The 72,089-nt window shown below is 38.0% G+C and overlaps 1 protein-coding gene across 4 annotated transcripts; it reads left to right on the forward strand.

Moving 5' to 3' along the window:
* Positions 1-3,625: 3,625 nt before the first annotated feature.
* Positions 3,626-56,642, forward strand: LOC138712472 (E3 ubiquitin-protein ligase Zswim2-like). Of its 4 annotated transcripts, none has more exons than XM_069844323.1 (11): positions 3,626-3,813; positions 7,441-7,569; positions 11,066-11,237; positions 14,583-14,712; positions 18,583-18,853; positions 26,902-26,981; positions 35,166-35,271; positions 37,846-37,985; positions 38,963-39,109; positions 42,573-42,718; positions 56,252-56,642. In XM_069844323.1, the coding sequence occupies exons 1-11, from the start codon at positions 3,658-3,660 to the stop codon at positions 56,491-56,493; spliced, it is 1,719 nt and encodes a 572-aa protein (XP_069700424.1). In that variant the 5' UTR covers positions 3,626-3,657; the 3' UTR covers positions 56,494-56,642. The 4 variants fall into 4 exon arrangements, with proteins under 4 accessions (XP_069700424.1, XP_069700423.1, XP_069700425.1 ...); XM_069844322.1 differs by having other exon boundaries at positions 56,268-56,642; XM_069844324.1 differs by having other exon boundaries at positions 42,606-42,718; positions 56,268-56,642.
* Positions 56,643-72,089: the final 15,447 nt, after the last annotated feature.

Consider the following 72,089-nt stretch of genomic DNA (forward strand, 5'->3'; position numbering starts at 1 on the left):
TTAAAGTACACCTATTCATTATAATTCAGTTGTTCAGCCAATGAGAAATCACCATTGTACCATTATAAAACCGCAAGTATCGATTATTCTCGGATATGCAATCGAAAGACAATTAGCGAAAAATCACGGAGGCTGGAAATCCAATACTGTCGCAGAAGGTTATGTTCTGTTACTATAATAATTAGCGTTAATAGTAAATAATATTCAAATAAATTCAATTTGTCATCTCGTTTTTCAATTCTAAATCAATTTCCAGGTTATATCAAGACTAATGTTCATGTTATTCTCTAGATTATATCAAGGTCAATGACATTCGTGCCTCGCAAAAAATCAATACTTTCGCGTCTGCGCACAACTCACAATTCAGGTCAGTTCCGCTCCTCACTTACATAACCATAAAATGAATACTTATGAATAATTTCAAGTTAGAAATATGGTCGAGCATAAAAAGTCGTATGAAACTTGCCTATAATGGTAATTAAGACGCTCGTGTGAAAATTATGAAACTCGCTTGCGCTCGTTTCATAAACAAACATACTCGCGTCTTAATTGCTACTATTATAGGCTCGTTGCATAATGTGCTATTAAAATATTGTAAGTTTGGGATTGAGGTAATAAAATAACACTTTTCTCAAGATAAAAGGGCAGGCTGTATTAATTAGCTAGAAAACTTGAGCTTTCTATCGATTCAAAATTAATTCTACTGATACACATGTATACAGATTAAACGTCATACCCCCTGTGGCTGCTGAATGGTCAAGACCTTCAGTCTGTCAGCAGGCGGTTCGGATTCGCGTCCCAGTTAAGCCTGCTGAAAAATCCATAGTGACACTTGTGGAGGACAAGGTCGCAGTTGTGGCTTTTGTCCATATTAGCATCTATATCATTCCGTCAACATTTCGCCATTCCCTTTATCATTGCATAGCATTCCCCGAACGCCGGCTGGAGGCGCACGGAGGGGGCTGGCCTGTGGACGACGGAGGTTGCCTGCTCGAAATCTGGATACGTAGCGAACCTTGGTGTAGTCATCTGGTGTGGGTTGGGAATGCACCTCGCTTGAGGATTAGCACAATAGATCATGAAAGGTCGCAGTACTGGGTCATAGTGCCCCTTCCGAAATTCCATTCCATCCCAAACGTATCCTATACACACACACACATACTTTCTTCTTCCTCTCTCTCTCTCTTTCTCTCTCTCCCTCCCTCTCTAATATATACAGTATATACAGGGTGATTCAGGAGGATTTACCATCACTTATGGAGCTTATTTCCGAAGACATTCTTAGCAAAAAACATATAAAAATTTGTCCTAATGTCAATATTTTCAAAGTTACATTAATTTGAAGTTGTTAATAAAATACTTTTTTCTTCAGTTCTTAAGGGTAAAAAAATATTAAAAATAGAGAATGAACTATTCAGAAGTGTCAATTCTTTAATTGGCTAGTGTTCTGAAGCTAAAAATGGGTTGTTAATTGATTTGTACAGATTTTATTTTTCAATGTTTAACTAAAAATGACATCATTCTTACTTATCACAAAAATTGTTACAAATCATACGACTTTAGGAATTTGATTCTTTACAGTTTAATTATGCATTGTAATGTACAGTTTTAAAGAATTTACAAGAGTGGCGTGATTTGTAACAGTTATTGTGATAAATGCGTAAGAAAATGTAATTTTGAAGTTTAAAAAATTCTGTACGAATCAACTATGGAATTCACAACACATTTTTAGCTTCAGAATACTAGCTAATTAAAGAAATCATACTCCTGAATAGTTCATTCTTCATCTCTAATATCCCTTTACCCTTAAAACTCAAGAATAATGGCATTTTACAAACAACTTCAAATTAGTGTAACTTTGAAAATATTGAGATTAGGACAAATGTTTATATGACTTTTTGCTCAGAATGTCTTCGGACATAAGCTCCGTAAGGGACGGTAAATTCTCGTAAATCCTGTTTTTCCATATATTTACCATTACTTCAATATTATGGATTTTGTAAGAGAATTTAGATCTAAAATAAATTACAGTCATAGAAATTATGTTGTAAGTACCGGTATGTATGTTTGTGCGAGATCGTGTGTATTTGCTTGCTTTCCGCACAAAACCAATACGCGGTAAGTGTGAAATAACACATTCAGTATTCCCAACCTAACACACATAACAATTTCCCTCTTCTTACCTCTTAAGCGCCTTATTCATTTTACTGCTTTAGGCTTTTAACATATTATTTTTAGAGACGTTTAACATAGTAATAATTATAAATTGGAAACTTACCACTGCAGTTTCACCTAAATTGCACTGTTAATTATTATTTTTAAATATTTTCAAAAATTAAGTAAACTCTACAACACCACAAAAGTTACTGCATTTGTAATGCAAGTAGCATTAAGAAAGCCGTGAAAAAATCAACAAGATTCCAGATGCGGATGTTATTACTGCAATACGTTATATAAATAATATTGTTAAAATATTAAAATGAAAAATAAATCATTACATAACCTTACCGCTTGTTTTAAATTCGCATTTATAGACTGGGGGAAAAAAAGACAGACGTATATCACGGCCTGCTGGAATATAGTAAACACAGAAAACATTTTATAGCAACAATGTTGAAGATAGATATTTTAGTTTTTAAAAGTTGCCGTCATTGAACAGAAACCAAGATGAAGATTTCATTGCAACTAATTAGAAATTCCTCTTTCAGATATGTAATAAACGATCTTCGCAACTACGTTTCGCTTTTTCAATCTTTTCCTCGAACATGAAAACCTCAACATACCGCTCTTGTAACGCATATTACTATTGTGTGTAGTATTTCTGTAAAGCCAATCATAATCCTAAAAGTGATGTAGTTTGTACAGATCACATGGTGCCGCAAAATAATCATATGTTACGCATTCTCTACATTAATATTACAAAAAATTAGTTTAAAATATCAACCTTACAAAGTTAAAACATCGCATACAAAACCTAAAGTGTTTGTCTTGTAAAGGTACTTCAACGTTCAGGTCCTCCACAAAAAAATAATAAAGTACGGAGCCGAGATGTGAATGCAGTAACGACTTGAAGTAGAGGGAACGTAGTCGTGTGTGCGAAACCGACGTGCCAAAGCTCTGAATATCTGCCCAAGGTCAAAGCAACGGAAGGTCAAGGTAGTGTATGAGACGGTGTACAAAATTCTACACGAGACCGTTCGAAGAAACAGAGGTTTTATTTGCACTTTTTATGATTGCGGGAACGAACAATGTTCATCGAATGAGATTTTACCTTCATACATCTGTTTAAAACTGTAACAGCCAATTTCTCTGTAATTGTGTCACCGACCATAGCGATCCCTACTCTTTGCGAGTGAATGAACATGTGAGTAGTACACTGGGGTGAAAGGAGGGGAGAGGAGGGCTGCTACTACGAATCCCCCAAGGCCGGCGTCCGACATTCCTGTGGTCGTCCAGTGTGAATCAAGGAATTACAGAACAAGAAAACTTGGAGAAGTAAATAGAATAAAAAGTTAGAGCAAAGATAAAGAGAATTCACAAGTTCTCAAAGAAGGAGAACTAGACTATGAAAAAAAGTTTAATAAGAAACAAAAGAAAGAACGACCTTGGACAGTGAGAGGTATTTCCTGAGTGATCTGGAGGTCCTGTGTTTACAGAATGGCCCGGAAGAGCGGGTGGAGACAGGTGTGTCCGGACCCGGTACGAAATCGGCAGCTGCTAGCTCTCTTCGGTAGCTCCCGCCTCTTCCTAGTGCGCCAGAATGGACCCGCTGCCTTCGCTCTGCAAGAGGAAGGGCGTAAGAAACCCCTCGTGGTGAGTACGCGAAGAGGTGATATGGCTAATTGTAATTAGCATATTACTCAAATTGCCCTGACTCCTCTGCTGCTACTACTGCGAATGGTACTAATGCCGCTAATATTTCTTCCGTTGCTATTATACTGTACAGTTTTAGAAAAAAGTTTTGTCGCACAGATACTTGGTAAGTCCCAGAAAGGAGGCAGTGCGCATGATCAGAAGACGAGCGACCTGGTTCACAAGAGAAGGACTAGTTGAGGTAATAAAATCATTGTATGTCTGATCATACGCACTGCCTCCTTTCTGGAACTTGTGTATATGTGAGACAAAACATTTTTGTGCGAGATCGTGCGTATTTGCTTGGTTTCCGCACAAAACCAATCCGCGGAAAGTGTAAAATTCCACATTCAGTATTCCCAACCTAACACACATAACGATTTCCCTCTTCTTACCGCGTAAGTGACATATTGATTTTACTGCTTTAGGCTTTTAACATATTATTTTTAGAGACGTTCAAGATAGTAATAATTATAAATTGGAAACTTGCCACTGCAATTTCACCTAAATTGAACTGTTAATTATTGTTTTTAAATATTTGCAAAAATTAAGTACACTCTACAACTCCACTAAAGTTACTGCATTCGTGATGCAAGTAACATTAAGGAAGCCGTGAAAAAATCAACAAGATTAAAGATGCCGATGTTATTACTGCAATATGTTATATAAATAATATTGTTAAAATATTAAAATGAAAAATAAATCATTACATAACCTTACCGTTTGTTTTAAGTTCGCATTTATAGACTGGGGGAAAAAAAGACAGACGTATATCACGGCCTGCTGGAGTATAGTAAACACAGAAAACATTTTAAAGCAACAATGTTGAAGATAGATATTTTTGTTTTCCAAATTTGCCGTCATTGAACAGAAACCAAGATGGAGATTTCATTGCAACTAATTAGAAATTCCTCTTTCAGGTATGTAATAAACGATCTTCGCACAAAATAATGTACGATACACGAGCGGTATGTTTTCTTTCAATTCTCGGAAATTAAAAAAGCTCAACTACGTTTCGCTTTTTCAAACTTTTCCTCGAACACGAAAACTTCAACATACCGCTCTTGTAACGCATATTATTATTCTAAGACTTTACACTACCATTTTGCTAGGTACTACTATTACCCTAGGTCATATATGTAACAGATAACTCATCGCTATGTTAAAATCGGCAGCACTTTGAAGGGAACAACCGCCAGGATCGCCACCCGTCCGCCGTAAACGAACACGAGATGGAAGTACAGTCGCTAATGCAATTCAAATGGGAATTATGACGTGACTCCTTATGTAACAACTAGATAGCAGCGTAGTAAACCTAACAAAAGTTGTTAACCTCAAAGCCGACCTGTTGCATATATGATCTAGGCTACTACTACTACTACTACTACTACTACTACTACTAATTTTCACTTTTTTATGTAACACTGTTATGTGTTGTTTATAATATCTAGAAAAGGAAAGAAACTGTAGATGTCAACCTGTAGGCCTAATGTGAATTAAAGAAAAGATTAACGTAATATGGAAACAAATTGGTGATAATATAATTAATGTTACTATCACATTATGAGTACCTAATCTTGCTTTACGTGGTCACAGAGAAGAATCAAGGATGAAAGCTAGTAGTTTTTGGAGTTACTGTCAAGTATGATCCGGTATTACGAAAACTTATAAATGAATCGAAGGTATCTGAAATGTATCTCACAAGCAAACGTTCTGATGGGGGCAGATAAAAAAGTTAAATTTTTTTCTTCCACCATGTTAATAATGTCAAAAGAAGTGCTTATACAAATTTTGGCCACTCGACCGCAATTACGAGGCCGTCCAGAAAGTGATTTTCCTTTGGGGCCGTTTATAGAAAAAAAGCATAATTGCATAGAAATATTTATTGAAACAGATACAGCAATTGTTGCGCTATTTGTCAACATATCCCCCACTGGAATTAAGACATTTGTCATACCATAGGATCAATTTTTGTGTCGTAGAAGTCAGTCGCCTCAGATTGGAGCCAGCATTTGACTGCGTCTGCACCTCTCTCTGTCGATCCCATGATATGAGAAATGTCTCAATTCCGATGGAAAATATGTTGAAAAATAGCTCAACAATTGCTATGTCCGTTCCAATAAATTTGTCCAATGAAATTGTGTTTTTTTTTTTTTTTGTTAGCGGCCCCTGGCGAACTTATTTTTTTACGGCCCTCATAATTGCGGTCGAGTGGCCAAAATTTGTATAAGCACTTCTTTTTACATTATAAACATGGTGGAAGAAAAAAATTAACTTTTTTATCTGCCCCCATCGGAACGTTTGCTTGTCAGTCCAAAACGAACTAATTCAGCTTTCACCACAAAGAACTAGAAAATAAAATACAACTGAATGAAATAAACTGCACACATTTTTTGTAATTGTGGATACTACACGAGATGTGAACAAAAGGACCAACTAAGTCAAATCTGCAAATACGTTCATATTGTTAAAGATTTGGGAAAGCTCAGTGTAATAAAATTACCTATAGGCCTATTAAATTTTTTAGGATTCAAGAGAATAAAAAAATCGCACTGCTGTTACAAGTGACATTTCATTTTGTGAGTAGGGATGTTTACGAAACCAGGCTGCAGACCGAGTGTAGCAATACCTGCGACCAAAATAAAATTATATATATATATATATATTAACATGTGTGCCTTACACAATTTTTTTAGACAGCCGTTCAACCTTGTTGGTATAAAGCAATATTAACGAGACTTCTCCACTGCTGTGGTCCCTTTCATTGTAATAATGAAACTTACCACATTAAAGGTAGATTATGGTATAGCTCAGTGGTAGATAATTTGACTGTAGATAAGGAAGTACTAGTTCAAACTCTATTTTTATTACATTTAATTAATTTTTAATAACTGGCCACCTTACCCATTATCTCCTGGCTTAGTTACCTCATGAGTGATGCCTTATTGGTGCCACTTAGAGGTTCAAACCAGTCTTCGGACAGTTGACTAAACAACAACAATATGTACCTATAGTTATCAATAGAAGAGTTGTTGAAGCTATCTATTAAAATTTGTGTACATTTCTTAACAAAAACAGTCATTTTTAAAAGTGGGCCTGCAATTGTTTGAACCGCTTTATTGATCGGTTGCAATTGCAGCCGTATGACATATGGTGGGAAACAGTTGAAGGGTTCAGAACCATAGTGGGCCAAGCGCCATTTATTAAAAACGGAGAAAGCAAGGGTTAAAATTAAGTGAATATCATAGTTTAATGAAGACTGAAATATCATTTAGTTTTAATGTGCATACTTTATATTACTTGCTATATGTTTCATGGAATTATGGTATTCACTTAATTTTAACTCTTGTTTTATTCGTTTTTATTATATGGCGCTTGGCCCACTATGGCTCTGAACCCTTCGATTATCAATCGGTGCAAACAATTGAAAGTCAGTGTTAAAATACTTCTCGCACTAGTGTTATAAGTACTTTTCTCATTCTACCATATAATAGTCAATCTTAACACGCCAGTCTAACGTAAAAGTTCTGCTTTTAGAAATGGCTGTCTAAAAATATACATGAAATAATTACTAAAATTTCATTGAAGGTACGTCTTGGAGATCCGCACTCCTGTAGTTGCCGGCCATACCGCCAAGAGCATGAATTGTGCCTTCATATTTGTTGGACTCTTTTAAGGAAGCTGAGACTGAAACCAGAAGACCCTCTCTCGTTCCAGGTGACTTTCAATCACAATATTGTCAAGTAATACAAGTGGTTTATAAAGGACAAGAAAAGCGCAGTTCGTTGACAGGTGTCATTTTTAATTAGGATATTTTACGACGCTCTATCAACATCTCAGGCTATTTAGCGTCTGAATGAGATGGAGGTGATAATGCCGGTGAAATGAGTCCGGGGTCCAGTACCGAAAGTTCATATTGGGTTGAGAGAAAACTCCGGAAAAAGCCTCAACCAGGTAACTTGCCCCGACCAGAAATCGAATCCGGGCCATCTGGTTTCGCGGCCAGGCTCGCTGACCGTTACTCCACAGGTGTGGACGACAGGTGTCATTTCTTAACTATGTACAGATTCAGTCGCCAGTAATTATTTCTTGTAACACGTGAGAACTGAAAAACAAACTTTATAGTACATTATGCAACGAGCCTATAATGGTAGTAATTAAGACGCGAGTATGTTTGTTTATGAAACGAGCGCAAGCGAGTTTCATAATTTTCATACGAGCGTCTTAATGACCATTATAGGCAAGTTTCATACGACTTTTTATGCTCGACCATATTTCTAACTTGAAATTATTCATAAGTATTCATGTTATGGTTATCTAAGTGAAGAGCGGAACTGACCTTCTAAATTGTGAGATATGCGCAGACGCGAAAGTATTGATTTTTTCCGAGGCACGAATGTCATTGACCTTGATATAATCTAGAGAATAACATGAACATTAATATTGATATAACCTGGAAATTGATTTAGAATTGAAAAACGAGGTGACAAATTGAATTTATTTGAATATTATTTACAATTAACGCTAATTATTATAGTAACAGAACATAACCTTCTGCGACAGTATTAGATTTCCAGCCTCCGTGACATTTCGCTAATTGTCTTTCGATTGCATATCTGAGAATAATCGATACTTGCGGTTTTATAATGGTACAATGGTGATTTCTCATTGGCTGAACAACTGAACTATAATGAATAGGTGTACTTTAATGAGGTGTATTAAAGGGCTACTACCAGGTGTATAATTACTACATTTCGGCATGGTCGAGCATAAAAAATATAATAGTTTTTATCGATTTCTAACAGAATCTGAAATCCAACAGTTCACGTTTGTTTCAGTATCAATTACGAGTACCTTTCTCGTCAGTTCCACATTCAAATCTGTTTTCCAGTCTAATCTGTCCGCTTTCCGTTCAAAATGGTACTGTTAGAGACAATGTACCATAGATCAGTGATATTCAATCTATAGTACGCGTACCCCTACGGGGTTGTCTCAAGGGGTACGCATTCCATCAATTAGATATGTAAAAATGCTGACATTTTTATTTTATTATACTTGTTGATATTGTTATTGCATTTTACATATTCTTTTTATAATATCAACTCTTGTTTTTCCTTGCTTCAAGAAATACAGTATTTCTTTCTTTATCGTTATCGTCAATATTACATTTTTTTTTTAAATTTTTGATTAAGAAAGAACTTTTCCTGAAGTAATAGATACAAGACCCTACAGTATGTTGTTGATGTAGGTACTGTATTTGTAATATTTCTGTAAAAGAATCATGGAGATGTTTAATTAATTGTAGATTTTATTACGTAAATTATTTAAGGTTGTAAAAAAATACAAATTTCATATTATTTTTACAGATAATATAAAATGTAATGTAGGTATATTAAACATGAAAAAATTTGTTCATTTGATTTTATAGTAGCTGAGATATAAAAAAAAATAATTTCATTAAATTTTTGCAGGCCAATGGTGTACCTCTCCCTTAAGGGAATAATCATTTAAAAGAGATTTCCAACAGAATATGCGTTTGTGTACACAATCAAATAAATACAAGCAAAGTCGTCACCAAAGACAATTTTTAATGAATGTATCTCTTCTAAATACAGACTGGCATTTCTAATGCGTGAAGATTTCGGTATTGCTTTAGAGGACAGAAAAGACCAGAAAAGTGAGAGAATTGGTTGCCCAAATTAAAATCATAAAATCTGTTACAATTTTATAACTAGGCCTATTGTTTCAACTGAACATCTGAAGTTAGAATTTTGTTTATATTTCCAATGAATATTTGCTATATAGCATGGAATATACTACAGTCCATTGGTTTGTTCGTTCCACCTAATATTTTTAAAATTTCTTTCATGTTTCATGTCTACAAATGTTCCTAAGATCTCATGATATGTTGTCGTACAGAAACAGTTTGGAGTCTCGATAGAATTTAGACTCCAGAGGCATTTCTGCAACGGAGAAAACTTAGTGAGATAAGGAATATCTGGTTGATGTTTTGCCTTGACTTGAAGTAAAGATCCTTTTTGCCCAATATTAATTAATAACAACATGTGAATACTTCACCAAACTTCAGATTCCAAAGCAGCTATTCTATCAATAGTCTCTAAACACACACCTTCATCTCAAACAGCAGAAATAATGAAATGCTCTCTCAATTAATATCACTCAATAAAAGAATTGTATTCCAATGGATACCATCCCATTGTGGAATCCTGGGAAACGAGAATGCGGATGCTTTAGCAAAGAAGGGCAGCACTGCTACTTACAGACCTGTTACTAAATCTACGTATTACTCTGTGAAAAGGTGTATTAAATCTACATACTTAGATTTCAACAAACAAAATTTGATAACACAATCTCAAGGGAAAAAATGGAACTTTTTGCATCATAATCCACAGTTAATTCCCGATTTACCACGAAAATCGTCTGTAGCTGCATTTAGATTGGCAACAGGCCATGATTGTTTGGCCAAACACCTGCATAGAATTGGAATATATCAGTCCCCTAACTGCCCATTGTGCAACTCAAACCAAGAAATGGATTCGGAACACCTCAAAATCTGTGCTTCATTGGCTGGTCATGATAATATCTTTGAAAAATATTGGAGTGCAAGAGGTCAAATGACTTTATTGTTAAACGCCTGGCATTAGAAAACAACATACTTCACCTCATGACGTGTGCCTAGTCATTTCACAATTTGATGGAGGCAACTAGATTTCTATGGAGGTGGCTGCTCAAACAGTCATAGCTTGTAACTAGACAGAAGTTAGCATAAATTGCTATATGTGATAATTGTGGAACTGGTTTAGTGTTAATTATGTATTTATCTTACAGTAGTTACTCCAAGACATTCAAAAGAATTACTTTCTTTACGATTATCGCAGTTATACATTCAATCATTAACCAAAATTATGACATCGACTATATATTCTCCAGGAAGGTTCTTCAAATACTGGCGAGTTTAAATTCGCGTAATAAATTCCCAAATCGGACACTCTAATTTCTTATTACATTTTCAAACATCATTGTCATTCTTTATTTTGATTCACTTCAACTATTTTCTGGTTCTTTGTTAATGAATAAAAATGATCCCAATTCAGTATCTGAAACTAAAGGAACATGCAATCTTAACGAATTTAGAAAACATACATCTTCTTTGAGAACTACTTTAGACAAATAAGACAAATATTATTTACAGCGAGGTCTTGTGCCTCACGAGCTGAATGACTTGGTTCAAGGAACATATGTTTACCACTCCCGAGTGAAGAAGAAAAACTCCAAACCCACAGACACGGTTCAACCCAAACCGATTAGTAACCAGGATTTGTGTCCTATTTGTCTGGAAGAAATGATGAAAGCACGGAGACCTGGTATGTAAAACTCTTTAGTCCATTTATAGTGAGCGTTTTTAGGATTATTGTTATATCGAAAACTGCTACCTCGTAGCGTTATTAAATCATTTGAAAACGAAGGAAGGAATATGTAATTATTTTGTCTCATAGTAATCTCTTAAATATTTCGTGTAAATGTAACTTTTTGTTTTGCAAAGAAATTTTACAATGCAACATTTATTCGGATTAAATTTCTGCACGTTTAAAGTACAAAACTAAAATTCTTTCAGTCATTTATTATCATAATACAGTGCTTTCTTAAATTGACTGAGCATATCTGAAATTAATCAATTACTTTCCCAAAATAAGCTATGAAATATTTAAGATAAAAGCAAGAACGAACAAAATTGTATGAAACCTTTTTGTTTGAAATATCTCGAAGAATAACACTCTGAAAATAATGACAGAAGCCATTCGACGGTGGTTGAAACATGACCTTGGATGCGCTGTAGACAAAAACGCGTTTACTCCGTAGATTTCCATGCTGTCGCCCATGTAACCTGCGCGAGATGACAAGGTCAAGCTTCAGCTAAGGTGGAACGACTTCTACTTTACTTATGATTCACTCTGTACATATACTATATATATATCGGTGACTAAGAAGTAATACATCATATCTGTAAATTTGCAAGTGAATAAAAGAATGTAGGCCTATTAAAATTATTTTTTCTCAAAATAGACAAACTTCTATATTTCTGCTTTGCATCTTCTACTCAAGGACGAAATATTAGTTAACTGTCCAATTTTGCGAACTTAATGTAGTTACACTAAATTACCATTTTTGTAAATACGAGATATCACTTCTTAGCAATCGATGTGTATATCCTATTTATATGCGTATATACACAGGATGGAAGTGAAATAGTCTTGAAGATTTCCAGAGCGAATAGCTCATGTTGTTTGTAACAAAAAACTATAATATCATATTGGTGGAAAGTTCATAGTTTTTTCAGAAAAAAGTGTTTTTTTTTTTTCTCAAATGTTTAACACCCTCTTATTCGGTAACTGTTGCGAGTAGGATCATGATTTTTGTCCATATCGATAGAAAAACTAATAAAGAATAATTTATAGCTCTGGCGTATTTCAATAGTGTGGACGGTTTTCGTGTAAATTTAATTTGAAAAACTTCTAAATTCAAGCCACTGCACGATGCGAACTGGTTGCAACACAGCGCCAGAGAACAGCTCATCAGCGAGACACACCGAATTCGTTGACTTCTTCATTGACCTCACGAGAAGAGTGTGTTAGCGGTGATGTTGCCGAACTGCTAAAATTTCAAACTTAATTTTCTAATTAACCTTGCATTTAATTACAAAACATAATGTAGGTTTACTCTCTGCATCATAATCCACAGTTAATTCCCGATTTACCACGAAAATCGTCTGTAGCTGCATTTAGATTGGCAACAGGCCATGATTGTTTGGCCAAACACCTGCATAGAATTGGAATATATCAGTCCCCTAACTGCCCATTGTGCAACTCAAACCAAGAAATGGATTCGGAACACCTCAGAATCTGTGCTTCATTGGCTGATCATGATAATATCTTTGAAAAATATTGGAGTGCAAGAGGTCAAATAACTTTATTGTCAAACGCCTGGCATTAGAAAACAACAACATAATATAGGTTTTCTCTTTATTTAAACGTACCCTATCGCCCTTTCAATCTGCAACGTTATTTCACTTCAACTCTGTATATCTTTTTTCATATGCCTTCAGATACTTTAACTAAATTCTTCGGCCGTAACAATGTTGCAATGTGAAGAGTTTTTTTTTTGTCCCTTAAGATAATTTTTCCCAGTGAATTTGAACTCAGAAATATCGTGATATAAGTTAATAGCAAGACAGCGACTCGGCCGCCGAGTACAAGTTTCTGATAAATAATGATAAATATTTTCTGACACTAGTAAGCACTATTGCTATCCTCTTGGTGTTGCAATGGGGCGAGGGATCATTTAGTGGCTCAGACCCTTCTGCACACGGTATTGGTCATAGTGATTCAGGTTTTGAAAGTACTTCTTTTTTGTGGGGGGCAACCTAAAATGGTTCGTAATACAGTATTTAGATCTACTACCACGGCTCATTGTGAGCTCCATCCATAATGATTAAACAGGAAAAAAAAGGCATAAGTTATTGATACTTGCATAGATTGACATGTTTAATCCACTCAGAGTTCTCAGGATATAACTAACAGACTCCAAATGTCATTCAGTTCTTGATAATTAAGTAGAATACTTAAGGAAGTTGCTTCTTTAGCTTGTCTACTTACTAAATCCGCTAAATATCTAATGCATTTTCTAGAACGTTGATATACCGGTTATTTAGTAACATTTTCTTAACTCATGATGTTTCTACAGTCATAAATTAGCTTGGATATCATTCTAATTAAATTATTGCACCCAAACAGATTGATTAACAATGAATTTAGATACGTACTGGGGTTCTGTAAGAAGGGAGAGCTACTGCGTAACAACAGACACCATTGTGCCCGTACAGCAATTGCCAACCTGCTAAGAAACAGAGGATGGGAAGTACATGAGGGGATTCATTGTGTGTCTGAAGATGATTCCCATAGAAGAGTCGATATAATTGCCATAAATAGAAGAACCCAGAAAGCGATGGTCTTAGACCCTACGATTTGCTTTGAACGATACACGAATCAAGCACTGCTGATAAATGATGACAAGCGAGCTAAATATGTACCTTGTCTTCCATACCTCAGTAAAAAATATGGCATTTCGCTTTACAACTGGGATGTCACAGGCTTACTATTTGGAGCGAGGGGTTGTTTACCAAAATTTACATGTAATATCCTTAAATAGTTTAAAATTCCCTTTTATGAGGTTCAGAAGATTGTAATGGAAATTCTGAAGGCCTCTCTTCAAATTCTACACTATCATCTATATGTTAACACGTAAATTTTCGTTTTAATGTACAAATCGAATCAGTATTTTGCTCGTTTCATTTCCCTTTATCTTTTATATTTTGTTAATTCCGGATTCCAGTGGTCAACCTCACTTGAGGACGGATGATTTGAAATCTTAGTAGTTTTACATGTATAATTGTACACATTTCTACATTGTATGTAGAACAATTTCGTATAACATAATGGAAACGTATTTTATTTTATCTTTTTATCTTAGCCCATGAATGTTAGTTCTTGCAGTTTCTCGGTTTTTTGTCATCAGGAAGCTTTCAGGTCGGAGCTAAAAACTGTGTACAGGTTGAATTATATCCGGCGCTTTTCTGAAAAAGAAACAAAAATTATTGCTACTCCGTGATCATGTTAGGCTAAGACATTTTGTAATCATGCGCATTGTTCCAGTGACGTTCTGCCGGCATGGATGCGGAAGAGCAGTGCACATTGCGTGCATGAAGGTGGTGGCACACTACCAGTTGGAGCTCGACCAGCACGACGCAAGAGACGACGTAACGCTAACGTGTCCGCTCTGCAGGTACCATCCAACAGTGCTCAATATGAAGTAGTCTTGTAGTACACAAATAATAAAACGCCGTAATCGTTTAAGAGATATAAGAAGTACATTGCACAACAACAACAACAAATAATAATAATAATAATAATAATAATAATAATAATAATAATAATAATAATAATAATAATAAACGTCGGTAACGATCGACCGACTTAGATTTCACGAATGTCAGTAGTCTAAGTCCTTGTAACGAGTGTGGTCGAATTTATATTTGCAACTTTTCATGAAAATTCCACAGTACTAATTACACAAAATAATACTCACACTACAATCTTAGAGCATTTAATATATTATTAAAATATTTAAAATGATACAGTAGTACCCAATAAGATGTAATAATTTCGCTAACATTAATGGATTAAGAGATTATAAACGATCAGTAGGGGGAAAGGAACGACCCCTACCCCATTATCTCCTGACCTAGTTGTCTCATAAGTGGTGCCTTGTTGGTATCACTTGTGAGGTTCAGACCTGTCTTCGGACAGTTGACTGAACAACAACAAACAGTGTAGGTCTAAAAGTAATTGTTCTCAAAGTTGACAATATTTTTTGTAACATAAGACACTTCTAACAATACCGTATTTTCTAGAAGCAAATATTAAAAAAAATCAAAGAAGTAAAATTTGGGAGCAAGGTAAAGTAATGAAGTTGTTTCTGATTTGCATGTCCTACAACTGCCTGCTCAGCAAATGTCAGAGACTAACTCCGTCTAGTTTCACTTTAATTTCAATGCACAGCGTTTATGTTGAAGTGGTCGTTGTTAATCTGTATGTGTCGAAAATGCGTATGACATAAAAATAGTATATACGAATATTTTTTTCTCCTTTAGTGGAAGGCCCCTTTGGTAAGCATCGCAACGTTTAGGCTTATTGTGCAACTTCCTTAAATCGGGATAGTTTTTGAAGTCCTTAGGATCGCTTTTTTTTTTGATCACGTGATTCGCTACTTGGTGCCATCAGCATCCAGATCTGACAGGAGACCATTCCTCCACCACCCTGTGATATTTCTCTGCAGCATTCTCAGATCGATGGCATCTGTTCGCAAATCACGTGCTTGAATCTGCTGCATCCTTAACCAGAAGGACACGCTTCCATCGATTCCGCTATTTACCAAGGCGTCATCTATCCGAGGGAGCTACACTCCCTCGTCAAACGGCAATCAGGTTACTGAAGTCTCTGCGGCTTCACTGGGATTGGGGTACGTGCAGCTCCCGCAGACTGGTGGCATCTGACTAATGAAGGCGAAATGAATCCGGGGTCCAACGCCGAAAGTTACCCAGCAATTCTGCTTGAAGTGGTTGAGGGTAAATCTTGGAAAAAACTTCAACCAGATAACTTGTCCCAATCGGGATTTGAACCCGGGCCCGCTCATTTCATGGTCAGGTAACTTAATCGTTACTCCATAGCGGTGGACATAAACGAGTATAATATCATATACGAATTTGGGGACGGTGCTTTGATTGTGATGTAGTCTTTGAATACTGCAGCATGTTTTGGAGGAAGCTGTCTCGTGAGAAGTTCTTGTGGCTGCTAAAATGCGTTGTGTATTACTCAACATTAAAAGCATAGTTTGTAAATGTGATGTTAATACGAAGTTACGTTGCCTAATCTTCTTATTTCAAAGTGAATGTCATTATTCATAGCGCAAGTTTTCTATCGTTTAATTATCATGCTATCTCATTTATCCATTTTATTATAGAGGAATGTTAAAAAAATAACTTTCATAAACCGACATACAATGAAAATACCGAGCATTTTACAGACAGCGAAAACAGATCTAATGGGCCTATCTGAAATCATGTGTGACTTATGATATAGACAACCTGTAATGCAGATGCGTCAAAGAAGTTGCCTTTCTTGCTAGGCTGACTGTGATACACAGTACAAGAAATAATTTACTCTCTCATTGTGAGGCACAGAGGAAGTTATGTAATGGTGCATTAGTGTTGTTTTCTTTAATTTGGATGAAGATATGTTTTCACTGCTCATGAATGTTAAAAAAAGGCTTCTGATCTTTATCTATTTGTTCGTTTGTCTGCGTAATCTTCCTTCAAATCTTTTTTAAATATTCATTTGTTTCCAGTAATGCCTGTGATGTCGAATGTTTCTGGAATTAACTACCGCTCTTTAGGACGACATTTTGTCGCCATAGAAACGCATCCTGTCACCCTCTTAAGGAAAAACAGTGCTCTCCTATATGAAATGACTAATGCTTGTTTACTTGTACATGAGATATATCAATGATTTGTTTTTTATTTTGCTGTAAGATGCATTGTTCTTATAAGGCTGATAGCAATTATATTAGGAAACAAACGGCAAACCGACGCTGTAAAGCACCTCGACATTTCCCCCGTTAAAGTAAGTATTATACAGTGCATAGCCCTTTCAGTTCTTCAGTAAAAAATCTTGGCATTCACATGGATAATAATCTCAACTGGGACATGCAAATCACAGAAACCTGCAGAAAAGTATATTCTACTATCCACGTACTAAAATGGATAAATGTTCATCTTCCCTCTTGTTAAAAAAGTCCCTTGTGCGGACGCTTGTATTTCCCTATATTGACTATGCTGACATTTTACTGACTGACCTTTCCAGCGACAACAAAACGAAACTTCAACGTGCTCGTAATTTGTGTGTAAGTTTTGTAAGTAATGTTCGCAAATATGATCAGATTACCCCATCTCTGGAAGCAATAGGTTGGCTTAAACTAGATACGAAAAGAAATTTATATTCACTTCACCTTCTCTTCGAAATCTTGAACTCTTCTATTCCTTCGTACTTGTCATCTCGCTTCACTTACCTTCCTTCCCACCACAATTTGAACACACGCTCTCGCCATGAAACAATACTACATCCTATCGCACCTCCTCATACTCAACCTCTTTCACAATGGCCCTGCCAAGACTCTAGAATTAGCTAGCTGCTAGCATCAAGGACTGTCGAAATAAAACTGAATTCAAATGCAAAGTTACTAAACATTTGGTCAGTAATTGAGACTCGTTCAAGTATGGTTTCTTGTATATAGTTATTTTAATCTATCACAAAATATTTCAATAACCGGTAATTTCATCACTATATAATTTTGTTATTCTAGGTTTAATTTGTAATTCAGTAAATACAAAAAAAATCTTTGTTCTTAATTAACTTCTATAACAAATTGTTTAGCTTTCATTAGTGAGGTAATCTTTTCGTACGTCGATTTTTATTGTAATAATTATAATTGTAAATTTAATATTACTTGTAATTTTATTCTTCATATTGTAGTTGTAATCCCTTGGTAGAAGGGCAGAGAAGGCCTGGCGGCCTCATCTCTACCAGGTTAAATAAATAAATACTAATACTAATAGTCATCGGTGATCTCTTGATTACCGTGCATACTTATATTGCGGGTTTTTTAAATTGTATGTATGTATGTATGTATGTATGTATGTATGTATGTATGTATGTATGTATGCATGTATGCATGTATGCATGTTAAAGAAAGAAATTGAAGTCTCAAAAAATATTTATCAGTTAAATTAAGTATAGAATATTTTCTCAAGTTGGAAATATTCTCAGATTAAACTTTACATCTTGAAGAGATGTATGCCTACATGAATTACTGTACTTTGGAAAATTAATACTTTTTTAACTGTTGAGTGAATAAAATAAAAAATGGAATATGTACTCATAGATTTGTATAACTCCAATAATAATGTTTTTTTTTTAAATAAATCCTTTACTTAATTTCTTAATAATAAGAATGAAAATGAAGCGTGTCTTTTAATGACACCTATTTTTTCCATGTTATTGCATAATCACAGCGGTGAATTCTGAATATTTGTTGTAGGGGCGACTTCTGCACGTGGCTCGAGCTGAGGGATGAGTGCCGCAACGCACCCCACCTTCGCAAACAGCGGCCCATCCTGCCGCCTCTTGTGGGGCCCCGTCCCCTCCACGAAGGCGTGACCTGCACCTCCTGTAACTCCAGTCCCGTGGTGGGCGCGCTGTACCGCTGTCTGACCTGCCCCTATGTGCTGATGTGCGACGTCTGCGTCACGGAGCGTCAGGGGCCCAGCGTCATGGGGCTGCACGTGGACCACGGCCTGGCCGTCAAGCAGGTATTGATAGGGGACATCGTATTGATCCAACCCTCTCACCGTTGTCTTACAGGTTCGAGTCCCACATATCTGACCTTCAGCTGCATTTCGATTTAAGAATTTTATTTGGCATTTCTCTAATACAATCACCAACGGAAGATTAACAATTTTTACCCGTTTACTGGAGTATTTATTTCGTTTTCATAACAGTGACACCCTTCATTCATGACGAGATTTGCCTTATTTTTCTCAGCACTTCCAGCTTTTTACAATATTTTCTTCTCAATAGAACTTGATGACAAGAATTGTTATCAAGAGTCGTGGTTCGAATTCCAACGTGTTCTGATCGCAACTCACTTACGACTTGAGCGATGACACTGCGAAAGACAACCAAATCCGTTCTATCCCAGGGATTGAAAAATTTAGTATTTATTTACTTAACCTGGTAGAGATAAGAGCGTCAGGCCTTCTCTGCCCCTCTACCAAGGGATTACAACTACAATATGAAGAATAAAATTACAAGTAATATTAAATTTACAATTATAATTATTACAATAAAAATCGACGTACGAAAAGATTACCTCACTAATGAAAGCTAAACAATTTGTTATAGAAGTTAAGAACAAAGATTTTTTTTTGTATTTACTGAATTACAAATTAAACCTAGAATAACAAAATTATATAGTGATGAAATTACCGGTTATTGAAATATTTTGTGATAGATTAAAATAACTATTTACAAGAAACCACACCTGAACGAGTCTCAATTACTGACCAAATGTCTAGTAACTTTGCATTTGAATTCAGTTTTATTTCGACAGTCCTTGATGCTAGCAGCTAGCTAATTCCAGAGTCTTGGCAGGGCCATTGTGAAAGAGGTTGAGTATGAGGAGGTGCGATAGGATGTAGTATTGTTTCATGGCGAGAGCGTGTGTTCAAATTGTGGTGGGAAGGAAGGTAAGTGAAGCGAGATGACAAGTACGAAGGAATAGAAGAGTTCAAGATTTCGAAGAGAAGGTGAAGTGAATATAAATTTCTTTTCGTATCTAGTTTAAGCCAACCTATTGCTTCCAGAGATGGGGTAATCTGATCATATTTGCGAACATTACTTACAAAACTTACACACAAATTACGAGCACGTTGAAGTTTCGTTTTGTTGTCGCTGGAAAGGTCAGTCAGTAAAATGTCAGCATAGTCAATATAGGGAAATACAAGCGTCCGCACAAGGGACTTTTTTAACAAGAGGGAAGATGAACATTTATCCATTTTAGTACGTGGATAGTAGAATATACTTTTCTGCAGGTTTCTGTGATTTGCATGTCCCAGTTGAGATTATTATCCATGTGAATGCCAAGATTCTTTACTGAAGATCTGAAAGGGATATGCAATGTAATTACTTTAACGGGGGAAATGTCAAGGTGTTTTACAGTATCAGCTTGTCGTTTGTGTCCGAATATGATTGCATATGTCTTTCCAGGATTGATTTTAAGATGGAGTTTCTTTGTCACAATCGAGTCAATGTCTTCGTTCAATTTGTCTATAGCGTCGTTTACTCAGTCTAAGCGGGAAGAGATGTAGCATTGAAGATCGTCAGCATACAAGTGATAGTTACAATGCCTTACAAGAAATGTAATATAATTGACATATATTGTGAACAACAATGGTCCGAGTACCGACCCCTGTGGTGTACCTGATGTTATGTTAAGTCAGGAGGAACTTCGATTCCCGGATACAATACATTGTTATCTTTCCCGCAAGTAGGATTCGAACCAACTCACAGCAGTCTCTGACAAATACAAATTTCTCAATTTATGGGTGGGCAGGTCAAAATTTATAGAGTTGAAAGCTTTGCTAAGGTCAAGAAGTGTTAGTATTGTTACTTTATTAGAGTAAATGGCTTCACGAATGTCTTCGGTCGCTTTAAGTAGAGCAGTGCTTGTGTTGTGTCCATCTCTGAAACCTGACTGATACTTATCGAATAGTAATAAAATCTTTGCTGCTGGACTAGTGGTTAGCGAAAATGTAACCCCTCGTTGCCTGTACTATTATTTCTTTAAAATTACTTCAGGATTAGCACTTTCATGTTTATTCATTTCATTCAAATTTTTCTGTCCAAAGATAGGTCTTTCACTGCAAATCCAACATTCTTCAATCCTCTGTATTTTCCTTTTTCCTCTTAGTCTTAGCATACGATTCATATGTTGTCTATCATGTTGTGTTTATTATTACAGCTCCTTGCGTTAATTTTTTTAAATTTTAGAACATTTTTATATAAATATAAGGGCATTTTATTGATCATTTTCAGCTATTTTTAGGTCATCAACATCCACCCCCTAATCATAACTCCTCACGAACTGGATACGACAATGTAGACACAACTTGCGGACTTTTATAAAATTATACCAAATCATAACTATTGACAGTAGAGCTTTCTTCTTGAACCTCGTATAGGCAATGAATTTACGTAACACATCATTTATAAGTACACCTAATGTTATGGGACATACACCGTGTCTCGCTTAGAGGGATCGAGAAATAGAGCTACTTTAAAGTATTGTAAATTTATTCCAATTCAACAATGTAACTTTATTCTCACACCAATAATAATCACTTTCTACAATTTAATTCTACTCCCGTCAACAATGGGATTTGCACTCCACACACGACAATGACAATTTACTTGGATTATTGAGGACAACAATGAACTGTTAATCTTAACTAATGTTCACAAAGCACTATTTACAAATCAACTGTCAGTTCTCAGTTCACAGTGCGTTTGCCTTGGCTAGCTCTTCTAGCTCAGTCACTCAAGTTCACAGTATCTCGAACCCCGGACCTTCAGAGACAGTACACTGAACTTCGAACTCAGGTCCTCCAACTGCGGTCCACTGCACTCAAACTCAGGACTTCCGGCTCCACAGTTACGGACACAACTCAAGTCGAACTCCTGTCTCGAAGCTGGCTTCACTGCTACACAAGACTGGCTGGCTTGCTGTCCACTGACTATAACAACACTGCTCAAGTTCACTCGCGCGTTGTATTTATGACTAAGCCATAGTTTCTGGAGAGTTCGCGGTCGGTCGACAGATGCCTAGAAGATAACGCCTATCCAGACTTCTCTGGATTTTTCTCCTCAGTCACCAGCTGCTTTACTTTCCCCTCTCTGCCGCGGAACAGCATGTCGCCTCCTCCCCTCTCCTCTCCACGCCGCGCGCCGTCCCCCAGTGCTCCGTGGAGCCCGTGTCGACTCACGCGCGACCTGCTCTCTTGCGGGACGCGTGATCGAGTCTCGATGTGGCTGTCACAGTATAGATAATGGTTTTATAACATAACTTTTTGTACAGCTTGATGTAAAAACTCTTCGAGTTTAGGAGAATGGCCAGTGCAACTCGATGTGTGCGCCTCGAGCTACCCTGAATACATCTAAAAGGTACTCAACCTTCTGCCAAGTGTTCCATAACATTTGTGGGGCGATTAGCGCAGCTGCATTTATAGTGCGTTGTCTCAGTTTTTCCAAGGTGTCAACTGTACCAGTTGGTACACAACATTCGTCATAAAGCCCCAGAAAAAGGTCAATAGGCGTCAAGTCGGGTGACCTAGGTGGCCAGGGAAGGTTTCTCCTTTTCCGATCAACCTATTGTGAAAGTTTGCATTCAAGAAGCCACGCACTACTCCATAGTAATGGGGTGGAGCCCCATGTTGCTGAAAAACTGATCCTGGAGGAGTTGATCAACAACAAAAGTTCTGCACATGTCCAGATACACATTCTCTTTGATTGTCACCTCGATGAAAGAGAATGGTCCAATGACGGAATGTTCTACTGAATGTCGCCAGGCTTGTTTCCACGATAAACGTTAGTGCGCATGCGCATGAACATGCAACTGTTTTCAAACATTGGTGCATAAACTTGGACAGTTTCTGCATCTTGTCAGATGTAAATCAAAACAATATCTTCATCTGATTTTAAATGGTGAGCATTTATTTCTCGATCCCTCTAAGCGGGACACGTTGTATTAATGTAAATGATACCAAAACATAGACTCGTCTGAAATGTTACGCGATTGTAAATGATTTTGGAAACCGAATCACTCAAGTGAAGTGGGTATGCATTGGATATACGCATATATATATTTTTTTCTATATTGAAATTGTTTCATATTTTTCATATAGAATTGCAAATTTGCCAATTGAAAGATTTGTAATGTTTTGTGAGAACACCGGAGTCACTGCTTTGTGGACACATCGCATGTCAAGTACCTTTCACTGCCACACTGCGGCAGGCTGTCCGCCTACTGCTAAGTGATCGTTCAGTTAAGTGATACAGTAAAGGCTGAATTACACATGAGCACGCAACCATTTCCTCTTCTATATTAGCACAGTAATGCTCTAGGAATGCAAATGAGAACTTTACCTTACCAAAATGTTCTAGATTTTCACCCACCACTCCTTCAGCCCAATTATTAAATCGTGCAATATTATAGTTCCTTATTTAATGATGCCTTCAAATTTTAGAGGGTATTTATCATAGGTGTGTTAATGATATAATTAAGATGGCATGAGCAAACCCAGAGGAAATAGAAGTTATAACAGAAAATTTGCTTCATAATCGTATGAAATTTAGGCGACTATCGAAACCGGTAGTCTTTGATGATAAATTTATTGTTTAATCTAACTCTGTTAATTTTAATTTTAATTTTTCTACTACAATATTCCTCGTTTTTATCCGACTATCAGATATGAGAAGAATGAACAGGACCAAGCACAAGATGTGGACCAAGAAAGAAAAATATTTATGAGCCTTGCTTTCCTTTCTTTTAGGAGAATTAAAGAGACAAATTCCCTAATTTCAAATTAATTTATAAGGTTTACTTTTTGGTGCTAAGAAGGCTATCTATCACAACACTGTAATTTTATTTAACAATTTTGGCCTCAATAATAATACCAAATTTTATTTGCCGAGAACATTATTGCTGAATCTATTGTTATTTAAATCATCACATAAATAAAAATGTTTAAATTAAAAAAAAGCATGTCATATAATGTAAACCTTAACACTAAACGAATATGTATTTACTATATATATTAAATTATTATCTTAAATGAGTGACAGTGTCAGCCGTGTCTTAAGGCAACTTGTTAAACACATGCAGCTTCATTTATTTGTTTCATTGAATCAATAAATGTTTTACTTTTACATGAAAGGAAAAAAGAAATAAGGAAATTAAAACTAGCTTTGTTGCTTTTCATGTTTGAGAACATTCTTGGTAATCCACATGTTGTTATGATAATTCCAAGCGAGAGCCATACAGCCATTAACCAGCTCATTCATACTCGATTGATCTATGAGAATCTGATTACACTGATAGTAGGCCTGGTACTCTAAAATTAATAATCGATCATTTTTCCCTTACGTCATTTGTTTTTCCTACGTTCATTTTTTTACCATCATCTCTGCTCCGATAGTAAGCCTGTATTCATGTGTATAACCTCAAATGTTTAGTTTTCTTCTATAATTCATTCGTTTTAATCCTATCATCTCTGATTCATTCAATTACGGCAGAGAAAATATGTATTCTGCTATAGATTAATGGCGGTTCATTATGTTGCTATAATCTGAAATGTTCAGTTGTTTTTAAATAAATTAAATTTCAGATATCCGCGTTGTTCTCCTTGCAATTAAGGTTATAAAATTTGTGTTTTTTGTGAAGACGAAAGAAATAAGTCATTGCCATGAACATGAACATCATAAGTATATTATAAAAATTCCAATCTTTCTCGCATCGGAATTATCTCACTGAATACAATTCGTGCTTGATATTTTCTCTGTGATAATTTAATTGAGCTTCTAAACTCATAACCTTTGATCTCGAAAAAATATCATGACAACATACATTCGTTAAGCTCAATTAAATTATCGAGAAACTATTAGCACTCGTATTATAGAGGATAATTTTTCGTATCTTTTTGCACAATTCTCAGCTTAAATCTAGTTTCTAGATAGAATTTTGGTAATGTATTAGAGATTTTTAACATATCACTTACCAGTACTGTATTACTGCTGGGATTACAATAATTACATTTCAGGGTAATACCACTAGTATTGAGTTGTGAGGGTGCTAGAAACAATAGACTGTGCCGGTACTATTTCGCATTGTCTGTAATGAGACGATATTAGTGATCGTAGTGGTTAGCAACTATCTACGGAGGCATATTTACTACGTATTGAGTTCCGTGACTGTATATACTAGACTGTTGTTATACATGCTCTTATTTTATTTTATTTGTATTTTTTTCACTTGGGTTTTGAGTTGCTTTAACTGCGAGATCATATCGTGACTATCTATTGGAAAGGCCAAATTGTGATTCACTGGATTTTCATTTTGCTGTCGTCTACCGACCACCGTGTACAATATGGATCCATGTCTCGCAAATTAATATTTATATCTGTGTTACAGTGGAAGTGGGAACCAACCCGTCATTTTCAAATAATCAGTGTTTAGTCTATATCTACTTTTATTCAATTTAACCTTAGTGACTAATTACAGAATGATAGTCTAATGATAATTATGTAAGAAATTGTTTTTGCGATCGAACACCGACTCATCCTGACGAATGTTAAATGATGTTAACTAATAGTCTACAGTGTCATGTTTGGTTTACACTTTAAAATAAGGACTTTAGAGCTATGTCCACGCCCTGTTGGAATGAAAGGAGTAAATATTATTCAGAAAATAAACACTTTTAAGCACATCTTATCCGTCATTATTCAGTCCGTTGGAATGAGAATTTCTACCATGTAGTTTGTGTCAACACTCGCTTCTTATATGCATCATGTCTTGTAATGGGGAGAATTAATCTACGGGCGTACTACGACATATAGCGACATATATATTGACAGCTACTGTCACGCTTTCAGTGATAGAAATATTTCCTTGTTTTAACCAGTCCAATACATTTGAATTAAATGGTAGCAGAGAGATGGCAATGTGACAACTAATAAACTGGTAATAATATTGAGGTATGGTATTCTGTTAGAAGCAGTTTGATATGAATTAATATGATTCGATGTAAATTTTGTATTGCTTACGGATTAATATAAGACCGAGTCGATAAATTTGGTGTTATAACAAACGAATATTAAATTAATTAGGCTTAGTATGTATTAAGATTTTACACGAGATATCTGTATTATATCCATTTATAATTTTCAATAAGGTAATTTATTCTGCAAATTAAATTCTACAAAATGAAAGTCACTAGTAAAAAATCCTTTTTTAAACTGAGTATCAGCATTTGAAAGAAAGTAAGCTTTGAACTATAGGATTTATATTCGTTATAGCAATTTTTCTCTTATGTTGCTCTACCAGGTTAAATAAATCATTATTATTATTATTATTATTATTACTATTATTATTATTATTATTATTACAATTCTTAAGTAACGACATCTTTATACTTGAGTTGATATTTCAAGCAGCGGCAGTATTGTTGCTGAAGATTACAAATTAAAAAGTATTTCATTTCTTTAAGAGTGGAAGGAGAAGTAAGTCAAAATTTGAAGAGAATAGGGGACAGAATGACAAAAGTCGAGGAATGTCTGATGGTGCCTTTGACTTATTTTGTCTCAAATTCAGTTTAATATCATACTTGTCTCCATTTATGTATCATTGTGTTAAAATACGTGGTTAGTATTACCCTGTTGTCACTAGAGTTCTTCAAAATCTTCAGCTTCGGGTTACAGCCAGTTATACGGCATTTGAGAATATATTTTTTTTTTCGTCTTATCCAGTAAAGTTCCACATTAGTCCACTATTACCACATCACCAATTACGGGTTCGTATTTTCATCACAAAAATTGTCCTTCACGTTAAATATTCATTGGCGATAATATTGCATCAAACGTTCTAACAGACTTACTTGTACGAAATATGATTAGATGTTTATGCTATATGATGTCACAATTCCCACACACCTATGTCCTTACGAGATCGACGTCTAGGGCAGAGGCGAAGTCCCATGCTGCCGCTACCGGCAAGGAGCGCGCGGGCTGAAGCTCGTTCATGTTGCAGAGGCCACTGGACCGCTGGCGCCCCTTGCCCGGCTGGGAGCCCCCCCGCAGGAGACCTACTCCTCCACAACAGAGCAGCACGTGAGTACGAGGTGATGAGGGGCTAATTGTATTGATTGTGCCGGCCGTGTCAGCCGCCCGCCGCAGTCAGCAGGTCCGGGGTTCCGTGCCAGTGCTTAGGGTAAGTCCACGAAGACGAACAGGACACGCGCCGCTGCTGTTGGTTATGGGCTCCAATCATGCATGGACCGACCGGGTGGGTATCAAGCTTGTGCTGTAGGCTTTCAGAACTGCAGGTAAGAGTTATTTTATCATAGTATTTCAAACCTAGGCTTGTTGATTGCGGGGTTAAGAAGAACATTGGTTCCTACCTCAGCAAAGACAAGGTATCTTTATCATTACATCCAGAAATAACATCTGATCTAGGTAGATTGTTGATATTAACGGAAGTAAGACGATTTGAAGTCGTCTTCAATAGCTCAATAATTAGTGATTACTAGACTTCGTGGAATTGCCACGAGAATCGTAAGGTTTACTACGCACGCGGTATAGACTATGAGAAGGGGACGTGCAACGGATGGAGTATGCCTCTGATGTAAACACTGAGCAGTATATTGCGGTTACAATAAAACCTATATCCTGCATTCAAGAAATATAATGAATGATCATTGAAGTAGGAAATATCTAAACATGTAAATACACAATTATTTTGTAGTAAGATATATTAACTCTTAAAATTTAATGTAATATACTCACAACATCCTTGAATATGTGCATTGCAGTGAAGAGTTACGTACATTTTGAGCGATTGCAAAGTGAACCTTCTCCGATGGTCACTTAAACAGTTTTTATATTGGGAAAATGTACGTTCAACAACACACGATGTAATACGTACATATTTGAAGAACGGAAAGTCACTACTTTTTAGTACACCAACTTCAGACGTCTTGTCGTGACCTGATAGTACATCATTTATAATACGAAGTTGTGAATAGGCAGAATTTTTAGCAATAATGTTTCTCAACTTACATTTCATTTTTTCTGAAATTAGTGAATTGTTATTTTGGATATCAGTTTGTGATACTTTATGCACTATATTAAGGGCTTCTGAGAGTTGTGGTTTAGACGACTCTAAGAGGATGATGCTTTTGGAGACGATTTTAAAATTAGAATCAATGAACAGAATATCTTCCAATAGCTGTTCAGAAGGCAATGATTTTACAGCTGCAACAGCGGAACTGTCTATGCTATCCAATGTATCAATTACCTCCATTATTTTGCCGTAATATTCTGCATAATAATTAACAGCATCCAACCACTGCGGGTCAAGACTGGCTGCGGGTGTAGCGGTATTCCAGGGGAAACTGTTTGGAACAGCAACACAGCAACACTCTCACTGTAGTATGTTTGATTGAATTCTTGTCTGCACTGAACAAATGTTAAGCTTTGACTATTCCAACCACAGTAATGCAAAAACAAGTGCTTACATAGGTATACATTAGCTGTAACTGCTGTATCTATTTGGACCGGTCACAACTCTTAATATAAACTGCTTTTACTACGAGACCGGGCGGTCGCTCACCTCCTCTATACTACCGTACATCGGCAACCTGATTGCATGCTGCGTGTGGCAATTCAACGAAGTCTAGTGATTACCATGCTTGCCATTATATGCAAGTTCAAGGTTCAAGCTCGTCTAAGGGCGATGGTTTTAAGTAGCAAAAAAAAAAATCGTCCGCATGAGAAGTGAAGATGGAATTCGTTAGCGGAGATTTACAGCATATAAAATAATACTACTTATTGGGGTTTCAGGCAAAATTATCCATCAGTTATTATAGATTTATTAATTTGTCCTACAGAATAATATCTGTAATATTAATTGTCAATATTACAGATATTATTCTGTAGGACAAATTAATAAATCAATAATATTCTCATAGCTGCAGTGCATAATTTGTACAGATTACTGTGCACATAACTGCGGAATCCCGGCCAACAAGTCACTCAGTTGAGTGCGCTCCTAGTATAATGGCAGTTGACATTGGACATATACGTCAACATATATGCCTAACTTGGAGTCAGGCCACAAAGGGAAACATTGAAGGAGGAGGATTCGGTCCGGTGCTGTGGATTGAATTCGGCATAGCTCAGTGGTCAGAGTGCTTGGTACGTATAACCAAGGACTCGATCCCCGGCGCCGGAGCGAATTTTTCTCCTCAAATATTAATTATCCATCAGTTGTTCTTCACCCTAAATTTCCTGCTTTGTAAACACATGTCTCCACGGATCAACGTCTGGACTGAGATCATAGACATCTCTAGCGAACTAATCTCGGAACAAAGCAAACACATTATGAGATCAGACACAATAAACTGACATAATGTTTTCTTTGAACTTATTGCATATCAAGATCGTACATTAAGTTAAGATTACCTTTGCAATTCATTTTGAGAGTGTTCAGATAACTCTCTAAGTAATATAACAAAACATCTATTTGATAGGATTATCTTGTTTTGAAAAGTACGGTACCGTATAATCTGCAGCGGAAGACTCTCAGCTTTGCTAACTTGCTGAGCAACGAAAGCGGATGGTTCTTCATATCTCCATAGTATTTTACAGCTTTATTTAAAATGCATACCGGTACTAGTTATGAAAAAGTTGATTGAGAGATTACATAGCAAACATAAGTTTTGAAGTCTCCAGTTTTTTTTTTTATACAGATTTCGCAATGAGAAACATGCATGGATTTTGTTTTCTGTCGAATGTGGATTTTTCATTGAGAATTCTGATACGATCTCATATTGTATATTCGGAAACTTGAAGAACTTGTTATCACTCAATTAAAATGTAATTTAAATGCAAGAAACAGCGGAACAGCCGCATGACTCAAGAACGTCTTTTCGTTGGTGAGACGTCATAACACATGTTACCAATATCATTTTTTCATGTCGGATGGGGTGAAACTGTTTTATGCTTCCTACTATATGAAGAAATCTTGTATCTGGTGAATTGTGCATATTATGTGCAAAAACACATTGCTTTCGTCGACTGTGCTTAGTGCAACTGCACAGTGCAGTACCGTAAATTTTCAGCGTGTGTTCCATCCTACTTTAATGCAGTGTGTTACTCGATCTGACATTCCTCTCTTAATCTTAAAAGTGTTGCTATGAAATGTGTTGAATAACATGGATGGACCTTTGATTCAATCCGCATATAGATGCAGCCTCTGTCTGAAAAAATATGTTGTTTCACGCGTACCTCTAGAAAAAATCTAGAGGTGTAAAGTCTGGTGACCGTAGAGGCTATGATTGAATCCATCTCGTTCAGTCTAGTGTACATCAAACATGTTAGTTAATTTCTCACGATCTATCTGAAGCCACATTCTCGTCTGTTAATTCAGTAGTAAATCACAGGAAGTTCATTACAATGGTATCCAACAATTCACTAAATGCATACTGGTTCACATTTCCATTAAAATATGGATCCGCAATCATATTGCCTAGTATTCAACACTATAGCATTACTTTTTTAGAACTAGAGTTATTGGATTCACGCATCCATCATGGGTTTTCTTCGAATTAATATTATGTATTTCGTATATGAACATATACCATCCAGAAAGAATTGGCATTAATCACTGAATAAGTCCACGCTATGGTCTCGTGGTAGCATGTTCGCTCCCGAACCCAGCGGGCCGGGGTTCTATTCCCCGCTTGGGACGAGTTGCCTGGGTGAGGTTTTTTTCGGGGTTTTTCCCTCATTCCTATGGATGAATATCAGGTAACTTTATCAGGCGTATGGAACCCCAATCATTCTCGCCACTTCCTTTCCCCCCTCATCCTTTCCTCATCATTCCGGTTGTCTTTCTTGGTTTTCAGATCGCGCCTGCGGCGGCCCTCCGAAGCTCCTGATGCTCTCGGCCGGCCTCCATTGATATGTCCAAGCATGGTAGTTGGTGAACCCACTCCTCTCCCGACGGGAGGGGTGGCCTACACCTCAGACCGTTGGCTAGACGGGAGTGGTGGCGTACACCTCATTCCGTTTGAGGGAGGGCTGTTGGAGTGGAATGGTACACGGACTTAGAGGAATATAAAAGTCGTTAGGGTGTTGGGAGTTCGGTCGGTTCGGCGAGAATAGGTGGCGATAATGAATGGGGTTCCATACGCCTGATAAAGTTACTTGATATTCATCCATAGGAGTGAGGAGGAAAACCCCGAAAAAACCTCACCCGGGCAACTCGTCCCAAACGGGGAATCGAACCCCGAACCGCTGGGTTCGGAAGCGAAGACGCTACCACGAGACCACAGCGGTGGACTCAATGTAGTCGTACAAAAAAGTTATAATTAAATGTACCTGTAAGTTTATTACAGAACAGGCCAAAACCGCACAAGTAGTCGAAAACTCTTTAACTATTTATAGCAGAAGGAGAGCCGCAGACGGTAGGCCTGCTAAAAAATTCTAATCAGGAGTGCTGAAAATGTGTATTTTCTTCAATATATTAAATAATTTGTACGTTAATTAATGATATTAAAGGAAAAGATGAAAGGATGACCATTCAAAATATTAGTGGATCTTCATCTAATCTTGGGTCTTTCTACAGTGAAATTACTGCATTACCTTTCTCAAAGATGACATTCTTCATTAGAAGATACGAGGTAAAAGTTATGAGTTACGACATTCAGTTGTTTAAATAGTTAATCTATTTATTTTTACCACTTTACTTAGGAACATTGTTAATGGGCATAAAGAATAATGTATTGGGCGGTTAGAGCGACGTACCCTATTGACAATCAGCACACAGTAATAGGTCTACTTGTCGAGTTCGAAAATCGAAAAATCGAAGGAGAATTGGGAGGAAAATTTAAAAGGTACGCAAAACGCGTCCTTGCAAGGGGTTGGGGGCTGTACAAAACTAAATATGTGAGCTCCAAGCCTGTTGGCCACTAGTCTCACTCCGGGTTACGCTGCTCCCCTGAAGGAGCTCTAGAAAATTTTGAAGGGGAAGCCGAAATTGGACGTAACCTCTTAGGTACCACATACGCGAGGGGGGCTGAGATTGATCAATTGGTCACGGAACGGGGCGAGGAGGAGTTGGCTGGTGTTTGCCGTTAGGATGGCAAGACGCCGTCATCTGTTGTTCGATGACAAAGCAGGTGAAGGCCGTCGGAAGAAGCGCCGTGAAATCTAAGCTGCAATTTGAGAGGTCCCTGTCCTTTCAATTTGCGACTTATTGAGTGACCTCGTATGTTTAATAGACTATTAATATTATCTGAACTAGGGCATACATAATTTATAATAAAGGTGGAATATATATGGGGAAGGGCATATAGGTCCGTGGCCCATTTCTTATAGGGCTCATCCCGACATTTGTCTTACGCCTGAGGAAAACCACGGAATACCTTAGGCAGGATGAGTTGTCTCATGTATAGGAGACTAGCCAATTTGGCTATTATGTAGGAGGTCATGAGCCTTGTTGATTTGTCTCAATTTCGAGACCAGCCATTTGGCTATATGATGGCTCAATTGCGAAGAGGGGGGAGAGATGTAATTGTTAATTAGGGAGATTCATGGGGATATGAGTGCAGGTCCGTGGCCCATTTCTTTTAGGGCTCATCCCGACATTTGTCTTAGCGCCTTAGGAAAACCACGGAAAAACCTTAGGCAGGATGTTGTCGAGTTTGCATTTCGGTCTCTTTTATATCTCATCCGGAGTCATTCGGGTGGAGCCCACAATGCACGCTACTGTCGCGTGCAGCCTAAGTCATTAAATTAAAAGTGCAGTGCCATTTGGCTTGTCGCAGCGACACCACTCACAAAATTTACTTATTTGTTGCTTGTAGTTCAACAGTTGCTCATTCGTTTACGTGGTTCATGAAATAAAAGTGTTTCCAATGGTACATTATTATGTCCAACATTTCGAAACAACCTATTAGTCCCTCCTACTAGGGAAGAATTATTATTCCTTACGTCAAATATATTTTCAACCATCATATACGTCATTTAATGGGGAATCTTGATTCCATATAAATTCAGTATCAAAGTTTTCACCGACTTTTAGTGTAATTTGTTCTACAAAAAGACAGAATATGAATAATTGCAGTTCAGTGTTGTTTACTTTTATGATGCGATAATCTACAGGATGTTTCAAAAGTGATTGTCAAAAAATTAGGGATGAGAAGTAAATTCATTAAAATAATCTTACTTGTCATAATATTTTAATGCGTAACGTTCATCTTCGAATATCAAACGGAGAAAACGTTACGGAAGTTTCAATATTTAACGTCACTTGCTTATTTTCTTACACGAATTATATTAATTTCTCACTTCCATTGTCATATATCCTTTCCAACAAATCAGATGCGACACAGTAATTCCACCCTTCTTGTTGGAGTCGTTAGAAACGGCTAAATCTACCTAACGAGTAGGATTAGCATTCTCATCCCGTTTTGTTCATTTGAACCTTCGAAACATCGTGTATTCCTATATTTATCATATCAGTTGAAAATGTCCAAGACTCATCCTTCTTAATAATACACCACTACTTTTCATTCAGAACGAAATATTTTTACGCCAAACGTTGACAATTTCAAATTTATTCTGTACTCGTCAGTAGTGTATTTCTAAATTTAAAAAAAAGTGCACAGGCTCTAGGATTTCGGTAGTACCGGGAGCAGTTGTCTTCTCGTCGCTATCATCATCATCATCATCATCATCATCATCATCATCATCATCATCATCATCATCATCACCATTACCATTATCATTATTTCTGCATTATTATTATTATTATTATTATTATTATTATTATTATTATTATTATTATTATTATTATTATTATTATTATTATTATTATTATTGAGAGTGTTTGACAATAAGATTCTCATGAAAATATATGGAGTTAAGTTGGATGAAGGTACAGGAGAATGGAGAAAGTTAGACCTACACAACGCAGAATTGTACGCGTTGTATTCTTCATCTGACATAATTAGGCACATTAAATCCAGACGTTTGAGATGGGCAGGACATATTCAGAAATGCATATAGTGTTAGTTGAGAGACTTCAGGGAAAAAACCTTTGGGGCGAGACGTAGATGGGAAGATAATATTAAAATGGATTTGAGGAAAGTGGGATTTGATGCTAGGGACTGGATTAATCTTGTTCAGGATAGAGACCGACCGATGGCGGGCTTATGTGAGGACGGCAATGAACCTCCGGGTTCTTTAAATGTCATTTATAAGTAGGCCTAAGTATTATTATTATTATTATTATTATTATTATTATTATTATTATTATTATTATTAAGTGGTAGTAGTACTACTAGTAGTAGCAGCAGTACATGCACGTGAGAATAGTACACGTGATTAAAATGTTAGCCTACATACTAATAGAACAGTAGGGAAAATGCATATATAATAGTAGCAATAAACTTTGAACAAGTAATATTTAACTTTTTTACAACATGCATTCTGTTTAAACAAATGAAGCTGCTTACATATAGACAACAAAATTGGAGCGACTTCCTGATAGCAAATACAAAAAGGTTAATAGGTGTGCAGAGTTGGGTTCATTATGAGATTGTTTAAATATGAATAAAATATTACTTTTTATAACTACAAAATTATTTCAACGATAATATGAAAATCAGAAAAGTGCCCTGGTGTCCCCCAGCTTCGAAAAATAGTCCCTTGGCGCCGCCAGGCGTGAAATACACACCTGGTGCTTGTCACATATCGCTTTAGTCCTAATTATTAGATTAAAAAATACTGACTGTGTTTTACTTAGATAGTGATGTGACGAGGTATTCAAGTAGGCCTATAAGTTAAAATCAATACGATTCTGTTAAGCCGTATGCCCTTATTAACGTCCGGTTTTCTGCGTGTATTCACTTTTGAAGATGGACAATTCTTCAGAGGGTAATTTAAATAGTATCAGTAATAAACAATACAAAGGAAATGAATTGATTTGGAAAGGAAAATGTCAGAAAAATGTTCTTTCGACAGTAATAAATTTGGAACCTGGATTCGGAAAAATAACGGTGAATTCCAACACGACTGTGCGGTTGTCATATAACAGTAATTTTTCTTTTAACCCTCTCATGCAGATGTCGGGCTTTTATGAGAACGGTAATAAATCTGTCTTAAGGAACTCAAGTCTTCGTGAACTCCTTGACAATACTGTATGGTCAGTAATTCTGTATCCGAAATGTGTTATCCTCTCATTTCCTAGTTAAGGTCCATGCGTAATATTACCTCTCCTAATTGCAGACTTTCCCAAGAACTGATTGCCGAGCTGCCTGTCCTACGAGTCAGCAAAGGTCAAGCATTACTCAGCAGAGGGCAGCAGTGCTGTCTATGTCTCCAACCTTACCAAGTATGTTTTGCGAGAATATGTATTAAATCGTAATCAAAGTCAAGATAACTGAAGTTGAATTAATTGAATCATTGTTAAGTTATGTATAGACCCTAATAATTCGACTTAAATAGATGGAAAAGCGTACTTCAATCATCCTTGACAAGGGGTTTCGATAGAATTGCTAACTTCTTTTTAAGAAAATACGGAAGACTAAGGAATCGACAGAATTTCACATAGAAAATGGACAAATTATCCAGTTCCGTTACTAAAAAACAACTTTATTCTACACTTCGGCAGACAGACTTAAATTTAGAGTCTTTTGAGACAGATTTTGTCTCGCGAAATAGTTGAAATCGATTGCACTTTGCAATTCTGATTTGATTAGGTGCGTTGTGTTCCTATATCGAACGTATATCCAATTATTTATTGTTCACGAAATGAAACATTCTATTCGTATGAGCATTACTAACTACTTGGTATGGTTAGAATAAAATTCGCCAGTTTTTCCAAATTTATAACATTAAAATGATTTAAATTTAAACGAGTGAGCACTAAAATTCATTTCTGTCAAGCATAACCTGTATTTATAATTTGTGTTGGGAAAGCCCGTGTTCCTAGCAATATAGGGGTTTTCCCCTGTGACATTCCAACAAGTCTTCATCATTATGATGACTGTAATGTGGACTCACCGCTAGTGGTGCACTCTTGATAGTCTCTGACGAACTAAGTGGTCTACTCTTCTCGGCACTGGCGGTATCTATAAGAAGCTCGTAGAGTCCGGGTGAAGAACAAATTAATGACACTATCTTTGATCGAAAAAAAAACAACTTTATTAACTGAATGTTTTGTGCATTATTCTTATATAATATCTTAATTCTTAAAATAACCTTTAAGACAGCATATAAATTACATTTAGCCTTTCTTTATTTAAAGTTATACTATCAGATAATAATAATAATAATAATAATAATAATAATAATAAATGATATTATTACAATAATAATATATGATATTATTATTATTATTATTATTATTATTATTATTATTATTATTATTATTATTATTATTATTGTATTTGCAGTGATCTAATATTATTAGCAGATTCTGAAGTCGCCTCAAACGTTCTGTTTTCTAATTACAATTCATTTATAAGGAATACGGGATGGAAACTTCAGTTAATAAAACTAAAGTAATGGGATTCATCGGAAAAAATCATCTCCGCAGCAAAATTTGCCTTTATGATAAACCTGTAGAACAGGTCCCATGTTTTAAATATTTGGGTTATCATTTGAGCTATGAACAAGAAAAAGATAATTCTACAAAACTGAATTATTTTAACTATGCACTGAATACCATTAACAACATTTCAAACCTTCTCTTGTCCAAAAACATATAAGAATTAAAGCCTATAAAACATGGCGAGAACTGTTCTCATGTATGGAAGTGAAGCTTGTACCATACGTAAATGTGATGAACACGAATCATTGCCAATGAAATAAAGTTTTTAAGAAGAACCGCTGGCTATACTAGATTAGATAAGAAAAAAAATTGCTATTTTGAAAGAATTAAATATGTTGTTTGTTGTTGTTTTCTAATGCGAGGCGTTTGACAATAAAGTAATTTGACCTCCAATATCTTTCAAAGATATTATCACATGAAAATGGCAAGTTGTAGCCGATTTAAGTGAACACCATATTTTAACGTTTTGGTGGCTACTTCATTCACACAAAATCCCCAATATTGACCCAATTTTAGAGAAAATTCAAAATTATAGACAGAAATGGAAATCTCATATTAGGGCCTACTCAGGATGCCTAGAACAAGGATACCACGCCAAGCACTAAATTACCGCCATTTAGGAACAAGACCATTGGGACGTCCGCTGAAACGGTGGAGCGAGACCGTAACAGGCCACCAGGCTTAATACATTATAGGAAGAAGAAGAAGAAGAAGAAGAAGAAGAAGAAGAAGAAGAAGAAGACTATTATTACATTATGCGTTCATTAGCAATTTTTTATTCATCATGGTAATTTTACTGTTTGCACAAATTTGTAGGTATTTGTAACAAAACTTATAATCTCTATTGACGAAGATAATTAAAACTCATATCACAAATACACTAACGTGTACTCTGCCTGTATGATTTGGTAACATAATTTCTTTCGCCAGTTACCAACTCAGGCTGTGCCCATTCTACATTATGTGAGATTCAACCCAGACATGCAAAACGTAGGAGTTCTGACAAATACTGACGTTTACAATTGAGGACCTAACATTCTAAATGTGATAAGTGCCAAAAACAGCTTTCTGAGATATTGATGAAAAACACACTGCGAAATGCATGTTGAGATACCTACAACACCGTCTTTTGGCGCACGAATATGTCACTTACAATTGAGCTACGACAAAGACAATTTAGTATGATATTCTCATATGGATGTTCCTCCCTTAGATTGAATAAAACGAAATTTGAAAAATTAGCACTTAGCACATTTAGAATGTTGTCTTTGAATGTTCACAGAAAATGGTGGGAGTATTTTATTACATATCTCCATGCTGATCTTTTAGATTTCTGCTTTGTAATAATTGCAGATTAAACAGGAAGTCCAAACACTACCGTGCGGTCATCAGTTCCATGCCATCTGCGTTTCGCGATGGTTGTTGCATTCTTCTGATTCCTGTCCTCTTGATGACTCTCCCGTCGCTCCTGCTCTCCGACGTCGAGCTCTTTTGTAAGTGTTTGTTTCCTGTTGAAATGTTTAAATTAAACTCACACTGTGACGACTTTTTTGCTAATAAACAAAGTACGGTATCTAAAGTCGCGACGTTGTTATTCCCGGCGTGACTCCTCCTCTTTGCTTACGTCTTAGGAAGTCAAGGCTCTATAAAGTCTAGGTAGGTAATATCGTTCGCCATTTTTGTTCTTTCGTTGCCGAGCTACCAGACGAGGGATCTATTTGCCACACCGTTAAACATTATCATGTCGTACTCCTATGATAATAAATCAAACGCACTGTAATTCAGCAAATAATTGAGCGGCAAATAACATCCTCGTGTGCTTTCTGCGAACGCCAACGAAAGAGCCAAAATGGCGGGCGATTAATATTAAGTATTTATCCAGCCTTAGGAAATGCTTTACATCTTCATCAGCGAATCACAAGACTCACACGTTTAAATGTAGCCGACCTGCAACGTGATTGGCTGCCGGAAATTAGAGCGACGGGACTATAAAACAGTAGCCTCTGCGAATAATTTTTTTCGTGAAATAGTCTAAATTCTAAAATACCACTAAGTGCTCGTAGTATTCTCTATGATAATTCTGTTACAAAAATAGCTGTAAGTGCACACTGTGTTTAGATTTCTTTGGGAACTCGCAATTCCATTCCACCCTTACTGCCATTTGTTCTAATCAGTTTTGTACAGTCCTTGCAGTTTAAAAGAGTCATTAAATAATGAATAACATATTCATCTCTTGAAAGAAGTGAAACTATACTGTAGATGTCTTTTGTCCTTGGACCAGAATTCAACCTGATAGCATCAGCTTCAACAGCCGCTATAGAGCATGTCTAATGAAAATGTATTTTTCAGTTGCTTCAAATGTTTTCCTACCGCTTCCGAAAAATACCCAGCAGGCATCCATGGCATTTCTCCTAATCAGACACGGGTAAGAGAGGTCTCCACTGAATGCAGGTCTTTGTATCTGTTCCAGGCGAGGGTGCGAACTCGCCCCGCTCCAGACAGGAGGCGTGCGGCAGTACAAGAAGCAGAAGAAGAAACTGCCTCTACAGGCGCCAGTACATCCTCAGGAGGTGGGGGAAGCTCTTCACGTTAAAGGACTGTCCCTCTTCGATCGCAGGTTCGTGTAGAATTGCCTAATAGCTTTACTTTTCATCTCTCACTCACGTTTGTTTTACTGACTTGTTATGGCATGGAAGTATTGTAGAAAGATATATATTTTAATACTATCAATAATATAGGAAATTTCACTTGACATTGCGTAAGAACATATTATTAAGGCATATTTACCTTTTGTCAGATTATCATGTACAGTACTACGTAGATTGTTTCTACTCCTCGCTCGGCTGCGGGTTCGATCCCCCCTTGGACTGATAACCTGGTTGGGTTTTTTCCGAGGTTTTCCCCAACCGTAAGGTGAATGCCAGGTAATCTATGGCGAATTCTCGGCCTCATCTCGCCAAACACTATCTCGCTATCACCAATCTCATCAACTCTAAATAACCTAGTAGTTTATACAGCGTTGTTAAATAACCAACTAAAAAAAAAAAGAACTGGTTTCATCTACGTATTCAGCTATTGTTGTCTTTATGGCAGTACTACAAATCAATGAATAAAAGACAAATGTTGCCGTAAAAGGCGAGTATTTTCCCTGGACCAAAAGTACAATATAAATGGAGTAAAAATTAGTATTTTGCCGTGGAAGAAATCTGTGGTACAACGGTTTAAGTACACATTTCCGTGGATCAGTAAGCTGTTCCCTTTTTTCACTTGTTTAAGTACTATACTGCTATACAATGAATTTTGAAGTCTGTCATTCCATTATTTAGCCAAACAGTATCATACTGGATCTGAATACAACGAAGTGCGGGTATATTCTGCCTAGCCTGCTAATTGTCGTGTGTAAAAATCTACATACATCGTTCTAATATTCACAGAAGTGTAACCAGCAACACAGAAGTGTAACCAGCAAGAACTTTATCTATGCTCTTTTCTGGGCACGTAGTTGTGAAAGATGTTTAAGTGCTATATTTGTTTGTATTTCAATAATAACGCTATCCTGTTACGAAATTTAATCAGTTTTTCCAACGTAATCTTGTGATTTTACTTTCCAGTCATTCAGTATAGGTCTGTTTCTCGAAACGAAGACGTCATACGAACGGAATATAGCTAGTATAAAATAGTTTAGGCCAGGGGTGCTCAATCTTATGAATACTGCGGGCCAGTATTTAAAAAAAATGTTCTTTTGTTGGGCCGCAGACATCCTCCAATAATAAATTCAATTTATAAAAATGTCTTACTAATTAGTGATTACTGTAATTTATAGTAATTAATAATATATTGTGACTTTAAAATTCAAAACAATAATGTAGTTTTATTCCTACAACAATAACCCTTCACTTTCTACAATTTAATTCTACTCCCGTCAACAATGGGATTTGCACTCCACACGACAATGACAATTTACTTGGATTATTGAAAACAACAATGAACCGTTAATTTTAACTAATGTTCACAAAGCACTATTTACAAATCAGAACGGTCGGTTCTCAATTCACAGTTCGTTTGCCTTGGCTAGTTCTTCTAGCTCAGTCACTCGAGTTCACAGTATCTCGAACCCCAGACCTTCAGAGACAATCCGCTGAACTTCGAACTCAGGTCCCCCATCTGCGGTCCACTGCACTCAAACTCAGGACTTCCGGCTCCACAGTTACGGACACAACTCAAGTCGAACTTCGGTCTCGAAGCTGGCTTCACTGCTACACAAGACTGGCTGGCTTGCTGTCCAAAACTAGCAATGACTGCAACTAACTAAACTGCTCCTCTAGTTCACTCGCGTGTCGTATTTATAACTAAACCATAGTTACGAGAAATTTCCACGGGTGTCCAGAGATAGCTCTCTCGAATTATCTGGATATCTCCCCTCTCTGCCGCGGTCGTTCTCTCTCCTCTCCTCTCCTCTCTCCACTCCATGCCACAGGAAGCAGATGCGCGCGCACTTGCGCCGAACTACGGCCGACCTTGTAATCCTTCTGCCGGTCGTGAGATCGTATCCCAGCTCTGTCACAATATGTTATTTACTTACAGGACTTGTTACAATTCGAATACAAACAACAAACTGAACCAACATTCCGCAAAAAAAAAAAAAAAAAAACCTCACGCTACGGCATTACAAATGCAACGCTTGGCTATTGTGCATTGTCTCAGAGTGTCTTGCTGACTAGCGCCACTGGCGGTTAAGTTTGAAAAGTATGTTCATATTTTTTTTTAATTTGAAGTTTGAAACTTACTATTGGACCGCAGCAAACATAGTGGAGGGCCGCGGGTTGTGCACCCCTGGTTTAGGCATACATTGTTTTCATAATATTTTAGATTTTTAAGTCAGAATAAGTTTATTTACGTATTGTTCTTTTATAATCTTTCATTTAGATTTTTATTAGTGAAATTAAATTTTAATAAGGTTAGAAATACAGTACGTAGTAAGAGAATTGTTAGTACTTTGAATATCTAGTTCAGTAGCGTCTTAAATAGTGGAACTGTGTGTTTGCAGTCTAAGTAGAGGTTTGTGGAAATATTTAAAAAATGGTACTGCCGCAACTTCAAGCAAAATAAGAAAAGAGAAAATTCCAAATTTTAAAAAATCATCAGAAAACATACAGATCAAATACTGACTCAGCCTTAGTTTATTATTATTATTATTATTATTATTATTATTATTATTATTATTGCATATAGAGTGTAGTTGGTAGACCGGAGGGAAATGACCTTTGGGGAGGCCGAGACGTAGATGGGAGGATAATATTAAAATGGATTTGAGGGAGGTGGGATATGATGATAGAGACTGGATTAATCTTGCACAGGATAGGGACTGATGGCGGGCTAATGTGAGGGTGGCAATGAACCTGCGGGTTCCTTAAAAGCAATTTGTAAGTAAGTATTATTATTATTATTATTATTATTATTATTATTATTATTATTCACTCAGCCTTCTATAAAAATTGAGTACCGGGTCTTTCCCGGGGGTAAAAGGCGGTCAGAGCGTGGTGCCGACCACACCACCTCATTCTAGTGCCGAGGTCATGGAAAGCATGGGGCTCTACCTCCATGCCCCCCAAGTGCCTTCATGGCATGTTACGGGGATACCTTTACCTTTTTTTTTTTTATTATTATTATTATTATTACCGTGTGTATAGTGTTAATATATTCTGCATTTAAGTTTATAATTCACAAAAACAAATTTAAATTTTCACCAAACTTTTAAACCTCTTTAAGGAAATTTCAGTTCTCACCATAAATAAACTACGACTTGTTATACGTGCAAAATTTGGCAATGTTGACTTTTTGTTGTACTTGTCAGCTCCAACTGTTCCAGTTATACTTGGAGGAAATAACAGTAGGTTCGATCATTGTGTTTTTATAACTACTCATAGTTGATAATAATTGGAATAAATCGACGGAAGCCCAGAGTTTTTGATACCCTTTGCTAATATTCCTCTGATGCTTGTGTTTTCTGCCAATTTTAGCTTAGTTAAAACTATCATTACCTTTTAGTTTCATTAATTCACATCCTGAAAAACGTATAGTTTCAGTCCGACTGAAGGTCAAGGTTGTTTCAGAGATTATGAACGGCAGCAACGGCAGCAGGAGCGGCATCACCATCACCACCGACGAGTGAAGCCCATCATGTCGGTAGAAGCTTCCCCAAGACAGTATGCTTCCTCATTATCTGGTAAGTACGGATCATCTTGTATCCTTTGGAGTTGAAGCTTTCAACCGATCTGACCCAAATATAATTATGCTTTCAGTACGTTGTCTTCTTTATATAACAAACATGTTTCGTCGGCAGAGCTTGTAAACTTCTAGTTATGCTTATACATATGAAGGGGCGAGAATGATATAATTCTAAGCCAAGCCACACAGACGAAATTTTGTAGAAGAGAGTATTAAATGTTTAAGAGTTCAATGCTATTAGGTGCGGTATCATAAATTCTTCGGCGTATACTTTTTCTTTTCGCTGTTATTTATATTCGCTTTAACATCTCTGGTCATACCGTGAGCTAATCTTTTGGGTGAAATCCGAAGGCCTGTGTACTATTTTGAGACAGGTTCTATTGTTGTGAACTATTATGGCGTCTGTAGATGTATTACTGATTTGTTATGAACATGATTTTGATGATGAATGAAGCCGGTGATATTCAGGGATGTTGTGACCCGAATTTCCTGGCATTTGCCTTACGGTTGAGGGAAAACCCTGAAAAACCTCAACCGGGAATCGAACCCGGGCTCTCTGTGTAATAGAGCAGCATGCTGATCTCTACACCACAGAGGTGGTCAGGCGTATACTCACATCTTTTGTTGAGTAATTTTTATAATATTGTACTAGTAGCTTCCTCGTATGTGTAAGAAATAGTGTGACTTTGAACTATCTCATTCTCACCCCTTCATATCGTACTCCTCCTTGTTTGAAGTTTTACCAAATAGTCGGCTTTGTACTGTATTTAATAAGTATGAAATATATTTTTTGTTGTATTTTCCTGCTTACGTCATATTTGTGAAATTTGGTGCTTATAGTAAAATGTATGATGGAATTGGAGTAGCTACTTAAAATTGTGTTTTTGATTACTTAAAAGTTTTGTTTTATTAGTTTTATTTGAAATACGATTACTATTATTTACTCGCATAATTTTCGCACCCCAACTTTTAAACTTCAATTTTGAACTTTATTTTTTTCCCCGCGTAATTTTCGCACCTAAATGTCTAAATTCCTATTTAAATTTTCTTTTTACGTTCATTTAACTGGTCAACGCGTGTCTGAGTTCTCTGACAACAAGGATGATTCTTGAGATAAAATTTACCGGCAGTTGTTCTAAAATGAGTGTTAGAAATACGCAAAATTACGGCAGAACTTAACCTGATGTTTTATTATTCGTTTCAGAAACATCGCGATTTTCCGTAGTTGCTTTGTCTTTTCACTCATTTTTAATCATACCAGTGTAATGTATAGGTTATAATTCTTTGAAATAAAATGCTGTTCTTCATAATATCATGTCATTTTTTTTTATTTCCTTGCGTAATTTACGCACCCCTATTTCGGAACGGATTTTTTTCCCTAAAAAAGTGCGAAAAATACGCCAGTAAATACTTTCAGAATTCATAAGATAGTAGCATCTATAGGCCTACATAGAACGTTCCATTACTCCTCCTACCTTAACATGCACAGATGCATTATACAAATTCAAGTAATTAAAAATTTTGTGCGTATTCTTTTTATTTTAAATGCAATTATTTTCGAATTTACAATAAAGTAGTAGCATTAGCAACGATCCACAACATTTCTGATCTTAAATGTTTAAGTACAAAAACTGCTTTTTAGTAAGTTCTTATCACTCGATAAACCATTTGTAGAGTTATTTCATTTTACTGTTGCTTTGAACTATTTGTAGCCGATCTTTGAAGTAATTAGGCAGTATGCTGCTAAGTTAATAATTGTTTCAACACTAACGTTTTATGTTGTGTCTTACAACTCCACATCATAAGCACTAACAAACTGAAGCTGCTACTGCTGAGAACAAGTTATCACGCGGTATCAGCGAATGATCGAACTTTATTGTTCTACACGAAAGAAATTCCATATGGGAAAGGAAATTATAAACAGAAACATTCCAGTTTGTCATGTAGTCTTTTTCATCACAAACATTCATTGTTCTCAAGAGAGACATTCTTGCCTTTATGTTTAGTTTAGTATGTCTAAAGAGTCTGTATTGTTTTCTTTGCTCAAGAAATTAATACAGTAACGTCCATCCACTAATTGAGTATCATCCGAGTTTCTGTATATCTCCAGTTGAAGATAGGCTGCCTGGAACGAGGATTCTTCAGAAACTAAATTAATGTTATTTTTTATAAACTCACCTCCAAATTCTTTACTCTTTCTCAGAGCCCAGCTAGTCTCTATACCTTTTTGATATAGAAGTAGTAAACGGTCTAGAAAGCCACTTCCAAATAACGTTATCGACGTCAGTATTAAAAAGCGTTTATTTTGAAGTCCATCACTCATCAGATCTAACAGGTGAAATGCTGATGGATAAAATCTCAATTATATTGTGAAAATGACAGGACAACAGAAGAAAATTATAGACTCATTATTTTGTCAAGGTGTGGTGTTTTACCTTTTATCGTTATACTGAAAAGTTATTTTAAAATCGAATTCTTACAATCTTGACCTCTCTTTTCTTCAGTGTTTTATTATAATGGAATATGTTAATTAGGCTTATATGATCTTGCTCTAGATACACACTCTTTTCCATGAATGTGGTGCAAGGGCGACCGTTGTTGGCATGTCTTCCTCGATCATCCACACGCCTAACTCACCGCTTCACAGTTGCGATGTCAAATAATGTGTTTTCTCCTTAGAGTTTCTTCAAACGGCATAATGTGCTCTACATTGAGAAACTCTACCACTCATCACTTATCGAAAATAACGTGTCTCATCTTTCATTTTTTATTCACTACTGTGGCTATACCATCTGGTGGAGAGAAGTGATACTGGTTTGTCGACTACGAAGATGAGGATTACTTAGCACAGTTAAACTTCTTTTTTATTTACAATATAAATATACATGGTATTATTTTCGAAGTGACTCTTGTAACAGGAAATTTCCTCTTCTACACCGTCTGCCTATATCTTTCAGTAGCCTAAGTGCATATTTCACGATTATAAATTGTGATATTTATCACTTAGGAGTATGTGTAGCTATTAAAATGTTAGCAACTGTTCTACAGCTCCGTATGCGCCTTCAAAGATACATACAGCTTGATTCAGGGATTTTGGCCCCTGCAAAAAGTAAGTATCATAAATTATGTCATAAATTTCAATCAAAGACACAACTATTTTTTTTTTTACGCTTTTCTATTTTGGCTTTTTGAAACTGTTCTTTAGTATTTGGATTTGTTCTGTAGTTTTTGATAATTTTGGCAGCGTTATATCGTAAGTAATCTTTATTGTCATGGTTACTGTTTTGTATGACTGACTCAGTTTCAATGATTAAGTTTTCTATAGTTTTATCTAAATTTGTTTGTGGATAATTATGTTTATATCCTTTATTTAATATTTCGATATCCTCATTTGAAAATTGTGTGTCAGTTAGGTTAACGAATCTATTGATGATTGTCGGTTGTTGGGTATTACATGACTCTTGCGTCGAATTTGACCTTAATTTTTGTAGTTTGTTGTTCAATGTTGCATATTTGTTCTCCATTAAGATCTTTATTTTGTTATTAATTATTTGGTCTAAAATGGGCCATGCAGATGTTGAGAAATTAGAATTTTGTAGGTGAAGTTCGTATAACTTTGTATTCATAACATCTTTTTTCTTGTGTAAAAATTTAATTTCGTTTTTGATCCATGTTGTTTCAGCTGAAATTTTTGTTTTCCTGGCTGATTGGGTTTTGCTCTTAATTTTAATCTTTGCATAATTAGGTATTAATTTTTCTTTTAAACATTGTTGGTTGAACCAAATGTTTGCATTAGTGTTGTGTAATTTAATCTTTAAGTTCAGATAACGTTTGTATAGTGCTGTCTGATTGACATTGAGTAATTTGCAATTCATTTTATATTTCAGATGTGTCTAGTAATTTAATAAAATAATGTTATAAATTTTATGACATTACTAGACACATCTGAAATATAAAATGAATTGCAAATTAAAAAGTAAGTAGATAGATTGAGAGCGAGTTACTCATCACTACTGGCAGGCTGGGTCACACAGGTCAGGCCGCGCAGTCATAACACCTAACACTTCCTTCGTATCATGTCGCGGTACACTCCGTCTTAAAACACAATATTCTTCCACACGTTCCGTTACTATAGCTCACGAAAGAAACGATTACCGAAAAGTAATGGTGGCGTTGCTGTCTGTTTTGATGTGTGTATGTAGGCACACCGAGGGGGGAGAGGTGCGAGCCGATGGAAGTGCTGTCTCTTCCAAGAAGATGAACAGATGAGGACATCGCTGTGGAAATAAAGAACGTAGCAAGAGAAAAATTCGAACCTAATTAAACGCGCAACGTATTGTAACAGCGACGTGAGAATCGAACTCACGACCAGCGTCCCGCAAGAAAGCAGATCGCACAGGCTCCACGGAACATTGAGTGACGTCGCGCGGTGGAGAGAAGAGAGAGGGTGTATTACGTCAACGCAACGAGTCTGCGCGCAGCTGCTACTAACGCAGTGAATGTGGAACGACCTTCTCGACTATTCCAGGAGTCTGTCGATGTAGAGATATGAGATAATTCTCTACACACCTGTAGAAGGTTCTCGCAACTATGATTTTGCTATAAAAGAGCAGTCGCCAGCGAACTAGAGTCAGAGTTTTCAGTTATTCAGTCAGTAAGAAAGCCAGAGCAAGCAAGCCAACCGGAGTTCGACTCTAGTGTGCGTCCGCATCTGCGTCAGCATCCGAAGGCCTGAGTTCGAGTGCAGTGGATCGCAGTTGGAGGGACCTGAGTTCGAGTGCAGTGGACCGCAGTTGGAGGGACCCGAGTTCGAGTACAGTGAACTGTCTCTGAAGGTCTGTGGTTCGAGATACTGTGAACTCGAGTGACTGAGATAGAAGAACTGTGAACTGAGAACTGATAGTTCTGATTTGTAAATAGTGCTTTGTAAATATTAGTTAAGATTAACAGTTCATTGTTGTGCGTAATAGTCCAAGTAAATTGTCATTGTCGTCGGTGGAGTGCTATAACGAATACTGTGTTGAGTGAAGATACAATTGTTGACAAGAGCGTTTAAGGTGAATTGTAGAAAGGAATTATTGTTGTGACGAATAAATTACATTGTTGTAACTAATAAGAATCACATTGGTGTCAGAACCGGGACATTATCGACAATGGAGAACCTACAGCAGATCCTGCAAGCCATCGCAGAAATGAAAGCAGAAATGAACAAGCACATCAGTGAGGTTAAGAACGACATAAGTGATGTGAAAACGGAGATGAAAAGTGACATAAGTGAAGTGAAAACAGAGATGAAAAGTGACATAAGCGGAGTGAAAGATGACGTCACTACGCAAATTGAAAGCGTTTCGGCCCACGTAGATGGAATTGTCGCCATCGTAAAAGACGAACTTAAGGCCGATTTGGATAAACTAAACCAGAATTTTACAACTATAAACGAGACAGTAGCCGAGTTGAGACAGGATGTAGGCCATTTCGACGGCAAAATCCGCGATCTCGAGCGTCGTCAAGAGCAGACGAGTGAGGTGATGGACAAACACGCTGAGGAAAACAAGCACATACTCGCGTTAATGGACCAACACGCTGTAGAAAACAAACACATCCTCGCGTTGGTGGATCGCCAGGCTAGAGAACAGAAACAGATAATTGCCGAGGAAGTTCAACGGGCCGTGGAAAGATCGACGTCAGCATTGAGGACCTCACATAGTGCCCCTGCGGAACCATCGGCTTCAGCCAGACATCACAACGTCAAGACGCCGAAGTTCGACGGTACGACGTCTTGGGCGATATTCCGTCGCCAGTTCGAGGCCATCGCAGAGCACAATGGGTGGACGCCGGCAGAGAAAACTACTCAGCTGCTGGCCGCGCTTCAGGGACAGGCGTCGGAGATTCTTCACAGCGTTCCAGAAGATGGGACAGCCGCTGAGATAATGGCGGCCCTGGAGGGACGTTGTGGTGACCATCAACTTGCTGCAGCATTTAGGACCCAACTAAAAACGAGGGTCCAACAGTCAGGCGAGTCCCTGCAAGAATTCGCGATGGCGGTGGAACAACTGGCCCATAAGGCGCTCAGGGGCCTACCTAATGACTTCATCGCTGGAGAGGCGGCCTACACCTTCGGCAGCGGAGTTCGAGACCCGGAAATAAAGCAACAGCTACTCTTGGCAGAGCATCGCACCATCAGTGCAGCTCTGGCGGCGGCCCTCAGGATGGAGGCAGCCAAGTTGACGGTGAACGTCTCGGCATCGCACCGGATTAGGAGCGTCGCGGCGGCCGACGTCGAGGAACGTCAACCGAAATCACCCGAGCGACGAAGACGAGGAGTGCCCACCTGCTGGTCCTGCGGCGAGCCTGGACACCTGAGGAGGGACTGTGACCGATCTGGTCACAAACAGGAAAACTAAAAGGGGCCGATGCGATGAGGGGCACGTCGGCGCCGTCATCACCATCCCCTCGGCTGATCTTGAAGACGGTTAACAGAAGATGCGACGATGGGCTGATTGCTGACGGATGGATAAGAGGCCGCCCATGCAGAGTACTGGTAGACACCGGGGCGTCGCTCACTATCGCCAGACCGGAAGTCGTGCGTGGACTACCTGGGAGGACGCCGCTGCGCCGGTATGAGCTACGTACTGCCTCAGGCGAGAACCTGCCCATCCAAAAGGAGGTTTTCCTGGATCTGACATTGGGAAAGAGGAGACTGGAGATGTGGGTGTTCGTCGCCAACATCACTGAAGACGTCATCCTGGGACTCGACGCCATGCGGATCTTCGATGCAACGGTGGATGTCAGGCGCCGTATCCTGCGGTTTGGTCAGGATGAAGTGTTCCTGAGGGACGTCGAAGACCAACCCATTGCAAGCAGACTCACCTTGGAGAATCATGTGACAATCCCGGCAGGCTGCGAGATGGTGGTGACGGCAAGACTGGACGGACAGCCGAAGAGAAACCTGCTCCTCGATTCGCAAACAACTCCGATAGATGGGGTTTATGTGGCCAGATCCCTACTCCCGAATCAGAAGGTGGTACCGGTGAGGGTCCTGAATGTTACCAATCGGGACAAGGAGGTGCCTAGTGGAACTGTAATAGGTAGCGTCGAGCCGGTAGTGTCTGTGACGTCGCTGGCAGAAAACGAGGAGTGTCACCGACCACATCCAGATCTAGACCCATCACTGAAAGAGCTGGCTCAAGAATTGCCGGCGAATTTAAGCAAAAGAGAAAGAAGACAAGTCCACGATCTACTGACAGAATTTCAGGACGTGTTCAGTCTGTCTGAAAATGACTACGGGAGAACGGAGAAAGTTCAGCACCGCATCGACACCGGAAATGCTCGCCCAATCAGACAACCTCCTCGACGCGTCCCTCTAGCTAAACAGAGGGAGATTGACAGCCAACTGGAGAGCATGAAAGCAAGAGGGGTCATCGAGGAATCCGACAGCCCTTGGTCATCATCTGTGGTGCTGGTGAAGAAGAAGAATGGGGACCTGCGTTTCTGCGTGGACTATAGAAGACTGAATGACGTCACCAGGAAAGATTGCTTTCCCCTTCCACGAATTGACGACACCTTGGACACTTTGGCCGGAGCAGAGTGGTTCTCGACGTTGGATCTCAAGTCAGGATACTGGCAGGTGGCGCTACATCCTGAGGACAAGGAGAAAACGGCATTCTCTACTGGCCAGGGACTATGGCAGTTCACCGTTATGCCGTTCGGCCTCTGCAACGCCCCGGCTACATTCCAGAGACTAATGGAGTCCGTAATGAGAGGCCTGACATACGACACCTGTTTGCTGTACCTTGATGACGTCATCGTGGTGGGCAAGACTTTCGGCGAACAGCTGTTGAATCTGAGGAAAGTGTTCGAGAGACTGTGACAAGCCAGACTGAAGTTGAACCCGAAGAAATGTCATCTATTCCAGAAGAAGGTCAACTACTTGGGACACGTAGTAGGGACCAACGGAGTGGCCACGGACCCGGAGAAGCTACAAGCCGTCAGAGGATGGCCTAGACCGAGGGACAAGCAGGAGCTGCGCCGCTTTCTCGGCCTCTGCACTTATTACAGAAGGTTCGTAGCTGGGTACGCCAACATCGCTAAGCCTCTAACCCAGCTGACCGAGGAGAAACGACAATTCCAGTGGACAGACGAGGCGGAGTCATCCTTCCAGTCACTGAAAGAGGCGCTCTGCACTGCTCCTGTACTGGGATATCCCATCCCTGGAAGGAAGTTCACGCTCGACACGGACGCTAGCAACGTAGGCATCGGCGGAGTACTCTCTCAGGAACAGGACGGGCAAGAGAGGGTGATTGCCTACTTCAGCCGAACATTGTCCAAGGCTGAGAGAAACTACTGCGTGACCCGTAGAGAACTTCTTGCTATTGTGGAAGCCCTGAAGCATTTCCACAAATATTTGTATGGCCAGGAGTTCCATCTGAGGACAGATCATTCTGCACTCACCTGGCTATTGGGCTTCAAGAATCTGGAGGGGCAGACCGCCCGTTGGGTTCAACGACTGCAGGAGTACAACTTCACCTCCGAACACCGACAAGGGAAGAAACATTCCAACGCTGATGCCTTATCACGACGCCCGTGCCCGGATGGCTGTAAACACTGCCTGAAAGTAGAAGAGCGGGATGGCGCCCACGCAGTCCGAGCAATTGCCGCCCAGCCGAGCCCAGGATGGGATAACGCCGCCATAAGGAGGGAGCAGCTGGAGGACCCAAACATTGGACAGCTACTACGTGATGTGGAGTCCGGCCAGAGACCAGTATGGGCCGATATCGCCAACCGTAGCACCACTTACAAGAGCTACTGGGCCCAGTGGGAATCCTTCACTGTCAAGGACGGTATCCTGAAGAGGATTTGGGAGTCGGCCGATGGAAGGACCCACATAGAACAACTTGTCCTGCCCAGGAGCAAGGTGAAGGAAGTGCTGGAGGAGACTCATGCTGGAGTGACTGGAGGCCACCTGGGAGCCAACAGGACGCTGGACAAGTTAAGGCAGAGGTTCTATTGGTTGCATCAGAGAACCGACACGGAACAATGGTGCCGAAGATGCGACACCTGTGCAGCCAGTCGCGGACCAAGGACACGCAGCAGGGGAGCCATGCAGCAGTACAACGTGGGAGCTCCTTTTGAGAGGATCGCCATCGACGTTGCTGGACCGTTCCCGGTCACGGATCGGGGGAACCGCTACCTGTTAGTAGCCATGGATTACTTCACAAAATGGCCAGAGGTGTACGCGATTCCTAACCAAGAGGCTTCGACGGTGGCCGACGCGCTGCTTGACAACTTCATCTGCCGATTCGGGGTGCCCCGGGAATTGCATAGCGATCAGGGGCGCAACTTCGAATCCAACCTGATGGGAGAATTGTTCGAGCGTCTGGGGGTGCATAAAACCAGGACCACTCCCCTCCACCCACAGTCCGATGGTATGGTGGAACGCTACATCAAAACCTTGGAAGAGCATCTGCGGAAGGTGGTGTCCAACCATCAACGAGACTGGGATGCCAGAGTCCCACTGTTCCTCTTGGCCTACAGAGCTTCGGTCCACGATACAACAGGGATGACACCGGCAAACATGGTCTTCGGGAGAGAGCTGCGCCTGCCCTGTGATCTGCTGTTTGGCACGCCACCCAGCGCCGACCAGCCAGCAACTGACTATGTGGCAGAACTCACCGAGAAGTTGAATGGAGTTCACCAACTGGCCAGAGAGCACCTCAAAATGGCCAGCGACAGGATGAAGGTGCGCTACGACAGATTGGCCAACTCTGCAGGATTCCAGGAGGGCGACCTGGTGTGGCTGTATCGACCTACCAGGACCAAAGGGAAATCACCAAAGCTGCAGCGTGCCTGGGATGGACCATACCGCGTGGTGACCCGGATCAACGACGTGGTGTACCGGATCCAGCGACAACCTCGAGGGAAGATGATGGTGGTGCATCTGGACCGATTAGCAGCCTACCAAGGGACTGCCCGGGACGAGCAGCCCTAAGGAGGGGGCAATGTGACAGCGACGTGAGAATCGAACTCACGACCAGCGTCCCGCAAGAAAGCAGATCGCACAGGCTCCACGGAACATTGAGTGACGTCGCGCGGTGGAGAGAAGAGAGAGGGTGTATTACGTCAACGCAACGAGTCTGCGCGCAGCTGCTACTAACGCAGTGAATGTGGAACGACCTTCTCGACTATTCCAGGAGTCTGTCGATGTAGAGATATGAGATAATTCTCTACACACCTGTAGAAGGTTCTCGCAACTATGATTTTGCTATAAAAGAGCAGTCGCCAGCGAACTAGAGTCAGAGTTTTCAGTTATTCAGTCAGTAAGAAAGCCAGAGCAAGCAAGCCAACCGGAGTTCGACTCTAGTGTGCGTCCGCATCTGCGTCAGCATCCGAAGGCCTGAGTTCGAGTGCAGTGGATCGCAGTTGGAGGGACCTGAGTTCGAGTGCAGTGGACCGCAGTTGGAGGGACCCGAGTTCGAGTACAGTGAACTGTCTCTGAAGGTCTGTGGTTCGAGATACTGTGAACTCGAGTGACTGAGATAGAAGAACTGTGAACTGAGAACTGATAGTTCTGATTTGTAAATAGTGCTTTGTAAATATTAGTTAAGATTAACAGTTCATTGTTGTGCGTAATAGTCCAAGTAAATTGTCATTGTCGTCGGTGGAGTGCTATAACGAATACTGTGTTGAGTGAAGATACAATTGTTGACAAGAGCGTTTAAGGTGAATTGTAGAAAGGAATTATTGTTGTGACGAATAAATTACATTGTTGTAACTAATAAGAATCACAGTATGTTTACGAATGAAATAATAATACCGTGCGATACAAGACACGTATTCACATGCAGTGGAACAAACTAAAGTTGTAATGTAACTATCACAACGCAAGACTGGTTCTATCGATGTCATTTCTCTTCCGACTGTACTCTTGAATATCATTCAAGTTATCTCGTGACCTTTCCTGTCGCCCGCTCTTCCTTATCGCAGTGTTTGATTCGCATTCCTTCCGTCGGTATTCCGTGCTTGCGAGACCTATAACCACTACGTCTATTGACTAAACAATGTCATGATGACTTATTTTCTTGACATGAGTGTCCCTCAGCTTCTCTTCTCATCCTATGCACGTTTGTGATTAAATTTATTTCTTATGATGCAATACACAGCTCGCTCACTAGCCGAACAACCAAGGACAGGGGCCATTAACGCTGAGTCGAGCTGTACTGTTCTCCAACCAGGAGATAAACCGTGAAAGGAATGTGCTTACTATTGCGTCATCTATTGGAGCGACGTAGATAGATAATATTAGAGTTATAACGTCAGTTTAAAAATCATGCGCTCTCCTGCATATGTTATTTCCTGTATGGAGGGATTAAAAGACAAGGAGATTAACAGTGATCTAATTTTGTAACTAGGGTAGTATAAAAATGTGTGCATCAGTGTTATGGTTTGTGCTTTGAGAGATAGCCAATAGAGATACGAGTACCCACGTGTGTGACCTTATGACATCAACATTCATTCACAGCATCACCCCGCGTCGTTTCATTCCCTGGAGACTTTCTCGTGGTTGGAGTGCAGTACTGATGCGTCAAAACTTCTGACGACGGAAAATATGTGAACTACTACTGCAGATCCACTGACATCTGGCTGACCTTTCACCCAGCCACTAAGACGCAACTCGTCCTTATCAGCTTGTTGTATTTCTCTCCGGTGCCTCCTGTGTTGTCACCTACTCTCGATTAGTGGTAAACATAACATAATTTTCATCATCCTTAATGATGATTTTATCAGACGTGGCAACTCAGTAACTGACGCAATCATGAGAATCGTATTCCAGTTGCAAGTAGCTTGACACTCCCACACCCCAGTTGGTAGGTGATAAGACTGCATTAGCGCTCGATTTTGTAGGTCAAAGCTGCAGGAGTTTTGTAGTGCAGTAAGCTTTTCTTTGTTTCTGGCAGTAGCGGCTGGTGTTCAAAATAATGATTGTGCTACAATTTCTATATCGGCCTACTATATACACTTGTATGTATTTATCTTAATTTGAGACTCGCCTAGTGACGAAATATGAAGTCCATACGACGTTCTTTCGTACTGCAGAACTTGTCAAATTACCCTGGGTTGAACCCCTCCATCTTGGACATCATACTCTATTCTATTGACAGTATTGCAAGAGCAGTGAGACATAGTGTTCATTAAAAACGTTTTTATGCGTTTCAAGCAAGAAAAACATCTTTCTGGCTCAGCAGTGGCCATTGGTGTTGTAACCAAAATATTTAACAACTTCGTTACTTCACAGAATGGATCCTGTAAATTGTTGAAGACTATGTATTGTAACAATTGCACAGACATCTACATTTCAGAAGTCGGGTCTTCCGTATAGAACTCCAAGTTGTGTCTGTATTATTTGTCTATGGTCTATATAGTATAGCTGTTGACAGCAATTTCAACAGGTAGATGGCAGCAGCAGTCAGACACTTGAATTACCAAATACATTGTAAATAATTCCGAGTTCCTCCACAAACAAGCATTCTTTCGTTACGCTATACTTTTGCAATCTCCAAGCTGTGTCGTGCTGAAGCTGACTACAGCACTTTCCCGCGTAAAAATAGCCAATCAGAGCAGTGATTTCAGCTTTGCACATGCGCATAACTGTCTTCATTCTCATGTGGAGGTTTGAATAGCACAACGAACCCCATGAGGCACCAAAGACTGAAGAGCGAAGACTAAACACTCTACAACGCGTATGAACATAACCGCGGGAAATTGTCAAATGACAGATCAAATACTATGGCATTGCAATCAGTGGCGTAGCGTCAATGTAAGCTAAAAGCTCAGCTTCCCCAGTTAATAATAATAATTTCATAATAAACCTGCAGTTTATGAACAAAATTATTTATTAATTTTAATAGAGTTTATATTTATGCGTTAAATTTTGTGATGCGGCAGCTCAGGATGATTTGTGATGCAGCAGTAAACAAGAAGCCTGCGCACACCAGCTTCCAAGCAGACTGGTTTCTTTCACTCATTCTTCTGTGTAACCCATCCCTTTCTAACTAAACTACCCTTGTCGCAAGGCACGGAAGAAGCTAGCTTTTACATTGAAAGTTTCCGAGTTATCCCTTTCGTCAGGTGTGTTCAGTTGAAGTGTTGGTGTGCATTGCGGCTGATATAATAAATAATGAGCGAAATAACAGGTCCTGACACCAATTTACTTGACCGTGTCTATTTGTTAGAGATATGTGTAAACCATGAAATCATATTTTACTACGTACCATTTGAGGTCATGCCTTATTGGTGTTACGAGGTTCCAACCAATCTTCGGTCTGCTGACTTGACATTGACTACTATTTATTTTAAGACTATATTTTTGTAATACGTTTTCTCATATGTACATGAAAGACAACTTGAGTTAGCTTCCCCTGCTCAAAATTTCATGCTACGCCACTGATTGCAATTAATATATTATTTGAGCAAAAATTATCATCGTACTGTAGCACATAAGGACGGGACGCCTGGCTTGCTGAGTTGTGGACAGATTGCTGTGTTGTCAGGTTACCGCGCGCTTGCAGGCAGCACGCTGAGCATCACATCGCTCAGCCTACCACTCGAGCTGAGCACGACGCCCCCCGACAGGAGGAAGCTGTTGCAGCGGCAGGAGGCCCACGCTGCGGCGTCGCGGTGCTGGGCGGCGGCGTGCCGGCGTCGCAACTTGTCGGCGCTGGAATACCCACAGCTTACTTGCTCCCGACTGCAGCTGGCCGCCCGCTCCTCTCGTAGTGTGTCGCCACCATTTCGATGTAACAAATAAATCTTCCAGTGATTTCTCTCCTGTTTCCTTATATTATCCTCATCTTCGTTTCCATCTTCTGGAAATTCCTTTCAAATTCCTCCAACATTTCAGTGTATTTGATACAATATCGTTAAATAAATTCTTTATTACTAAATGTCTTATTAATCCATCTGCTCGCTCATTTAATTATAAACCAGCCAGTTTGTTATTTCTTCCTTCGTCTACTTTGTCTCCTCCTTTTAATATCGACACTACAATCCAATGTAGTGTTGGAGAAGATAGACCTACTCTACATCTTTGTATCGAAACTGAAGACAAGCTCACATTACGGGCTTTCCTATACGTGTGGTCAACACGGCATAGTGCCATCGCCGAGAAAACACGACAGCACATGACAGGAACACTCACTGCCAGTCGATAAATATCTTAATATCGACCGTGAGGTAAAGATTTTTTCTAAATGCAATGTATTCTGGTTGTTGTATTGGTAGAGAAGTCTTAAGGCTGGTTCATAATAAATTGGTGAACGAAAACGACAACGAGAACAATAACGGAAATAATGTTAAAATAAATGAATTTAAATGTGAACATTCCCAGTTTATTGTGAACCAGATTTAATATGATTAAAGGAATATTGGGTTCAGGGGCGTATTTTGCGGACTACCGGGGCTACCGGCGGTAGCCCAAGGAAATTACAAAAGAAAAAGTTTATAACATAACATAATGTAATAATTTTGTATTATTAGTTTTATCACAGTAATTAAAATTAAAGTAATTGTTAGATTTACATGCACTCTTTGCTCTCGAAAAGAAACAAGTTGTCAAGGCGGCATCGCTAGAGAAACCGCTGCTACGAGAGGTAGCCTGTGACCGTTCCGCGCACGCTGTCCTGTCGCATAACTGCCCGTCCCCCGCTCCCTTCTGTTTCCATGATGCAGTGTAGGCCGGGCGAGTTGCCGCTCTCGTGATCGGTTTCTTCGCAGGCGCGAAGCAATAATACGCTTAGTACGCTAGCTCATGAATGTGATTGTGTTCTTACAGTGCAGTATTTTAAATTTGTGATTTGTTCGAGTGTCTAAAGAGTTATATTAATTGTGAATTATTAAGTTTTTAATTTCCCAATTAAGTGATATTGTGAAAAATATGACAGAGCAAGTTTTTGGAGAGGTTTGTGTTGAAAATGACTGTGTAGTAGAAGGTTTATTAAAAGTGCCTTTTAACCGTCGTACATATGTACAACGAGAAAGTTGAAATTGTGAAAATGGAAAGACCAACTTCTGAGTTAAATTTGCCCATGGACGTAAAAGAAAAACAGCGTGAGTACACACGCCATTTCACTTCAACATCATATGGTAATTGATAAATGGAATTGGTTGTGTGGTTGTTCTAAACTGTCTAAACTATTTTGCTGGCCATGTTTGTTATTTAGCCGCGAAACTAATGTGTGGTCAAAAGAGGGGTTTTCTGATATGAACTCCCTTCGAACGGCAGTCCTAAAACACGACAAATCAAAAGCTCATATCTGTAGTAGCATTGGGAAGACAAACTTTGGGAAGACAAGAATTGATTTACAGCTAGATAAGCGAAAAGCTCTACACATCAACCAACACAATGCTCTTGTGAAAAAAAAAATCGGGAGTTTTACTGCGTCTTATTAACGCAGTCTGGCTTCTAGGACAACAAGAATTGGCTTTTCGGGGTCATAACGAGAGTGTGGAATCAGACAATAGAGGAAATTATATTGAATATTTAAGTTCCTTAAGTGAATTTGACCATTTACTGGCCAATCATCTTGAGAGTTCAACAGTATTTCGTGGTACTTCTCCTGCAATTCAGAATGACTTAATATTTGCTATAAGTGGGGTTATGATAAAGAACATAAAATCTGAAATAGAAGAAGCACCTTTTGTGGCCATTGTTGTTGATGAAACAAGTGACTGCTCTAATCAGAGTCAATTGTCCACTGTTTTAAGATACGTCGACAGTACTGCCAATGTTCAAGAACGGTTTATAGGATTCACAAATGTCAGTTCGGACAAAACTGCTGCTGCTTTGTTTCAGCATGTGGAAGGTGTTATAGCAGAATACAATGTCGGCAGTAAGTTAATTGCACAGACATACGATGGTGCTTCAGTTATGGCGGGAAATATTAGTGGCTTAAAAACAAAAGTTCAAGAAAAGTATCCTCAAGCACTATTTGTTCATTGTTACAGCCATGTTCTCAATTTAGTTTTGCAACAGACTACTTCATCCATTCCAGAATGCCGCGTTTTTTTCAAAACACTGTCGGGTTTAGCTGCATTTTTCTCATCATCTCCTAAAAGATCAGAAAACTCAGGGAATTTATGAACAAGAAACTCTCAAAAGTAGCACCAACTAGATGGAATTTTACATCTCGGCTTGTAAATACAGTAAAGGAATACAGAGAACAACTGACTGCTTTCTTTGAAAATATCATTTGTAATGACTCTGAAGAAAACTGGGATGATGATGTAATTGTGCAGGCTCAAGGATATTTGTTTTTTTCACACAGTTTCAGAATATATTTCTTCTTGAAGTCTATGCTAGAGTGTTCGCACATACAGATGTTCTCTACAACATTCTTCAGACAAAAAGTCTAGACATAGCATACTGCTTGCAAGAGGTATCAAAGTTAAAAAATACTATATCCGAGTTCAGACGCAGTGGGTTTCCGTCCATATGGAGTAATATGGAAAATGAAAATTCTTCAGCCAATGCAATGGAACCACCATTCAAGCGAAGAAAAGGAGATGATGAATTGAAATACAGGCAGCTGTACTACAGCATACTAGATCGTATACACATGGAAATTACTGACAGATTTTCTGATTATGGAAAGCTTCAGTTCACACATCTCCTAGATTCTCAAAAAATTTCTGCTTATAGAGGAAACTTCCCGAATGAGGCACTAAACAAATTATTTCAGTCCTATAACAATCACTTTGATCAAGTACGTTTGAAAAATGAATTAAGTGTAATATATTCAGCAGAAGTCTTTGTTTTTTCGAACAAACCTATCCATGAAATATTATCTGCTATATATGAAAATCAGCTGAACCAAGTTATTCCTGATGTCCTTAAATTGGCAACGTTAATTGTGACAATACCAGCTACGTCAGCATCGGTAGAAAGAACATTTTCTGCGTTGAAGAGAATAAAATCCTACTGTAGATCAACTCATACACAAGAACGTTTATCCCGCTTGCTACTGATGTCCATTGAAAAGTCATTTCTACAGAAACTTCGCAAGCGGCCCAACTGTAATTTCAAGGACGAAGTCATCAACGTATTTTCGTCCCAATCAAGACGTCTGGAATTCACATATAAATAGGTAAGGAATTTTATTATAGGGATTTTAAAATATATTTTGTGTAATAATAGGGTCAGTGGTAGCCCAGATACTTAAACCAGAATACGCCACTGATTGGGTTTATTAATTATAGCTGTTATATGGGGTAGATTTCCTTTACACATACTGGCCGGGACGTTCGTCAGATTAAATTTTGACAGCTATGGGTTTGGTGGGGGAAGACGCCATAATTATTGTGAACGACAGGAGTTATGACCCGAATTATTGCTGCATTTGACGATGTTTGCGATTTACCAGCTATTGTTTTAACAACTGGCAACTGTCGTCTGAATTGAACAGTCAACATTTTGAGCGGAGTTTATGAAAATTTTGTCTGCTTTGGAGCATTCTGAATTATGCACTAATCAACTAAAGGTTTGGTAGGCCTATATGGTAAATGTGCAGTGCAATAACTTATATTAAAATACCACATGTCAGCTGATACTATAGGGCGGTACTTGCAACGTATATACGTACGTGATAATCCCAATGAAATTTTAACTTATATGCTGGCAATAACTTATATACAGTATCTTTACTGCCTTATAGCATATATTCGCAAAAAACTCATACAGAGTTCCTGAGTCATTTTTGTGTTATTCTGATCCATCCTGTAATTCAGTCTACTCCAAGCGTTCCAACGAATGCTGTATTCTTTCCTTCTGCTTCGAGAGGGAAAATTCGTTCGGACGTCATCGATTGGCGAGTTGGGAATAACTATACTTAATTAACTATTAGACATAGTTTATCCGGAAATTTGCATATGAAATGAATCATCTTTAGTAAAATATTATTAGGCCTTTGTTTTAAATGTCCCGCGCCGTGGCGTCGTGGTCTAAGGCATCCTGCCTAGGACTCGCGTTACGGAATGCGCGCTGGTTCGAGTCCTCATGGGGGAATAAATTTTCTCATGAAATTTCGGCCACTGTATGGGACCGGTGCCCACTCAGCATCGTGATGCACTTGAGAAGCTACGATAGGTAGCGAAAATCCGGTTTCGAAAACTAGCTATAACGGCTGGGAGGATCATCGTCCTAACCACACGATGCCTCCATTCTGATTGGATGATCTTCCATCTCTGCTTCGGCGTGTAAACGTGAGGCCAGCAGCCGGCTGGTCGGTCTTGGCCCGTCATGGGCTGTAGCGCCACGGATTTTTTAAAATAAAAAAAACATGATATAGTCCAAATCAAAGGCAGCGATTTTCTTCGTAATTCTTAATTACATAGAATGCACTGAAAAATTAAACGGTACAGTTGATATGGAACGATACATTTTTGCGAATATTATATAACGAATTATTTATGCTTTTACTTTAATTTCATTGTAATATTTTACTCCCTCAAACTCTGAAGTTTACGCAGGCAGCCACTTTTTTTAATTAATGGTCTAAATTCCTCTCGTTACAGGAGGGTGAACCTATGCATAGTTAATTAACTAATAGGTTTCCATTGTCGTATTGACAGCACCGATGATCATTTGAAAAGAAAAGAATATAAATCATTAATATCTATCACTGTTAACGGGAGGAACACTTTTAAATGTTCTTGATATTTTAAGAGGCGACTAATAAAAATGCTGAATTGCCTTGTGTACATTTAAAGAATAAAAAAAAAAATGTTAGCAATATTAAAACAAAATTATAACTACGAAATTCAAAATTAATACAAACATTTAAAGATAAGGTCACCATTTGTCTCAAAAGTCGAAATGTTTAAGATGCGTACTTTGTGTATTACAGTAGATTTTGAAATAAAGCTGATTCACGAATGTTATAAATATGATGAATATGAATTCAATTTGGAAGTCGAACTTATGAAATAGAAGTTACACTGAAAATGAGTAGGCCTACACTTGAAAAATTAGTGTATTGGTTAAAAGTTACACTAAAGGATTTTATATTGAACTTTCAATTGAAATAAATACTATGGCATCGAAATCTACAAAAAAATTAAATAGGAGTGTATTTTATAGGCCTATAATTTATGTTATATACAGTAGTTGTTCTAGAATAATCCTCCCGAGATATACTGTAACTCTAGAAGAGGAACAAAATCTTCTTCTTCCTCTATTGAACGTTTCCGTTTATACGGGTCATCCGACTTAGCCTCCTCCAGAGAAAATATTGCTCTTAAATTACGAGTAATTCATGAATGTCTATTTCTTTATTATTATTATTATTATTATTATTATTATTATTATTATTATTATTATTATTATTATCATTATCATTATTATTATTTAATTTTGTCGTTCAGTAAATTAATTAGTTAGGTATGTAGATTACATTTTCTTTCAGTGGTTATTTTACGACGCTTTATCAATCAATATGGTCATCTAGCTTCTGAATGAGATGAAGGTGATAATGTCAGCGAAAAAAGCCCAGGGACCAGCGCCGAAAGTTACCCAGCATATAGATTACGTTATGCAGCTAATTAAACTAAAGGTTAGACAAGAGTATGCATGAATGTGCAATTTGAAGACGCAGTCTCTTCTCTTAATTTCCGGACGGAAACTCATCGGGCTTGTAAGAGACACCATTTCTATGAAGCGGAGTGCAGCAAGTAATACTGCACGGGTGACGTCATTGCGGCTCACACGGGCTCGTGTTGCATCTGCGTGACGTCACATCCGGAGAAGGCAGGCAGCAGTAAACGAGAGGCAATTCGGCAGAGTTCCATAGGGGGTTGAAGCGGGGATAAAGACAGATTAGGGACTGCCGCACCAATTCGACTTTTGTACGAGAATGGGGGTGATTTTTTTAGGAGCTGTCGGTCGCGTGCCGGGTAATCCCTTTTGCGGGGGTGTCAGGTGCTTCACTGCGTTCAGACAGGTGGTCTGGGTTCAGACACCACGAAGAATTGGCAAAATACTTTTTACTTGGTAGATAATGTTTATTTTGAGAGATGTATTGTACCAACATGAAACTGCCTAATAAAAGTGAGAGTAAATCAGCTTCAAGCATACTCACTCCAGACGAGCAAATTATACTTCTGTTCTTCTTGCTCGTGGGTTACAAAGCAGAATTCTTGTCAGGCTCATATTATTTTAGAATTTGGAGATAGAAAAGTCGTAAGTTGTGTCTGTGACTCAGCGTTAGCGTGCTTGTCTTCCATCAGGCGGCCTAGGTTCGATACCCGGTCTGGTCGTGGTGGAAAAAAAAAAAACAGTTTGTAGAGGGTGTTTCTCGAGATACTCGTGTTTTTCTCTTTCATTCAACTAACACTTTCCATCTCCCCCTCATTTCATCTGTTATCTGCAACAGTTAAAAATAGGTGGGGCTGATATCTTCGGAGTAGTAAGTTTCTCCGTTGCTAATATAGGATTTAAGCTGCTACGGGCCTTCAGGTTCTTCAGGTACTCGCCTGGGGATGAGCCTGGCTCTATCATGGTTGAGGCAAAATGGCCCGCCTGTAAGCATCAGATTCACAAATGCCATCCAGGCTACATGTCGGACTATACCCATATAGCAGTAATCGCACACAAAGTGGACTGAGGACCAATGTAAGTCTAGGCCTCGAAAAACCAGCTAGTAAGTCAGCTCGTATCTTACATCAACTACTGTAACCAGAATAGGTATCTACTTTATCAATTTGTAAGGGATATTTGTTTCTTGTTGCATGGTCTAATAAAAGCTTCTTTTAGAATGTGTGTATGTGTATATATGTATGTGTACATTTGTATGTTTTTCCACACCTGTGGAGTAGTGGTTAGTTCTTCTGACCGCGAAACCAAGTGGTTCGGGTTCGAATTCCGGTTGAGGCAAGTTACCTGGTTGATATTTTTTCCGGAGTTTTCCTCTCGACACAATATGAGCGTTGTCATTTCCCATAACTATGGTCCACGATACAACCATTCGAATTTTATACTCCATAACGTAGTACCTCGTTTATATTTTTGCTGTACTGTAGTTTGAAGTCGAGTCACTGCAGCTAATTACGAACGGTCTATGTTACTTCTACAATGTTCTTTGAATGTTTGTATCGTGGACTATAGTTGTGTTCCAGGGAAATGACGGTGGTCATCGGTTCTGGACTCCGGACTCATTTCACAGGCATTATCACCTTCATTCCATTCAGACGCTAAATAACCTGAGATGTTGATACAGCGTCGTAAAATAACCTACTAAAAATGTATGTATGTATACCTGGTCATGTGGTTAGCATAATGCAAGACGGCCACTTAAAAGAACATAGGACAATACACAGTACAAAGAAAAAAGATTTCCACTTCCCTAAAAATTGAAACCATATAGGCCTACTCGTACCTTGGTTTTGTAACTGGGAACAACGGAGGACCGAGTCACGAGATATTATCCTAATTTATTGCGTCATCTCATGCAATTTTTACGAAAGCAGTTGTGTACTCACTGTTCAACGCACTTTTACGATATAAAGACACACACACACACACAGATATATATATATATATATGTCTGCTTTCGTAAGAATTGCACGAGATGACGCAAAGAATTAGGACGATATCTCGTGACTCGGTCCTCCGTTGTTCCCAGTTACAAAACCAGAGTATATCGTTTAAATTTTCTAGGGAAGCAGGAACTTATTTTTTTTTCCAAAGGGGAACTAGATGTATATATGTACTGTGTATTGTCCTCTGTTCTTTTAAATAGTGTCTTGCATTATACTGACCATACATACATACATACATACAGTCCCGCGTCGTGGCTTCGTGGTCTAAGGCATCCTGCCTAGGACTCGCGTTACGGAATGCGCGCTGGTTCGAGTCCTCATGGGGGAAGAAATTTTCTCATGAAATTTCGGCCAGTGTATGGGACCGGTGCCCACCCAGCATCATGATGCACTTGGGGAGCTGCGATAGTTAGCGAAATCCGGATGCGAATGCCAGCTATAACGGCTGGGGGATCATCGTGCTAACCACACGATACCTCCATTCTAGTTGGATGATCGTCCACCTCTGCTTCGGCATGTGGGCGTGAGGCCAGCAGTCGGCTGGTCGGTCTAGGCCCTCTACGGGCTGTAGCGCCACATATTATTATTATTATTATTATTATTATTATTATTATTATTATTATTATTATTATTATTATATGATTAATTATTTATGTAAATTTGTGCAGAATTAATAATACATTTATCGTGCTAGATTTATGAAGATAAATATATTACATACAGACATACACATAGGTAGACTACATGTGATTGCATTTAAATGGCAAACAACCTTTCACATACTAATTAACCAAAATATTCGTAAATATTAAATAGTTTCGGAATTCTATGAATAAGTGAACGCTTCGTGTTTCTAATTGACACTGTCTTTTGTGTTCCTTGGTACTATTGTTCAATTTCGAGTTTGGAAATATCGATCTTTTATCATTACTTCGTTGCGAAGTGTGTGAATGCTTCATTTTAGGGAAAGTTTGTTAAACAGAACGCTAAATGTGTATAAACGCTTCTCTCACACAGATTGAGCTCTAGCGTACACCACTGTGCGACAGAGTGACGCTACGCTGTGGGGTAGGTCGGGAGGACAAGGAAGTCACACATGTTCCTCCATCTCTCACTGCTTACCCAAAATATAACCACAGTCTAGTATATACAGTCGCGAAGCTCAATACGTAGTAAATATGCAAACATTAGATAGTTGCTCACCACTAGGATCGCTAATATCGCCTCATTACAGGCAATGCAAAATAATACCGTCACAGTCTATTGTTTCTAGCACCCTCAAAACTCAAGCTTCGTGACTGTATATAGTAGACTGTGATATAACTGTAAATAAAAAGCACTACAATGAAAATAATGTATTAGGGTTTCAGTGACAATTTGGAAACAGTAAAGCGTGGCATAAGTACTAATGATGGGACCATAACCCAAGGAAAAAATCCGCTAGCACATAGTAGGCCTCTATTATTTAATCTGTACGTAATAATGAAGTCACTAAAGAATAGCAGAGAAAATTAAGAAATCATTTCATTGCATGTATCCAATTAAATACATTTCCATGTGCAAATAATAGTACTAGCTAATTCAGAAAGCGATCTGCAGACAGTACTGCACAAATTATGATAATCCTAAATCAATATAACGTACAAATTTATATTAATAAAACAAAAGCAAGCTTCTCTTGGGAGAAAACCCACTTATTGTTAGAATAATAATTTTGTAGCCTGAACTATCAAATCATGGAGCAAGTGGATTCCTTGAATTGCCTTGGTTGCAGTCTCTTGTATGTATCTCCTCCAGATAGATCAATTTCAACCACTCTTGGTTACAATGAAAATTATTTTAGTAATAAAAATGAAGCCAGAAACCATATTAGAATTTTATAGAACATCAGCAATTCCATCACTACTGAATGACACAAAAGACGTGAACGCACGAAAACATAACTAAAAAGAATAGAAACAGCAGAGATGAGATTACAAAAGCCTCTGATAGGGCTTAATAATTAAATTAGCCAAGATTTGAAAATTGGAAATGTCGACACAATTAATACGTACAGAAGAAATTGACTGATTAATTTAAGAAGAATGGCTACAGACAGAACCCCACATAATTAAAAAAAAAACTGTACAAAATTAACCGGGAAAAGAATAGGACGGCCCAGAAAACGATAGAAGAACCAATTTTTTTCATAATTTCTGAAGACGAGAAAGGCTGACTGATGCAATCCAGAATTTTATTGGTAATGAGAAATTATAGCCCTAAAGATAAAATATTGAGATGTTTTAAACATGTCGATTTCGAATTATCTTTGGCATAATTGTAATCTGCCTGCCTGTCTGAATTGAGATTAGCAATTTCTCCTCAAGTTTTTGGGCCAGCTTTTTAAATATTGAAATTTATATCGCATATTAACTATAGAGACAACAATTTGTATATAGGCCTAGTGCTTTTCTTCTGGAGAAAAAGGTGACGGAACTCTGTCTAGAATATTTATAGCGGACGGGGAGATGATTAGTTTCCAGTTCACAAAAATTTGGCTGTTTTTAACCTACGTACTTTTCGTCCAACTTTAAGACTTTCAAGGTCTACGCGGAATTCATGTAAAAACATAATTATTAACGCATTTTTCGGTTCCACGATGAAAACTACAATAAAAAGGTCCCGCCAGAGAAAAAGCACTGGGCCTACTTATTGTTCTCTTGCATATTCCAAGTTAGCTTATTTTTTTATGAAGCCGTGAAGATTCAGAAGTTCTGACTCGATTTTGTTCCATGTATCTTTATAAAACTCACATTCTTAATAATGAGCTACAATCCTAGTTAGAATTGAAGAATTATCATTGTTACGTTTTTATAATGCTACATATTTAATTATACATATTTAGATAATTTTCGTACATACTCATGTACATAACACTGTATTTTACAATATGATACTACATACATGTCATAGTTTTAGTAATGAGTTCGAACTGAATACCAATTACTGTGATGTTGCTGTCTGCATTCTTTTGTTCCGATGACCTTCATCCCTCCTCACTACTGTATGTTGGTTTGGACTCGTCCATTATAAGAGGGATGGGTATCTTCTTTACCATCCCTCTGTTGTAAAAATTCGCCTTTAGCTTTTCCACCCTACTCCTTTCGGTATAAACAGATTCGATAAGAACTGCGCTACTTGTTAGAAACTGAGAAAATATCATTGTATAAAATAGAGACAAGCATGACAGTTCAAATGTCTCAATTAAACAGAATTTTATAATTACTTAATTATATATGTAAGTCGGAGATATTTTGTTTCTCTTATGAATTATTCATATTTTCACGTTTTGGTGTACTTGTGGCTTAATACTTCAGCACAGAATGTCTCTTTAAGAAGCCATAATAAGAAAGATGTAAGATTGGACGCTCTTGTAACTGATACAAGGATCGCAATAGCTTCGAGTACGTCATATTATCGATAATATAAGAAAGTGCTAGTCTTTGTGCACGTGACTATACGAAACAACCCCCTGTTGCTGCTGCTTCCTCCTCTCCTAAAAAAAAATTCTTTCTTCACTCTTCTCCGCCCCGCACAGCACTTTCTCTTTGGGGTACATTCGTTGTCCAAGGTCAGCAACTTGGGATGGGTGCAGCACTTGTTGATAGCTTCTGTTCATATTCACATTACATTGTATCTGCGCTACAAGCATTCAACAAATTTCTGATTTAGTAATATTAGCATTGTGAAGTTTCTTACTAACGAAGAATCAATGATCTTAATTTAAAAGTTCAGTTTAATTTTTATAATTATAGGGACTCAGTTTCACTAAGAAATATAAATAAAAAAACTGCGAATGTGCTTTCGCGTAACGAACGAAGAGCCCTGCATTTCCACCTTTCAAGGACCAATTCCTTCACACGTTGTTCTTTTTCTTCTTCTTGACGTGCTACAACATCATCTAGTTCCAAAATTTGGATGTTGAGGCTATCTTTATTAATGATTTCCATTTTTTTTCTTATCCTGTGTACAAGTATGTCATGTTTACAACAATAGACATATCTACTGTACAGTAAAATTCTCTGGTAGTGATGTCAGCATAGAGCAAACATAAGATAAGAGATGCATACAGACATAACTCTTTCGTCAAGTAGATAAATTTCTACTTTTCGATTTTATTGGATCTGCTTGTTTGGTACAGTGATCAAGTTTCTATCTTGTTTTTTTCAGCTTGCTTATTTATTCTTTTATGCTCTTGTAACAAAATTAATGATACATTAAGCAGTCATTTTCAACCGGTGTGTTGCGGCACACTAATATGCCGCGAATGATCCTTTGGTGTACGCGAGAATATCAAAATAGTAAAGGTTGTCGTTGCAAAAATTAGAAATATATAAATGAAAAGTTATTGTAAAAAAGTGAGTTCACAAGACTCGACATTCAGTAAACACATTCGCTCCTAAAACCCTCAAAATTCCTTCCAGTTAGGAACCACTGGTTTAGGTTATATATAAGTGTGCCGAGGGTTTTTAAATTGCACTTTCAGTGTGCCACATGTTGAAAATGGTTGAAAATCGCTGATTAAAGTATATTATTCTGAATAACAAAATAATGGCAGTATATTAAACTGCCACTACATACTTCCACGCCAAAAGCATTCCTTAAATGTGTTAGTAAAATTTGGATAAAAAAAATATAAATTACTGGAAATTGAAAATAGTTGAAATAAGATTCTTATGACCACTGGAAGGCCTAACAAAATTAGAGACACAAAAGGTACTCAAGGAAAATTAAACGTAAATAACAAAGAAGAAGATAATATACAGACATGATAGAAATGGCGACATCATTTGCTGTTGCGAAATATATATATATATACAACTAGTGGCTTGTGCAGCAAATGCTGCAAACTAAGTTCATTAGACGTTCAAATAAACATTTTTCAGATTTATTTTCAATGAAGAATACCAGACATTCTGAAAGTTATTTGCTTCCATAATAATGAAAGATACTCTCTCTCGAGCCAATACTGAAGAGAACCACGCATATGAATATCTACACCACACCGCCATTAAATATATGAAAAAGACCCAACCTCACTTCATTAATAACTACAAAAATATTTGATTTTTAATAATATTTATTATCATACGTAATTTTATAGCTTTCAGTAACATATACTATATATACTATATAGCCGCCACTCAGTAAAATATAGAAATCAAAATCTAATTTAAGTTGTTCTCTACATCTACTTATATAACCCCAAAACACATCATGGCATTAACTACAATAATATTTCATTTCTAATGGTAATAATGTCATCAAACCACCTCAAGTTTTGTAGTTTTTAATATCCAATACACAGCTGTACCCAGAAAATTCACACCACAGAATCGAAACCGTAAATTATTTTTAGTAAGATAAGCTTTTAATAACCAATTTAATTTGAGCTCTAAATTATGTCAGCATTCTTGCAGATCATGGTCTTCGTGTAATATTGTTTACTGTAGTGTGTGTTTTGTTTTATTCTGAAATGCAACACGGCCGACTTGATGCTCGCTTCGTTGCTCCTTTACAAAAAAAAAAAAAAAAAAGCGAAGGGTAGGCCTATATCAAGTCGGCCGTGAATGCTATTAGCTAGTTCTCAAAACTGACGACAGATGGATTTTGGAAAATAGGAAAATTATGTTTAAAAATTCACATTTCACTGAAAACTACTATTTTTCCGAAAAACTTTGAATTCCAAGCTTCAAAATGAGGGGTAATTTATTAAAATCCGTCCAGCCGTTTTCCCGTAATTTCCATTACCAGTTCAAATTATATATATATATATATATATATATATATATATATATATAGATATACGTCAGACATCATCGTAGTATGGCGGGAAAATATTCTCTCAAGTTTGTAAATTCTTAAATTTATTATACTTTCTTAACTGAAGCTTGAGTCCACAAATGTATAAAAAGTATAATGTGAAAGAAATAAAAGAATAGGCCTATATTGCAATAATTAATGCTTAAAATCGTTTTGCTGTTTCAATTAAAGCTTATTCTCGCAAATTTATGAGAAACATAACTTAATATGAAATAAATTAAATGATCTATTACAATAATTTACCCTTTAAAGTATTTTACTGTCTTATTTCAAGCTCCTGTCCAGAAACACAATGCAAAATAAACGAAATAGCGCAACATCATAATGTCGGTATCCTATAGGAAGATTTCTGTTCAACAAATGACTGTGCGACCTTGATCGTCACTAGTTTCGTGTTCATTTGAAAAACAATAAGAACTACTATTCCTCTTTTTGGGAATGATTGCTCCAGACGAAAAAAAAAAAAAAAAAAAAACAAGTTTTATATAAATTTGCGTGACGTCTGCGAAAAAATTATTAAAATTACAATTCAAGGTACCAGCAGAAGGCTACTGAGAAAAAGCCGATTGTGGGAATGAGCCGGTATTACATGTGGCGAAGCGATACATTGCGTTAACATATTCTTTCAGTGCCTCGAGCCACATTTCTTGCGGTGCTTGTTTCTGCAGAAACACACGTCTCTAGTACTGAAACGATTAGAAGTTATTGTGAATATAGCATATTTCCAATACTTATATAGGCTTTCACATTTATTATTATTATTGATATACGAGTATATTTATATTCTTGCGTTTGGTATGTTATTGATATATTACATTGTACCATGTTACTTTTTTTTTCGTAGATTAAATCAAAGGGCCTTCAAAGTTGATCGGTTGTCATCTATGTAGTTAGTAAGACATCACACGAACAACATAAAACGGATACAAGACTAGTTGCAAGTATTCGAAATTTATAGGAGAATGTTATTACGCAACAGTTTTTACAGTAGTGATGTACCAAAAGAAAACTTTCTTAACTTACTTACTTACTGACTTTTAAGAAACCCGGAGGTTCATTGCCGCCCTCGCATAAGCCCGCCATTGGTCCCTATCCTGAGCAAGATTAATTCAGTCTCTACCATCATATCCCACCTCTTTCAAATACATTTTAATATTATCTTCCCATCTACGTCTCGGCCTCCCCAAAGGTCTTTTTCCCTCCGGCCTCCCAACTAACACTCTATATGCATTTCTGGATTCGCCCATACGTGCTACATGTCCTGCCCATCTCAAACGTCTGGATTTTATGTTCCTAATTATGTCAGGTGAAGTATACAATGCGTGCAGCTCTGCGTTGTGTAACTTTCTCCATTCTCCTGTAACTTCATCCCTCTTAGCCCCAAATATTTTTCTAAATCTTATTCTCAAACACCCTTAATCTCTGTTCCTCTTTCAAAGTGAGAGTCCAAGTTTCACAACCATACAGAACAACCGGTAATATAACTGTTTTATAAATTCTAACTTTCAGATTTTTTGACAGCAGACTAGATGACGAAAGCTTCTCAACCGAATAATAACAGGCATTTCCCATATTTATTCTGCGTTTAATTTCTTCCCGAGTGTCATTTAGATTTGTTACTGTTATTCCAAGATATTTGAATTTTTCCACCTCTTCGAAGGATAAATCTTCAATTTTTATAGTTCCATTTCGTACAATATTCTGGTCACGAGACATAATCATATACTTAGTCTTTTCGGGATTTACTTCCAACCCTATCGCTTTACTTGCTTCAACTAGAATTTCCGCGTTTTCCCTAATCGTTTGTGGATTTTCTCCTAACATATTCACGTATCCGCATAGATAAGAAGCTGATGTAACCCGTTCAATTCCAAACCCTCTGTGTTATCCTGAACTTTCCTAATGGCATATTGTAGAGCGAA

This window comes from Periplaneta americana, chromosome 13 (genome assembly GCF_040183065.1).
Source record: "Periplaneta americana isolate PAMFEO1 chromosome 13, P.americana_PAMFEO1_priV1, whole genome shotgun sequence".
Classification (NCBI taxonomy): Eukaryota; Metazoa; Arthropoda; class Insecta; order Blattodea; family Blattidae; genus Periplaneta; species Periplaneta americana.

Bases quoted from the DNA above. Each gene is read 5' to 3' on its own strand.
- LOC138712472 (XM_069844322.1), top strand. From the start codon at position 3,658: ATGGCCCGGAAGAGCGGGTGGAGACAGGTGTGTCCGGACCCGGTACGA. The intron at 11,238-14,582 runs GTATGTAAAACT...GCATTGTTCCAG, and splicing joins GATGAAAGCACGGAGACCTG to TGACGTTCTGCCGGCATGGA. The intron at 14,713-18,582 runs GTACCATCCAAC...TATTTGTTGTAG, and splicing joins CTAACGTGTCCGCTCTGCAG to GGGCGACTTCTGCACGTGGC.